The 69,461-nt window shown below is 52.2% G+C and overlaps 3 protein-coding genes across 3 annotated transcripts; 1 reads left to right on the forward strand and 2 right to left on the reverse strand.

The window, feature by feature from the left end:
• Positions 1–751: 751 nt before the first annotated feature.
• LOC123947559 (DNA dC->dU-editing enzyme APOBEC-3H-like) lies at positions 752–6,622 on the reverse strand. Its single transcript, XM_046013883.1, has 5 exons — positions 6,295–6,622; positions 2,947–3,103; positions 1,952–2,219; positions 1,611–1,726; positions 752–1,284 (listed from the first exon to the last, which is right to left on the reverse strand). Exons 2-5 carry the CDS (start codon positions 3,094–3,096, stop codon positions 1,237–1,239), a joined length of 582 nt encoding a protein of 193 aa, XP_045869839.1. The 5' UTR covers positions 3,097–3,103; positions 6,295–6,622; the 3' UTR covers positions 752–1,236.
• A 2,389-nt stretch (positions 6,623–9,011) lies between these two features.
• On the reverse strand, positions 9,012–28,334 carry LOC123946301 (DNA dC->dU-editing enzyme APOBEC-3G-like). The gene is made up of 8 exons (XM_046011776.1): positions 28,256–28,334; positions 26,950–27,094; positions 25,303–25,582; positions 24,743–24,858; positions 13,493–13,788; positions 12,051–12,204; positions 9,565–9,844; positions 9,012–9,347 (listed from the first exon to the last, which is right to left on the reverse strand). The coding sequence occupies exons 1-8, from the start codon at positions 28,282–28,284 to the stop codon at positions 9,232–9,234; spliced, it is 1,416 nt and encodes a 471-aa protein (XP_045867732.1). The 5' UTR covers positions 28,285–28,334; the 3' UTR covers positions 9,012–9,231.
• Positions 28,335–35,221: 6,887 nt separating this feature from the next.
• Positions 35,222–39,287, forward strand: LOC123947508 (DNA dC->dU-editing enzyme APOBEC-3G-like). Its single transcript, XM_046013775.1, has 5 exons — positions 35,222–35,305; positions 36,467–36,611; positions 37,979–38,258; positions 38,702–38,817; positions 39,111–39,287. Exons 1-5 carry the CDS (start codon positions 35,277–35,279, stop codon positions 39,117–39,119), a joined length of 579 nt encoding a protein of 192 aa, XP_045869731.1. The 5' UTR covers positions 35,222–35,276; the 3' UTR covers positions 39,120–39,287.
• Positions 39,288–69,461: the final 30,174 nt, after the last annotated feature.

The following is a 69,461-nucleotide window of genomic DNA, read 5'->3' on the forward strand; positions in this document are numbered from 1 at the left end:
CATCCAGGTGCCCCTGCTGTGTTCATTATTTATAGTCACTCCTTTCTTCTCCTTTCCTTTTCTCCATTCTGGGTGGGGTTGTTGGCAGTGGGGGAAGCCAAGGCAAGGGACCTGGGTCAGCCTCTAGCTTTGAGTTGTGGCTGATATGGGGGAAGCACGCTGCCATGGGCAATGCCACCTTCATTAGACCAACTCTGCAGCATAGTTTGGGGTCTCTTGCCTGGCTCAGAAGCCTCCAAACCTAGTTCTCCCTCTTTCCTAGAGCTTCAATTTCTTTCAACAAATCTTTTTTTTTTTAAGTTTTTTTTTTTAAGATTTTATTTATTTATTTGACAGACAGAGATCACAAGTAGGCAGAGAGGCAGGCATAGAGAGATGGGGAAGCAGACTCCCTGCTGAGCTGAGAGCCCGATACAGGGCTTGATCCCAGAACCCTGAGATCAAGACTTGAACTGAAGGCAGAGGCTTAACCCACTGAGACACCCAGGTGCCCCTTTTTAAAAGATTTTATTTATTTATTTGACAGAGAGAGGGATCACAAGTAGGCAGAAAGGCAGGCAGAGAGAGAGGGGGGGATGCAGGCTCCCTGCTGAGCAGAGAGCCCAATTCGGGATTCAATCCCAGGACGTTAAATCATGACCTGAGCCGAAGGCAGCCGCTTAACCCACTGAGCCACCCAGGCACCCCATTTTTTCTTGTTTTAATCAGCCGGTGTTGGGGCTTTATTGCTTCAATGAAGAACACCAAATAACACTGTTCCAACTGGTTTTATTCAGTTCAGTGAGCAACTGCCTGCCCTCAACAGTTTCATCTTATTTATTTAGACACACAGTAGATACTGAGAAGGAACAGAGAATACTGGGATGACAACATGACCCAACTATTCTAGATTCCAGAAGGAATTCTCAAACACATTTTTTTCCTTGGTGCAGTAGGATAAAAAGTCCTTTATATTCATTTTTTTATGGGGACAAGTCCTGATTTCCCTTTTAGAAAGGAACACAACTTTTATGGACTTAAAAATTATTTTTATTTTTTCCAGTTATAAAAATACATTCCCACTTAATTAAAAAAAAAAAAAAGAAACAAACAAACAAAAGAAAGAAGGAGGAAAGGAAGGTTTTCCGGACTTGGGTGAGGCTCAGGTGTGCCCGTGGAACTCATAAGTTGCTGCTAAAATCAGCAGTTTGTGAAGCACTGAGTTGCTCCAGGAATGTGGTAGGGGATTGATGGTTCTCAAATGTGCAAATTTCTGAAGTCATTCTCTAAATTATTCTGGGGGTGCTAAGAGAGAAAAAGAACAGAAGTGTCATTGGCAGGCAGTGGTGTGGGGAGCAAGCCAAGGTAAGGGAACAAGGAGGTCAAAGAGGGACAGGGAGGCCTCGAGGGAACCAGAGAATGGACAAGATCCTAAGAAAAGGGAGACAAACAAGGAACTGGGAGCCACTGTTGCGGCAAGGGGAGGGGTGTTGGGAGAAGAGAAAGCTGTGGGGGGACAGTGGGGACAGAGAGCAAGGAGAGGAGGGACAGAGACAAGGGGGCATTAGAGCTGGGAAGAAGGGTGGCAGGGTGGGGGGATGCAGGTTGTCTGCAGGGGGACAGCTTCTCACCACAAGGATCCTCCCAAGCCGACGAGTTATGCTTCCACTGTACTGTTCCAGCTTGTTCCAGGGCTGGAAAGCCTCGCCCTGGTTGTCCACAAAATTCCTCCAGCAGTCCTCAAACTCTGAGATGAAGAAGGAAGGCAGTCAGGCCCCAGGGGCAGGGGAGCGTGCACCCTGCAATTCCAGGGACGCCTCATTCCTTTGCCTTTGCTGGTGGTGTCACAGCTTGGGCCTCAGCTGGGCCACTCTTCGGTCCAGTCACACACACCCCCCCCCCCCAAACAAGTGACTTTTCCCTCTTGGAACTGCAAACCCTTCCATCCCTGACAGCTCAGCCCTTTCCCTACCCGGGAGTCTCATGACGGCCACTAGGATCCCGGATCTATGCAGAAGCCTCAGCCCCTCCTGATAATTCCAGCGCCAGTGGAAATACAGGCGGGAGGCGAAGAGCCGCAGGTTGATGTGGGGATGGTCTCGGACAAACACAACCAGTTCCTCCGCACAGGTGGGGCAGGGGCTCCACGTCAGGTAGCAGGTGATTTCGAATCTCTGGGACCGGTCCAGCCGCAGTGCCTTGATATTGTCAATAAAGCGGATTTCTGCATGGCGGTTTTTCTAGAAAGGGTCCCAGACAGAGAGAGAAGGGAGGTTTGGTTACAACGCAGAGCCCAGAGGTCACGTAGTGAGGGCATCACTGGGGATAAGGGGCTCTGCCCTGTGAACTTGCCTAGGACAGGGAAAGAACCTTCCGACCTTCCTTCTCTCACTCCTCCATTAATTCGGCACCCCCCCCCCAAGCATCCGCAGCTTGATCTGAATCACACACACACACACACACACACCCCGCCCCGCGAGGAGACGGGTTGGCAGACAGACACCCCACGGCACAATTCCCAAATGCTCAGCAGACCCCGCCTTTGGACATCAGGGGATGTTGGAACACGGGTCCCAAGGAGCAGGTCAGAATGCGAGGGAGGCGGGAAGGGGCAGGTGGGAAGGTGAGCGCAAAAGCAAAGGGCAAGTTCGTATGAGGGAGTTCTTGGACGTGGGGTTGAGCGGTCTGTCCTTGGAAGACCGCTTGGCTTCTCAGAAGCAGCGACTGAACTGCCATCCAGGGGACAAGAAAAGATTGTATTCTCGTGAGGGGCAGGAAAAGCCTTCTGCTGGAGAGAACAGCTTCTGCAGAGGCCCAGGGATGGGAAAACCATGGAGAGTTCCCAGGAAGCAGGGCAGAGACCTGGGTAAGCCTCAGTATTCACCCCCGAGACCCCCCCAAACACCGCCCCCCGCCCACCCCTCCCGCCCCCGCCCACCCCTGTCCAGACAGCCCCCCGCCCCGCACCTTGTTTCGAAGGCAGACTCGGGCCGTTATGGGGCCCTCATGTAGATTCAGCTGGTAGCACAGGTAGGTCTTCCTCCGGCGGTAGGGCTTCGGGACCCGGTGCTGGTTGCCGAAGTGATGGTAGAATATTTCTGGTCGTAGTGGATTCATTGTGCTTCTGCGCGAGAGGAAGAAAACCAAAGATGCTCAGAGTGTCTTCGGGTGTCCGCCCAGGCTCTGCCACTTCCTGAGCCCGACTCCGTGGGTCCCCTGAGGGCCCCTGGGGTGGGGAGGGAGGTGGAAGAGGGTGAGCTCTCCCAGCCACACCCGGATCCACCTCCTGGGTGCCCCATGGGGCCTGCCATGCCCATGCTGGAGGCCATTGCAGCCACACGCCTGGGGCTGGTTGGCCACCCCCCACCCACACCAAGAACTTGACATCATAGGTCCTTCTGTGGTTCACCCATCTTTGTCCTATGCCCCAGGCCCGTCTGTTCAGGTCCCACGGACATCTCAACCCCGAAGGCCAATGCCACAGCCCTCTCTTTGGGGAGGGAGGGGCTGGCTGCCCTGGTGCTTCTCCTAACCGTGCTCTTTGCTTAGGTGTGGGCGTCCCAATCTTGACTGTCTGCACAAAGCGCAGAGAGGCTGGTGGACAGGAAACACTGTTGTCACCAAGGGAGTGTTGTGACAGTGACTTTGGCTAAAGGACTCACAGAGCTTGTCCTACCCCCAGTTGTGATTATACTCTAGAGAACATTCCAGTTTGTTTGTCAGTGACAGAGTGGCCTGGCTCACGTGGGCATGGGTGCATGGGATTCTTTTCCATAAATGCTCTCAACGCAGCAAAGATACAAACAGGTGGATGGAACTACAGCCTTCCTGCCCGCCGCGGGGAGGTGCATGAGAGCTCCGTCCGGCAAGCAGATGCCGAACAGTCTGAAGGAGCGAGGGAAGCTTGACGGGGCCCCAAACCACTCGCCTGATGGAGCCTCCACTCCAAGCTAATGTGACCTGGCTGACCGCGGAGTCTGGCTCAGGTGACCACAGACGCTTAGAACCAGACACAGGAATCAAGCCAAGGGGGCCATGCCTCGGGGCACAGACTACGGGATACCCTGCTCCTACAAGGCCAGAAATGCCTCCCCCATACCTCCAGCCAACTCGCTGAAACATAATGGATTCTACCAACAAAAGACCATTTCTGGGGGCTCCTGGGTGGCTCAGTGGTTTAAGCCTCTGCCTTCGGCTCGGGTGGTGATCTCAGGGTCCTGGGATCGAGTCTGGCATCAGGCTCTCTGTTCAGCAGATAGCCTGTGACCCCCCCGCCCCGCCTGCCTCTCTGCCTACTTGTGATTTCTCTCTCTGTGTGTCAAATAAATAAATAAAATCTTTAAAAAAAAAAACCATTTCTGTCATCTGTTATGCTAATTAATAAAGCCACTAATGTCATCAACGGAAACCCATCTCTGCTCCCCCTTACGCTCATCGGCAAAGCTTCAGGAGCATTTTGGTGACTGTCATTGAAAAAGCCATCTCTGGATTGTGGCCTTGGATTACCTGCCAGTGACCTCCCCCCAAAACCAGTACTCTCTGGGCACCTGACTGCCTTCAGCATGAAGGTTAGAACGGAAACCTCCACTCCTAGCACACTTAGGACAACCAACTGCTCCCCGGCTTCCCAGTTTTGACAATGAATTTCCCATGTCCCAGGAAGCTCCCCAGTCCCTGGCAAACCAGACACTCAAGGCTGACATATTTCCAAGTTTAGACAAGTGCATTGTCTTAATAGCACAAATGTCGAAGCTTGACCTTGAACAGCTAAAATAGAGGGATGAGAGAAACAACTCGTAAGAAGCATTTGAAGACTAATTTAATTTTTCACACTTGGTAGCATCTTCATGGGAAACAATTTATCTTCTTATCTTGGAGATGATTTTTCTCTCCACAGAGCAGAAATGAAACCAGCCACAGAATTAAGTCTGCAGAAAGGCGTGTCGCCCGGCCGTTAAAGATTGCTGGGGAAAACACCCGAGGCAACTTAGAGGATGCTTTGCTTAAGATGATGAACGGGGTGCCTGGGTGGCTCAGTGGTTTAGGCCACTGCCTTCGGCTCAGGTCATGATCTCAGGGTCCTGGGATCGAGTCCCGCATCGGGCTCTCTGCTCGGCAGGGAGCCTGCTTCCCTCTCACTCTCTCTGCTTGCCTCTCTGCCTACTTGTGATCTCTCTCTGTCAAATAAATAAATAAAATCTTAAAAAAAAAAAAAAAGATGATGAACGTTCTGGGAGGGGACATGGTCTACCATGGTCATCCTAGCTACCAGGTGCTTGGTTTCTGCTTCTGCAAAAAAGCCAGCGTCACTGATGTGCACTGCTGAGCTGGTCTTCAGATCTGGACAGGGGAAAGAGTAGAGCCGCTGACCACAGTCTGGATGAAACCACACCGTTGGTACCAGAAAGACAAGTTCATCAACCTTGAAGTTTATCTCATCCCCGATCAATCAGAAGAACTCAGGAGCAGGGACCCCTAACCCTGAATTTTTGCCCTTCAATGCCCTTACTTGCAAACCACTGGGGAGTTTAGGACCTCCCAGCATGAGCTCCTGGCTCTCCCAGGTGGCCCCACACCAGCAACTACTCTGTCTCTTCAGCACACAAACCCCATGTCATTTCCTTCTTGGCTCCCTGAACGTCAGGCAGATGAACTCTTGTTCCGGTCGGTTACAGAAATTAGATCGTTCTTTGCAAAACTGTGCAAGTCTTTCAAATAGAATGTATAAATACGCTTTGATCTTTGACTCCCGCTATTGTCTCAATCACCCTTGAATCTGATGTCTATCACTAAGTTTAAATGACTTGTTTTAGGAAGACCCAGGGACCACACCTAGGGGAGAGGCCCCTGGGGGGAGGGGCAGACAGGATGCTGGAGGCTGTGGGATCTGGGTGGAGGTGGGGGATGGGCACCTGCCCAGGTCATAGCCGCAGGCCAGAGGCAGGGCACAGACCCTGCATACTGAGACAGACAGAATGAAGGACGAGGTGTCAGAGAGGGAGCAGAAGTCAGGCTGGGAGCAGGAAGGAGGCAGAGAGCCTAGAGAGCAGGTCCCTATTGGTCCTGCCCCAGGCTTCTTGGCAGGCTTGCCTCATTCTGGCCCAGGCCCTGTGCTCTCCAGCTCCATTTCCCTCTCACTGCTGCTCTCTCTCAAGGCTGCTCTTGGCCTTGGGAAAGCCCCTGCGCAGTGAGTGTCCTCCCACAACAGTCTGAGTGGTAGACCTACCCCTTTTCTGCCAGGCAAAAGCTGGGGTGGGAGGTCCTGGCTTGACTGTTTCTTTGGGCTCCCACCCACCTTCTTTCCTCCCCACTTACCTGACTTTGGGGGTGCCTCTGCCGCTGCCTCTCCCGAGGGGGCTTGTCCCAGCCCTGCCCTTTGTCTGGGGCACTAGGGCTCCATTCTTCTTACTGGCCTTGTTTTAGGAAAGCCCCCATCTGGAGTGACCTTCCCTGCCGGCTGGCTGGCTGGCTGGCTGCCCGGCTGCCTCCCCTCTCCCCTAGGGCCCCACCTCCTTCCTGCTTTGGTTTCAGGGGTAGGAGGGCCCTAGGGTGGCTGCACTTCCTTGGGCTCCGACCCAGCTTCTCTCCTTCTCTGAGACAGAGCTGCCCTCCTGGGGGGAGACAGGCCCCACTGTGCAACAGGACCCGGATTATGGCAAAGAGAAAGAGAAAGTAGGATGCCAGAGGGGGTTGGGACAGCCTGGCTGGGGAAATGAGGAAGGAGGCTGGCTCCTGCGGCAGCCAGCGGGCAGGCTCTCTGAGGAGTGGGGTGAGCCTTTTCCTTATGACCCCCGTGTTGCCAGTTAGAAGTCATTCAGTATCTTGTCAGGACTCTGGGCATCTGGAAAGTGAGGTCTATGGGTCAGATCTTCATCTCCAACCCTGGAGAAGGCCAGTGTGTTGAGCAGATCCTCTACCATAGCCCCCGGAAGCTTTGGGAGGGGACTATCATTATCCTGACATCTTCGATGAGGTTCCAGCACAGAGAGGCTAAGCTACTCTCTGGAACCACACAGCGAACAAACGGCAGAGCTGGACGCCTTCCAGGGGTACTGGCCTGGCTCCTCCCACTTCCTCCATGTTCCAGGAGTGGGAGTTGGAGGCTGGGGTGCAAGAGGAGGGATCTTGCTGCCCCCACAAGGCCTCCCAGGTCAGGGATCAGGGACCTGGACTTGAAGTGTGCGTCCTACAAGCTATCCACTTGCCTTTCACATGTCCACCAAGACCCCCGAATGAAAAAACAAGCAACTGGGATAAGTTGAACACTAGAGAGGTCCTAGAACTGCCACTGGTCACCCACAGTCCAGACCGCAGACACACAGAGTCCCTAGAGAACTCCTCCCACCTGCTGGCCCCCACCGCACACACCTGGTTTTGCCCTACAGGCTGTGGGACTGCCCTGAGGGGGTAACAGGAGCAAAGGCAAGAGATGGAGGGTCTGAGGGAATGGCATTCCCTCTACTCCGATCTGTTCTCATGTCCCCGGCTTCCAACTTCCGGAAGAAGTTTCCAGAATGAGCTGGGTCCAGGACCTTCCAAGAGAGTGATCGGATCTGTGTACTCAGGTGTTGGCCAAACTGACAGCTAAGATGCCTCTGGCCCAAGAAGCAGGAAGCATGGGGGGAAGGCTGAATGCTCGCTGGCCATCGGAGCTGGGCAGAGAACGGGGTGAGCCCGAACAGGATGGTGGCAGTTTTGGAGGGAATGTCCTGAAAGCCCCCACAGATCTCTAAGACTGGACTTCTGCTTGGTTCTTTTCTCCAGAAGGAGGGGATATTCTGAGCTAGACACTTTGGCCCATTTTGACGTCACAGGGAGTCAAGAGGGGTGTCTCCCCACGTGCCTCCCGCATGGGCGGCAGGACAGACTGGGGGGGGGACAGCCCGAGCTCTATTGTGTTGTGCCCTTGGCCCCCAGGCAGCAGGACAGACAGGGAGCCTCGGGGAGGGACAGGGGTCTGTGGCCACCAACAACTCACACCTAGCCAGCCAAGATCAGAGAGAGAAACAGCTGGTCTGAATGGGACCTGAGACATTCTCCACAATGATTTAAGGATGTCTTCCAAACGAAACACCTGCCCTCTTGCTTTTCCTGCCTCTGAGTGCTTAGAATCCCACCATCTCAGGTTGATCTCTTGGTCCTTTTCACCGTGCCCTGGTCCAGGCCAACCTGTGGGGCCCCGCCACCGACTCCTGCCCCCTCGCCCCTGCCGGTGTGTTCATGGGGTCTTCGGCTCTGTGGGCAAAGAACCAGATGGTCCCTGTCTCACCTCTACTGCTCGTGTTTCCCTGTCTCCCCGACTTGATCCTTGGCCACCTGTCACTTTTGATTCTGCTTTTTTGGAAAAGTTCTGATGACCTCAGTCCTCCCATACCCCATCCTACATTTAAAAAAAAAAAATTATTTAAATGTAAACTGAGTCATTAATTTCTTGCTCACTTTCCGTGGCTGTCTCCAGGCTGCAACCTGCTTGAAGATTCCTCTCTGGCAGCAATGTGGGAAGGGGACAAGGGTCATGGGAGTGAGGGCAGGTGCAGCGGTGACCTGGAGAGAGGTGGTGGCGCTGGGGAGGAAGGGTCCAGGGAATTGAGGGCTGGAAGGGAACAGGGGAGGCAGGGGCAGCTCAGGCATAACCCAGGCGACAGATACGCAGAATAAGGATCCTGCTTTTGTTCCACGCCTTCAGCTCAAAAAGGCCCTCGGTCATTGTCTGGGCGGAACCGTGCGCCCCCCAAATCCTAGTGCCTCAGAATGCGACTACCTTTGAGGTACAGATTGTTAAAAGATGGTTGTTAAAACGAGGCCCGTTAAGATGAGCCCGAATCCAATCTGCCTGATATTGTTAGGAGAAAGGGAGACAGGGACAGGCTGAGGGACAACAGGGGCTCCCCTGCGGTGAGCGCAGAGGACAGACTGCAGAAGCCTTCGCCCAGCAGCTCACTGACAGCAAGGACCCTGGTTCTCTGAGAAGTCACATCCTCAGGAAGGATGCTTCTCACAGCTTCTGAATTTCACACTTAGACGTACTCATGCCCATTTACTTTCAGTTTATTAATGATTTGGTTAATGCGGTGAGATGGGAGGAATCGGGTTGGAGGACCCTCACGGGGGAGAGGGAAGTCTTGAGGGAAGAGGGAGGATGTGCAGGAGGGAAGTGGGGAGGCTGAGGGACTGGGGGGGATGGTGAAGGTGCCTGGAGCCCAGGAGGAGGAGCGGCAGTGGCAGGGAGAGACCAGGAGGCTGAGGAGGCCCTCACCTAAGAATATTCTCGAGCTCTGCGGCCAGCCAGTTATTATCTCTTAATAAATCCCAACTCTGGAAGCGCATCCCCTTGTGGTCCACAAAGGTTTCCCAACAGTCTTCATAATCTGAGGTAAAGAGGGAAGAGGTGTCAGATGGGCCCTGGGGGGCCTTCTTCTCATGACCCTCCCGTGACCTCCCTGCCAGGCGCCACCAGTCCTGCCTCAGTTTCCCAGGCTCTCCTCCCACGCACTCTCCCTAGGGACATTCTAGGTTGTCTACCAACCCCTGCCCGAGTCCTACTCCCTCCCACAGTCCTGTCTGCCCAGCTCCTTCTGCTCTCACCTTCAAAGGACATGATGTCCAGATGGACCCCTGCACACCACAGCTTGTGGAGCCCGTCCTGGAAATCTGGGTCCCAGAAGTAGTAGAGGCGGGCGGTATAGATGCTCAGCGTCACGTTCCTGTATTCCTCCAGGAACTCAACCACATCCTCTGCACAGGTGGGACAGGGGCTCCAGGATATGAACCAGGTGACACGGTAATGCTCTTCAGGGGACAGATTCTGGTCACGGAACCAAGAGAGGAAGCAGGCTTCTGCATGGCAGGGAGCCTGGGGATAGACCTGGGAGAGGCGGAGAAGAGAACTGGATCCTCTTGGCTGGCAAAGCAGGCGGTATGGTCGGGCTGGTTGCCATGGGAGGAAGGGTGAGAGGGCAGGAGTCCCAGGGGCACGTTGTTCATTGATTTATCCCTCCTTTCCATCTCTCCCCGCACTGTCATTTTTGACTGGGCCATTCCTTCCACATCAACCATCAATTCCAACATCCACTCTTCATCCATCCTTCCATCCGCCCTCCATCCACCCATCCACCCATCCACCCACCATCCATCCATCCATCCATCCATCCATCCACCCACCCATCCATCTATCCACCCATCCACCCATCCATCCACCCACCCCTCCATCAATCCACCCATCCATCCATCCACCCATCCACATAACATCCATCCATCCATCCATCCATCCACCCATCCCACCTTCCATCCACCCACCATCCATCCATCCACCCACCATCCACCCATCCCTCCATCCACCCATCCATCCCTCCATCCACCCATCCATCCCTCCATCCACCCACCCATCCCTCCATCCACCCATCCATCCCTCCATCCACCCACCCATCCATCCATCCATCCACCCATCCATCCATCCACCCATCCATCCATCCACCCATCCACCCATCCACCCATCCATCCATCCACCCATCCACATATCATCCATCCACCCATCCCTCCTTCTATCCACCCACCTTCCATCCACCCACCATCCATCCATCCACCCATCCATCCATCCACCCATCCATCCATCCACCCATCCATCCATCCATCCCTCCATCCACCCATCCATCCCTCCATCCACCCACCCATCCCTCCATCCACCCATCCATCCCTCCATCCACCCACCCATCCATCCATCCATCCACCCATCCATCCATCCACCCATCCATCCATCCACCCATCCACCCATCCACCCATCCACCCATCCACATATCATCCATCCACCCATCCCTCCTTCTATCCACCCACCTTCCATCCACCCACCATCCATCCATCCACCCATCCATCCATCCACCCATCCATCCACCCATCCACCCATCCACCCATCCATCCCTCCATCCACCCATCCATCCCTCCATCAACCCACCCATCCACCCATCCACCCATCCATCCATCCACCCACCCATCCATCCATCCTACAGGCATCCTACTGGCCCCAGGCCAGGCCCACTGGGGTCCAGGCTGATTCCATGGGTGCTGTTTGCTGGGGAGGGCCACACAGTCATGCTGCCCCGCAGGGGAGCCTCTAGCCCCATGTGTCTCCAGAACACTTGGCACGTTGCTTGTCTGAATTGAGATGTGGGCCAAGTGCAAATACCCATCTTGTTCCAATGACAGTAAAAATGATGACTGCAAAGGACCTCGTGAAGAATTTTTGTGTTAATTATAATCTGAGATAATCTCTTAGATCTACTTCTCAATACATTACCAATACTAAGCTTATCAATTTCTCTTAACTCTTTGAACACTGGTACTAGTAGACTTCAAATGACATATGTGACCCTGATGTTTCTATGGGTTAGTACTGGGGTACCCTTGATCCAGCCCACAAAGACTCTCTCCTGAAAGTGACTTTGAAAAGCCTGCAGTGTCAGGAGAGAGGAGAGGGCAGGGATGTGGTGTGGTGGGAGGTCTCTCGGGAGTGACAGGTGATTAGGGGGCAGGGCAGGGGGTGGGGGTGGCCTGGCTCCAGCACCTGCTGAAGCTGGTCATGGGTGCAGTGGCAGCCTTCCAGGGAGCAGGTCTGGGAGCAGACCTGGGGTGGGCAGACAGGCAAGGGGTGAGGGCACTCCCCTCCCCTGAGGGACCACAGGTCCAGAAGGGTCCAGATGGGTCCAGACGGGTGCGTAGTGTGGCGGGGGAGGACCTGACCGGCAGAACCATTACTAGGGCAGAAAAGGCTCTGGTGTCCAATGACCCTGACTTTCTAAAGATGCTCTTTCGTCCAAGATTGCTAGAGGCTGAGCTCCATGAGAAGACTTGGAGACAGATGCCTGCGGACACTCTGAACAAAGCTCACGGGCTAAGTCAAACCTATACTATCTCCAGTTCCAGGAGGGTCAAGCAAGGAGCTCTTGGGCCAAAATTGTAGGAAGATGTCGGGGGGAAGGAGGAAGGAGCATGCCCCATGGAGAGCCCTCGTGTGGCATCTCATTCCATTCTTTTCCACCTTCCCAGCTGACTCAGCTCCTGCTTGTCAAGGGCCTTACCTTGTTTTGAAAGATCCCCAAGTCATACCAGGAGTCCTCCTCCCTCCCTCCTTCCACTTGGAAACAGAGGTAGCAGAGTTTCCGCCCTGAAGCATAGCGCAGGCTTGGGAAGTGGAAGAAGAAGGTTCCAGGACTTATCTTCTCCAGTGGGTATCTGGGGGCAAAAGAAAGCAGAAAATGCAGAAAGCGCTCCCTGGAGTTATCCCAGGGTGGGGTGGGGGCGGGGTGTGGGGGGTGTGGTGGGTGGGGCTCCTAGCCCAGCTCCCCACTCTGGGGTCCTGAGCATTGCCTTCTGCTTTTCCAGGCTGGATGGGGCAAGGGGGTGGGGAGAGGGCTACTGCCAGGGACAGCAGGGACAGGGACCTCTCCTGTAGGGGCCCGTGCTGTCCTGCTCCTTCCAGCCACGCTGATTTTCCTGCTCATGCATTCCCCCCAATGCTTTAGAAAAATTGCAAAGAGAAATAGGAACCCCCCCATCCCCAGAGAGCAGCTTTTCTAATTCTGCAATGCAATTCCTTCCTGATTTTTTAACCAATGCATTTTTTTTTTTTAAACGTATCAGGTTAATGGATACCTTCAGAGGTCCAGGTTACTATGCTAAGTGCTTTAAATATCTGGACTCACAGAGTCCTCCTCAGATCCCGAGGGAGTCACCCCAACTGTAGAGGGAAGGAGGAAGGGGCAGGAGGTGGAGTAGCCTGGCCCTGCCCAGGGCTAGTGAGTGATGGGGCTGTGGTGGGTCCCCAGGCAGGCTCTTTCCAGCAAGGACCTCCCATGACTGCTGTGGCAGCAGCGTGCTGTCCTCGATGTGCCTGATGTGCCTTTTTTCACTTTAAATATGTGCGTTTCTCCTGACCCTGGCATCTCCCCCTCCCCTGCCCCACCCCCGCTGCGCGAAGCTCGGCTGGGGGTAAGAGGGGGTAAGAACAGGCTGCATTTACGCGTCTGCCCGCGATTGGGAGAGCCCTGCAACAGGTGAGGTGACGTAGGCTCACGTTGTATTTATAACGGTGTACCTATTCTGGAAAATCGATCAAAGTGCTTTAAACTAAATCCACCCACTGCTCCCCCCATCCTTTAGTTAAATTCTGAGTGTAAACAGAGCACAGAAACTTCCAGAAGAAAGCTGCACTGGCCAGGAGGGGCAGGCCCGACAGACTTTCAGACCCGGAGGCTGGTCTGGAGGACCAAGCGGCTGGTGGAGGCGCGGGAGGGGCATATTCAGAAGCAGTACTGGAAGCATCCCCAGAAAAGGGTGAGGACCCGGCAGGAGTGGGTCCTGCAGAGAAGAAGCTCAGAGAGGGAGAGCAGGGAAGCAGGACTGCGGGGAGGAGGAGGAGGAGGCCAGGGACAGAGACAGACACAGGCAGGGCTACCAGGAAGGGGGTGCTGCCGCAGAAGGGGTTGGGAGGGCCGCAGACAGGGAGACTAGCGGCGCGTACCTTGGGTAGTAGTGCCAGGGATTCATTCCTCTCACCAGCCTTGCTTTAGGAAAGCTCCCAGATCTGATACCTCCCAGGCCGCTGCGGGGATGCCCCACCTCCTCCCTGCTTTGGCCTGGGAGCGGGGGTGGGAGGGCCCTCGGGTGGCTGCACTTCCTTGGGCTCAGACCCAGCATCTCTCCTTCTCTGAGACAGAGCTCCCCCGGGTGGAGCCCCACCATGCAACAGGACCCGAGTTTTTGCAAAGAGAAAGAGAAAGAGAAAGTGGGATGCCAGAATGGGTTGGGACAGCCTGTCTGGGGAAGGCAGGAAGGAGGCCTGGCGGCCAGCTCCCAGAGAGGCAGCCTCTCTGGGGAGTGGAGTGAGCCCTCACCTCACCACCCCTGCACCCCCAAGTCTGGGCCCAGGTGTTGCTCTCCCCGTGTCTGCTGAATGAATGGAAGAGAAAAGGAGTGTGGATATGGCGTTAGGACTCTGGTGTTTTCTCCTGACTCCCCAGCAGGGAGGGCTCAGGTGTGCTTTGAGCTCCTAATTCTGCAGTGGGTCCTCTGCCCAAGGTCCCTCAGCCTTCATCTGACAGAGAGGGACGGATGGAGAGGCAGAGGGAGAAGGAGGGACAGCTTTGGTTTCTCTTCCTCTTCTTAGGACACTAATCCCCTCATGGGGTCCCACCCTCATGATATGGTCTAAACCTAATCACCCCAAAGACACCCTTGCTCCAAATACCACCACATTGCGATTTAGGGCTTCAACATGGGAATTTAGGGGACACACACATTCAGCTCATAACAGTTGTGACTGATGGGATTCCTTTCATTGGCTCAGGGACAGGATGGCTGACCTTGTCACACAGCCACATGAGGGGTGAGTGTTGGCTTATATGGGGAGCTGAACCTCCAGGCTGTGTGGCTGCCTTTCTGGAGATCGGAGGTCATGTTCCCTGCTAGGTCCAGGGAGGCCCAGAATGTTACTGATGGTAGCTGGGCCAGTGCTGCCCCCAGCGGGATGGGGATTTCCTGGTGGGTATAAAAGAAGCAAAGCCATGTTGGCTGGGAAGTAGATTCACAGCGGATGCAAATTAGAGGGGCTGTCCTTGGAGCTGGTATCTCAGGTGGAGACTGGGGGCAGTCTTCACCCTCTGGCCTCTGGGTAATCCTGACAGAGGAGTAATAGGCACTGGGTCCCTCCTGCTGCCTCCCCAGCCTGGGCTCTTTGGCTGTGCAGGTTCCATTGGCTGCTACTTTACCCAAGGCCCAGCCTTGACAGGGGGCATTTCCATGCTGTCATGGAGGTAGTTCCCCTTGGGTACCGTCCTGCCTCTGCTAGAGAGAGAGAGAGAGAGAGAGAGAGAGAGAGAGAAATTTGGGGAAGCATAGACATCTTTGTACTAGGTACTGAGGTCCTATCCATTAACATGGTATATACCTCAGTTTATATAGGTCCTCTTTTTATGTTTTCAATGATTCTTGCACTTCTTCATAAAGGTGTCACACATTTTGTTGGGTTCACTTCTAGTAAACATTTTTTTTTAAAGATTTTATTTATTTATTTGACAGACAGAGATCACAAGTAGGCAGAGAGGCAGGCAGAGAGAGAAAGGAAGGGAAACAGGCTCCCCGCTGAGCAGAGAGCCTTATATGGGGCTCAATCCCAGGACCCTGAGACCATGACCTGAGCCAAAGGCAGAGGCTTTAACCCACTGAGCCACACAGGCACCCCTCTAGTAAACCTTTTGGGAGCTATTGTAACCTTTGTCTACCTTCATACTTTTTATTTTTGTTTTTGCTAGTATCTGGGAACACTATTCATTTTCCTATATTGAAGTTGGATTTACCCACCTCACTGAGAACTTGCTTACTATTTCTAGTAGTTTCTGTTCTTTTGCAATCCTGAGAGCTCTTGTCCTTTATTGTGGCTCCTGGGACATTGACTTGGACAACAGCACAGTGTTGAACAGTGGCAGTCATAAGGGGGACTTTTCTATTCTTCCATTTTAAGGGAAATTCTTCTAAGAGGGAAATGAAAATTCTAAGTCCCAGGGTGCCTGGGTGGCTCAGTCAGTTAAGTGTCTGCCTTCAGCTCAGGTCACGATCCCTGGGTCCTCTGACTGAGTTCTGCATCAGGCTCTAGGGAGTCTTCCTCTCTCTCTGTCCCTCCCCCCACTCATTCTCTCTCTCTGTCTCTCAAATAAAAATAAATGAAATCATCAAAAAGAAAAGAAAATTGCAACCCCCGTGTTCTTTATCTTTTTTAATAATTTTTTTTATTTTTTTTAAAGGTTTATTTTTTTATTTATTTGACAGACAGAGATCACAAGTAGGCAGAGAGGCAGACAGAGAAAGAGAGAGGAGGAAGCAGGCTCCCCGCGGAGCAGAGAGCCCGATGCGGGGCTCTATCCCAGAACCCTGAGATCATGACCTGAGCCGATGGCAGAGGCTTCAACCCACTGAGCCACCCAGGCGCCCCAATAATTTTTTTTTTAGTATAGTTGAAGTCTTATAGTCTTAAATCTTTCTTGGTTTGAATATTCGTTTGCTAACAGTTTATTTATCATTTTTGCATCTATGTTTATAAATAAATATGGCTATTATTTATATTTATATATACTATATGTAATATATATATAAAATCACAAGCACAGTACGAAGGTGCTTACGTGAGTTGTCTTTCCGCAATGCCAGCTTTATTCAGTCATAAAGCAAGGCTAACATAATTGTAAAGCAAGTTCAGGATTCAAAACTCAATGGCATTTCATATGCATTTAACTTGACTTCATACATGTCACACCAAGCAAAGCACAAGACAAGGTTACACAACACACAAGATACGAGGGTTAAGAAGTTAATGAACCAAACTCGAAGCTGGTCTGTGGGAACGCAGTTGAGATGAGGTCTCCATCCAGTCCAGGTCAGCTCTTGGCACTTGCTGCTTACTATGGTCAAGCAGTGGAGGATCTGTGTTATGTTCAGAGATCAACTGGGTGGAGCCTTTGGCCACATTTGCCTTTTTGATGCAGCCAGATGTAGAAGGATTTGCATCTGGAGAGACGGACAGTTCACGACAGTTTATTTTAAAACTCCTTTGGAATTTAATCAGCCTTTGCCCTTTGGTCTGTTGGTTATCGGTGCTGGGTGCTGTCAACTTGTGCTGGTTTCGGGGATATTTGTTCTTATCTGCAGTGCCTTTGGCTGCTTACATCACCGCTTGACATGAGTCACTGCTTGACACAAGTGACTTCATCTAACTCTCTACAGAGCTTTCTTGCTCTATATTCCCAGAGGTGGGATTGCTAGATCATATGGAACATACAAGGATTTCTTATGGGACTCTGACTTTATGCCATTGTAGGGGCAGGTTAAGCAGTGTCGGTAAGGTGTTCTCATCACGTCTGGTGTGTAGCAGACATGAAGCCCATGGGACAAGCACTTTGTGATGGGATGGTGCATGTAGAGTGTGAGAGAGCAAAGACAAACTAGAACCTAAAGGATGAGCTGTAGAGCTCGAGAGAATGGGTAGAAACCCATGTCCTTGTTCTTGGCCCTGACTTTGTGGTCTAGGTGTCCTGTGGGGTCCTGTTAAAAACAAAACTCAACTGAGTAAATTTGAAGATCTAATTGGCTTCATTAAATGCTTCATCCCACCTACCAAGTAGAGATGCTCTGAGGCATTGTACCACTGAAGGTTTTCACAGGTAGAGTATGGAACAAGGAAGTTGATAGCAAAACAAAAGAAAGGGTTGTTTCAGGCCAGGACATCTTCTTTTTGTGAGGAAGGGCTTTTATCAACAGATGACTTGATAAAAGTAGGGCTTTTATCAAGCGGATGACTTCACTAGTGTTGATTACAAAATTTCAGATTGACTGTTAAAAGGTCACATTTTTAGGATGGATTGAGCCTGCAATGGAATCGTGGCTTGTTGTCATGGGGAGCAACCGACTCCATTTTGTGGGTTTTTTTTTTCTTTCTTTCTTTCTTAACACTTCCTTTGCCACATAGCTAGCAAACACACCTCGCTCCAGGGTGGGAGAAGCCCAAGAAGGATGTGGGGAAGGTTCTTACTGCTGTGGTTTCACACTAAAGAGGTGAGTCAATTCAGCACCTCAACACAGGACCTTGTTAGAAAAGACTGCTTCTTCACAGCATCCCACTCAATTGGCCAAACTAACCTCTCTTGTGGCCCATCCTTATCTAACACTACTGTAAGGAGAATTAGGGTAAATGTAGTTCAGCCTGGCCAAGTCCATGCATCAGAGCTGCCGCAGGGAGGCAGAACCCAAGAATGCATTTGGGATTACATGGAACCTGCAGAATTGAAACTTCAACAATATAGAGTCTTCTGATCCATGAACATGGTATAGTGCTCCTTTTTTTTTTTTTTTTTTTCTTTAACATCATCTTTGCTTTTTCTTAGTAATGTTTTGTAGTTTTCAGTGTATGGATCTAAGACACTTTTGCAAGATGATGTTTCGTGTTGTTTTCAGAGACAGATTTCTAGTAATAACAGCAAACCCTCCTATCATGTTTATTATAGGTCAGGCACTCTTCATAATATATGTAGATATAAATATAAAGAAATTCATTTAAGCCTCACAAACACCTAGGTGAAAGTTCTATTATTATTCCAATTTATATGCCTATAATTTGACTAAGGAACTTGCCAGATGTCATAATCCAGTAAGTGGCAGGGGCAGGATTGGAACTCAGGCAGCTGGCTTCCAGAATCTCTCCTCCAGCCACTACTCTCTACTGCTGGGTAATAGCTGCTGGTATTCACACAATAGCACAGAATACGAAGACTGATGCTCTGTGAATGTAAGACTTCAATCTTCAGATTTGTTGAACTAGTTCTATGCATTAATTTTATAACACAGCAAGATCTCTCTCCCTCAATCGCTGTGGTGGCAGGGAGGGACATCTTCATCTCTATCTTACATTATTCTGTTTTTATGAAGATTTGCAGATTTTTTTAGAATGAGGCTGTGAAACATTATTAGTGAGCAGGGAAGCCACTAGAAGGCTGGCAGAGTCCAATATTAGAAAAATAAAGAGAAGGAAAAAGGTGGATAGGATTTCCCTTTAAAAGTATCTAAAGCAAAGATCTCACATTTAACTCCTCGCTGGTAGTCAGGGAGTACACACGAGGACCAACACCAGAGTCCATATCTGATTGGAAAACATCGAAGAGATGAACTGAATGAGTCAATGAGGGGAATTCTAGGGAAGGAGTAGAGCTCTGGTGAAGCTCAGCTTGGATGGCCTCAGTTCCTCTTACATCCCTTACCTTATGGCCTCCTGAGCTCTGAAACAGTCTCCTGCCTGCAGCCAGGGCCCATGACAACAGAGCTGATAAAGGAAGTGCCTTGTGCTCATTGAATGGAATATTCTGCAGCTGGGAGAACTGCTGAGCTACAACCACAAGAAACAGGTGACCCCTAAAGGGTTGGGCAGGATGGGCAGGAGGAATGGAAGAAGAGAATTTCTTCTTACTCAACTCGTCACAAGATGCTTGGGTGTTTTACTAGATGCCAACCCTATTAAAATTTTTTCAAAATATATACAAGGATGGGTTCCTAATAAGTTTTGTGGTGGTAACTAATACACCCCATGACTATTTTAAGGAGTCCTCTTTTTATGGTCCCCAACTCAAAGGCAACCAGAGTTGCTGAGCCAAGGACAGAATGGGCAGGAGGATGGGACAGAGCCTCCATCCATGGTGTTCATAGGTGCATGCTTGTTCCCAAGATGGACTGAGCTGGGCATCTGAGGGCAAGTGGGCTGTGGCTGTCAATCCCGTAGAAGCTGGACATCAATGTCAGGGAGCAAAGGATACTGTTTCCTCCTCTGAAAGAGCAAGGATGCAAAGACAGACTTCAAATTCTACTGAGGAGCCCAGAAAGACACCCGGATAAAGGGACACGGTGGGGCATCATCTGTCTGGGGTGAGCCAGGGATGTAGCTCAGGGTCCAAGGTGGCATCTCAAAGAAGGGCTTTTTCAGGCCATGGTCATGCAAGGTGACTCATGCCAGGGCATCTTGGAGAGGAAAGTCCCAGGGGGTCGAAGGAAAAACTAAAGGCCTTAATATATGCTGGATCTAAAGGAGACAAAGAAAAATCATGTCTCATAGTCAGAGGTGAGGCTTCAACGGAAGGAGAGAGGCAACCATGATGGGGAAGAGGAGAACCTGGAGTGGGAGATAAGAACCAGGAGCAGAGAGGAAGATAAAACACTCCGGGTAAATGGAGAGAAGCAACGGATCCATGAGAGAAAAGATGGAAGGAGGCAAGGAGAGAGGGAGGGAGATACAGAAGAAGGAAGGGAGGGACACAAGAACAAGTGACTGACCAGGGACAGCAGAAATCAGCTGAAGTGAGCACAGGGACTAGAAAGAGGCAGCAGGAGATGAAAGGAGCATCTCCCCCAAAGGGAGGAAGGGCCAGTGAGGGGGCAAATGGGAAGGAGAGGGGGCGAGGGGCCCAGGGCGTCCCATCCCAGGACCCTTCCTGCACCTGCAGGCAGGCCACACCAGGGCTCACAGGACTCCCTAGGGTCCATGAGTCCTCCCGGCATCCTGTGAGCTCTGTGGAGGGAGAGGAGACAAGTACCTTCCCTGCAGGGAGCAGAAGCCATCCCTGCCACACAAACCCCCTGTCTGCGTCCTCACCCCCACAGGGACTCTGTAATTCTGGCCGGTGTCACCTACCCCAGGACCCTGCCCCCACCCCACCACAGGCCAGAGTCCTCCCCCCGGGGGCTGGCAGGGCACTCCCCACCACCCTGCCAGGCCGCTGACCCCCGAAAGCCCCAGCCCACCGCGCCACCCCCCTCGCCGGGTCCCAGCCCCTGCCCATCGGCGGGGATGACCCGTGGTGGGGTCCGGGCTGCACAGTCCTCAGGCAGGGGTGTCTCTGCTCAAGTTAGGGACGTAGGCCTTTGGGGCACATTCGGAACCAGGACTCGGGGAAACGGCCCTTGGGACCCGGCAGCCCTCTGTGCTCCCAGCTACCCCAGAACGTTCTCCAAGCACGTGTGCCCCATTTCCACATGGGGAGATTCCTGCCCACAGGGAAGGCAAGTCTGGGTCAGTCCTTCCCTGTGTCCCCCAGCCACTGAACAGCACCCAGGAGCCCTGCCTCAGGGACCCACCCCGGTGGGAACCAGGGATGCAAGGACGGGCCAGGCAGCGTCCTGCCCTCAAGGAGATCACAGTCTGAGGCACACAGGGGTAGACCCGGGACCCCACTTCTCCATCCCACAGACCCCCCTCTCTCCGTCCCTGGATGCTGTAGTCTGGACTTGGCTCCCAGCCGAGGGGACGACTCAGGACAGGGCTCCCTTCCTCGTTGTCCACACCCACTGCACGCCGCCAGCACTTCTGTGTCCCACAGGCTGGGAGGACAGGTATGGGGTTGGGAAGAGCCCCGCCAGCTGCACTTTCCTCCCAGCCCATTGGGCGTGTCTTGACCTGTCCCCGCCTGGTGCCTGGCTGTGGAGGAAGTCCTTGGGAAGCCACACGGCCACCACCGGCCAGTTGCATGGCTGGTAACATAGGTAAGTCTTGTGACCCCCGTGCCCTGTCCGAGAAAGATAAAGTCTTCTGGGGGCATGTGGCTGCTGGAGGCGGGGGTGGGCAGGCCAAAGGAAGGTGCAGAGGGCTTTGTGGGGTCGAGGCAGGTGCTTTTTCCTCTCTGTGTCTCCAACCAGTGGGACCAGCCTGGGAAGCTTTGGTGGCCTTTGCTGGTGGGCCCTGGGCTGCCGAGCCCTGAATTCAGCTGGTCCATGAGGGCACATCTCACGCTTTTCTCTGTTGGAGTTGGGGACATGGTCACCCCTGAGATCCAGAGCCTGCCTCCTGCCTTCCTAGGCCCCCTATGTGTGATGACTGTCCCCAGCGCCCCGCCTCAGGTCCTCTGTCCACATGGCCACTGGGCTTCCTCCCTGCCCATGGCCTCTGACCCCACGGGTCCCAACCCAAACCCCTTCTCCGTTAGGGGGTAGCTTAGGTGGCCAACATAGGACTGTCTAACGGGGTGACTCTGCTGACCCCACTTCCTCCGCGGTGATGTGAGCTCGGTATCACAGGGACTTTGTTCCAGAACAGAGGCCAGGACCTGGTTTGGGGCTGATCTGCTCCCAGGAGGAGGGGTGGTTCTACTCCCCTACCAGGAGCCCCAGAGGCAGCAGGGCCAGGGGTGGGGTGGGGGACCTCAGGGGCTTCTCTCAGCCTCCAGTGGGAGAGGGGCTCCAAGCAGCTTGTCACGGGGACGTCTGTCCAAGTGGACCAAAGCTTTGGCTTCCAGTTCTTGGGGATTTCCTCTGGCCATGTGTCCACGATGCCCGAGCACCACTAACACTCAGCGCCGCGGCTTCCTTGAGAACACCCCACGCTGGGAACGACCTACACGTGCTCGTGGGGGACTGGTGGGATCAAGCGAACCAGGGCTCCTCCCCGCGTAGAACATCGCGTGTCCTTTTGAATATCGATGCTGTCCTCCCAGGACTTGAAGAGTGAGCAATCCTTTCATGACAGGTTTTGGACTTGGGGCAGCGAGTGTGACAGGCTGGGGGCAGAAGGGGGCCGGCAGGTGTGGACTCAGTCTGGGCTCCAGGGCAGGGCAGCGGACCCCCGTGGGACAGAGGCCGACCCCGCTCCCAGGCCTGTGCCCGTCTTCCTCCCTGAAGGTTGGCCCCTCCTGAGACTGAGCTGGAAGTCAGGGGTGACTGGTTTTCCAGAACCTTACAGTGGGCAGGAAAGGGGAGCACGGGGGACCCAGGTCGGCTGTCTTGGGTCTCTTTCTCCAGTCCGGACATGGCCACTGGGTGCTCCCGTGGGGTCCTATTTAAAGCTTGGTTTAAGTAAACGATAAGAAAGCGTGTTAATGGTGGGCTTAGTGTTTGACAGGGGAGTGGTTTAGGTCCTTGGGAAAGTTCTGGTGTGAAAATAAAGGGCCAGTGGGCTTCCTTTCCGAAAAGTAATTGCTTCCTGCAGGAGCCTATCTAACTTCCTCTTCCAGAAGGAGCCCCTTCATTCTTCGAACAGGGCATCTGAGACTCGGCTATCGCTGGTGAAACGGCATAAACTCCTGTCCTCACCACTGCCCACTCTGGCGAGGCCCCCGCTGCCCGCGCACACGACCTCCCCCCGTGCCAGGCTGCTCAAGCTGCGAGCCAGAAGGGGCAGGACGGGCAGGGGGAGGAATTGTGGCCCGAGGGTCCCCAGGAGCAGAGACGTGCCCTCCGTTCTGCACCAGCATCATCTTGTGTGCGGGGGACAACCGTGTCACACCGTGCCCTGAGCCCTGGACAACGACCAGTCACACAGCCCCGCCCCGTCCCGATCACTCTGCATCTGCTCTAAGCGACAGGCCTAGAGGCCCATCTTGTTCGCTCTGCAGCACAAAAGGGTCTCTAGAGGAAGCCCCGGTGGGAACCGTGTTTCTGGGGTCTCCCGTCTGCCAGCCTCCAGGGACGGCCACGGCTCTAGTCCACTGAAGGATGCACAGGCTCCGAAGTTGTCGGGTCTGTTCCCTCTCTCTCCCCCCGGGGACTGAGCCCCGCGGGCTAGAGGAGCTGCTGTCTGGGGGCAGCGGCCACGGGGACCCCAGGAGCCCAGCAGGAGAAGACAGGCGCTTGGAGGGGAGCTGGGGGGCAGGGCCAGGGGCAGGTGCTCACAGCAGCCTGAGCTCCCCCACTCCTGTCTCCTGGGAGAGAGCCCCGAAGTCCACAGCTGAGGCAGCTCTCCCGGGCGGGCAGCCCCTCTCCCCCAGCGCCCTGTCCTTAGGCTCCTTCTGTCCTGTCCTCCCCTGGGTTCCTCTCCCTCCATTCTACCCTCTCTCTGGGTCCCTTTGCTCCTCCAGCTCCTTCCCTGTGGGCTGCAGCCCTCCCTGACTGAGCCCCTTCCTCCCCCGGGGGGCCACGGCCCTCTCTCCCTTCCTCTCCGTCCCTCCCTGTCTCCACCTGCGTCAGGGCTCTGCCCAGCCCCTTCCAGTCACCCTGGGAGGCAGGACACCCTTTGGGCCCTGACAGGGCGCAGGGTCTGTGAGGATGGACTGCGGACTTGCTCTGGGCCTCAGGAAGGCCTCGTACACACGCACCTGCTGCCAGGCCTCCCCTCAGGGAGTGTGGACGCCACGGACAGCAACGGGAGGGACACCCCCGGCCTGTGGGGGACCTGCCCTGCTGTGTGTCTTGTGTGGGCCCCAACAGGGGACTCTGCCCCAGGTGCCCTGTGTCAGGAAGGGGCAGAGCTCAGCTGCTGAGCAGGGAAGCCCCTCCCTCTGGCTTCCTCCCCCAGGGCAGGGCAGCACAGCGCAGGGGTGAGGACTGGAGAACCTCCCACAGCTCCAAACCTCAGGTGTGCGGGTTCCTCCCCAGTGTTTAGACTCCTTGTTTCTATTCTCTCACAGATAGACTGTCATTTCCAATCAGTGCCCCTGACAATAGGATCGGTGGCAGAGGGGAAGTTTCTGATTTCTAGAACCCTCCTCCCCCAGCAAGTCAGGCTTGACTGATTCTTCTCCCAAAGAGGGAGTTGGCAGGATCCCACTGAAGGGCCCACCGAGAAGGGAGAGTTGTCCGCCTGCGGCTCTGCGGACTTCGGGACACATTTCCAGAGAAAACCTTTGGTAAAAGATCCTTGACTTTGCTGTCCAATGCTCTGCATTTGAAATCAATTCATCACTTCTCTAAATATGGAAAACTACTGACAGCGATGAGTGTGATCTTAATCACGTGTATTTGAACCTAAGGTAGATTTTCCAGGACAAGTAAATCTACTCAGATTTTTTCTTTCAAGACGACTTCATCTGGGCTCATGGCCTTTTGCTGGTTTCCGTGGATCCATCTGGAGAGGGCGGTGGAGAGCAGGTCTGCATGGCTTGGGAGCAAGTGTTTTATTCTGCTGTTCACAGAGGCCTCCCGTGGTCTTTGGTGAGACTGAAGTCCATCCTTCAGGCTTCCTGCTCAGGGAGAAGGTGGACTCGCATGGTACAGGCGGGCAGTGAGACAGGTGGGCAGGGGCAACAGAGGAGGGGTCTGGCTGCCCCAGAGATGGGGGAGGGAGGGGACTCCAGGAGGTGAGGGAGCAGAGGAATCTCTCCGAGGGCGGGAGGGGTGGCCTGGCCCCCAGGAGGGTTCAGGTAACCCAGTGGAGGCTCTGAGAGGGGCAGGGAAAGACCAGGGAGAGGAGAGGAGAGGAGGGAGGAGGGCAGGAGGGGTGGCAAGGAGGGAGGGAGGGAGGGAGGGAACTCACCTGGAGAATGCCCCGCAGGGTCTCAGAGAATTTCTGACTCTCCTTGTCCAGATCCAGCCAGGGCTGGAATCTTCTTTCCTGGTGGAGCACGAAGGTGTCCCAGCAGTGCTCAAACTCTGCAGCGGGGCGGGAGGAGGGACGTGAGCCTGGCTCCGGGGACGGCTGGGGGCCACCGCCTGTCTGACTCTTAGGGACAGGTTGTGCCCCTCCTAGCTACACCCCTGCTCTCTCTCCTCTGGGGCACCCCTGGCCCCCCGGGACTCTTTCTCAGCCTGGAACCTCAGCCAGCCTGGCCTCCCTTCTTCCTGCAAACCCCAGTCTCCCTGGCAGGCCCACCCACCACTCTCCCTGCCCTTCCGCACACACGTGTCCTGCGCTGACCTCTCTCTTCTCAGCGACCCTGCTGTCCTCTGCTGTCCAGGCCCCGTGGCCTCCCCTCCGCAGGCAGCCCACAAGGGCCACCCCTAAGGACACTACTCTGGCCCTCCCCCGTAGCAACCCCCCAGGCCTCTCCCTACCCCCCCCCCCCCCACCCCGGCCTGCAGGAGGCCCACACTGACCCCTGGCGGTCATGATGGCGATGCTGGCCCCCGCCTTGCTCAGGGTGCACAGCCCCCGCTCATACTGTCCCAGGCTGTAGATGCGGGAGGCATAGAGGTTCAGGCTCACGTGGCGGTTCTTCTGCAGAAACTCAGCCAAACGCTGGGCACAATCAGCGCAGGGGCTCCAGGAGAGAAAGCAGGTGACCGTGTAGTTGAGATTCGGGTCCAGGTTCCAGGACTGGATCAGCTTCAGCAGGCGGGCCTCCGCGTGGCGGGAGAACCTGGGGTCCCGGGCACTCTGGGCACACAAGAGGCAGGAAAGGCTTCTGGCATTGGTGGTGAACATGGGGGAGGGGGCACCAGGGAGAGGCAGAGAGGTCCTGGCCTCAGGCACAAAATGCAGGGGGAGCCCTTCTCAGGAGGAGATGAATGGGATTTCCCTGCAGTGTCCCCAGGCTCCAGGCTCCCCACCACTGGCTGACAGGCCCACCGAGGGCAAGTTCCCAGGGACCCGGGGAGCCAGCTAGCACCTTGCATCTGCCTCTGCTCGCTAGGGCTCTGCGTCCCGCTCTACCTGCCCGGCCTTCTTCAGATTCTTGACATTCATTTATCATGGGATCTGCCTGAAGTTTGACTTTGAAAAGATTGCTTTACAGTACGTTTCAGCGTGACCACTGAGTTTCCATGTTAGTGCCCAGGGAAGGGGCTTCAGGACCCTCACCTAGCGGGGCCCTGCAGACAGCAGCAGAAGAGCCCCTGGCAAGGGAAAGGGGGGCCGGGGGAGCCGCGAGCTCCCGGGCCTGGTGCCCTGGCAGTGGAGGCTTCCTCCAGGCAGGGATCCAGCCCTGTCCTCCCCACCGCCACCTCACCCCACTCCCACCTCGGCACCAGCGCTCCTGCAAGCGTCTGCCCTGGGCCTCACCCTGCGCTGAGCCCACGGGTGACACAGAAGGGCTCACTGTGCAGGGAGGAATGGGGAAGGGACGCCCGGCAGACAGGCGCCTGGGCATGGGGTGAAGGTTATTGTCGGGCCTCACAGAGCTGTGGAGATGGGAGCAACCTGTCCAGGGAGGGACTGTCAGCCTGGGACCGGGAGCAAGTCAGGTCAGCGGTGCAAACTCAAAGATCTGGGCAGAGTGGGATGGGGACTTGGGGACCGAGGGGGACTCCCTGGGCGATGCTGGAGTGGGGAGCAGTGCCCTGGGCAGGATCTCCAGCAGTGGGCAGGGGTCCTGCCAGGGCCCCCGCTGGTGAGCAGGGGAGCGTCGAGAGCCAACAGATCTCAGGCTCTGTGGCAGGCCGCCCCCCAGGCAGGGGCCAGGGAAAAAGCTGACCCCTTGTCTAGAAGCCTTTTCCCCTGTCCTAACCCATCCTCAGAGGCACAGCAGCGGGGGGGGGGGGGGGCGGAGGTGTAAGGAGGGTGATTCGGTGACAAGGGCTGGTGGTGCCCGTACCCGGGACGGTGTGACTGCTTTCTGACGTGTGGCTCCAGGCCAGAAACCACAGCAGAAACAGTCCCCACCTGACACTAGGCTGAGGGGTGGCCGTTGTGGGGACCGAAGGGGAAACACTGGTGAGACCCGCTCAGGTCCAGCCAGAATGTTCTACCCCGAATGTCCCAGGATGGGGAGGCCGTGCGAGCTGCGGTCTGGCTGGACTGGTCACCTGATTGCGCAGGACGCCCCTCTCCTGGCCCGGAGGAATCCCGGATCCCTGACCGGGATGCTTCACCTCGCAGCACAGGTAGGTCCTCTTTGGACTGTTGTCATTGCGGAAGTTGTCGGTGAAGGTGCCCTGGTCCAGCAGCTGCCTGTGGACGACAGGGTGGGGGAGGAGCTGAAACTGTGGCCTCCCCCAGGAGGACGGAGAGTCCTCTTGCTGAGGGATGTTTGGCATAGAAGAGAGATTTTACACGAAAAGTGAAGATACTCAGGGCGCCTGGGTGGCTCAGTGGGTTAAGCCTCTGCCTTCAGCTCAGGTCATGAACTCAGGGTCCTGGGTCCCGCATCGGGCTCTCTGCTCAGCAGGGAGCCTGCTTCCCCCTCTCTCTACCTGCCTCTCTGCCCACGTGTGATCTCTAGTTCAAATAAATAAATAAAAATTTTTTTAAGTGAGTGAAGATACTCAATCTTGAAGCATCTCAACTCTTTCTCATGGGCTCCTTGCCGTTTCCTGGTGCCCCACGCCCTTTCCCCCCCACACCCCACATTCTGGCCAGACCCACAGAGGACGGGCTTCCACTGGCTTTGCTGGATCCACTCAGTCTCCCTCTGGGACCCCTTCTGGGAGCTCCCGGGGGGGCCTGCCCGGTGCTCTGTCAGGGGAACCCCTGGAGTCGCCCACGGCGCTCAGACCCTCGGCTGGGTCCTCTCCCTCTGCCCGTGGTAGGCTCTCATCCCATCTCCTGGCCTCGCCATCCATCCTTGTCCCCCGAGGAGCTACTCCCCTGCATGGAGGACATCCCGGGGCTTTCCCTTTTGGTTCAAGGTTGGCCCACTCGGCAGTGTGCACTGGGCCCGCACACACCGTGCAGGAGCACTGCCAAAAAGACGACCCAAGAGTCTCCTCTTCTTAAATAATCGTGGGATTTTCCCTAAGGATGAAAATACCAAAGCCCTTTGCAGGCCCGAAATCTTAAAGCTGAAAGGGACCTCCTGGCCCTCTGCTCAGCGGGATCCCCAGGCGGGAAGCCTAGACTCCCTAGGGCATTGGAGGAAGCCAAGGATGGGGACCTTCAGGGACGGTTCCCCAGGAGCCCGGGCGAGGCCGGCTGGACAAGCAGACTGGGCATTGGCGGATGGGGCTCGGCGGGCCCGGGACGGGTCAGCAGGAACAAGGCAAAGAAGAGCAGGGACTCCCAGAGGTCCAGGAGGAGACCTCGAGGGAGCGGCATGTCCCCATCAGGGACAACCTCGGGCAGCCCCGAGGAGGGGCTCCGGAGCAGAGGGGATGTGGGGGGAGGGACGTTTACCAGTCCCAGGCCTCTGCGTCGGCATCCATGTCTCGGTCCCTTCACCACCTCTGGCTCTGTGTCTGCGGCTTCTCTGCCGTGTCGCGCCTGTGCCGTGCTCTCGGGGTGCTCGTCAAGGACCCAGGCGCCTTATAAGCCATCGGAGTTCCTGGAAGCGGCTGAGCTGGCATGACATGACGGGGACACACCCCGTGCTAGAATCGGGCTACTCATGCCGCCCTCACGGGTGTTGATGTAGGAGGAACTTCTCTGCCAGCAGTCACATCCCTAAGTCCTCAGGGTCAAGTTAGGTTTTGGTTTCTCCGCTCTGACAAAGGCCCTACCTGGAAGCCTCGAGGAGTGACCGAGGGCAGATGGGGTTCGGGGAGAGTCTGGTCTCTGGGCCGCAGGGACCAGCGAGGCGGGAGGTGAGAGGACAGGCGACCGGGCCTGGAGGAAGTTCCTGTCCCAGGACACAGTGCCCCGGAGGGAAGGCTCCCAGGGAGCCCCACCCTGGGTCCCCCTCAGCAGCCAGGAGGGGCAGGGCCTGGCCCAGGCTCCCCGAGACCAGCTGGGGGAGACCCCTGCACGCACTTGCACGCAACAGGGGTGGGGGAGGGCGGGAACATCTGGTCTGAAAGCCTCAGCAGAGCCTGCACCCCTGCACCTGCCAAGGGAGGACGACACACCCGGGCTGAGCTGCCCTCAGGAGCCCAGCACCCAGTGCAGGATGGCCAACTGGCCGTGGGGCATTTGTACCCCGTTACCTGCAGGGGAAAGAGAGGCTCCCAGTGGGAGTGGGACGTGGCCAGGACCGCACGGGTGTGGAAGGATGCAGCGATGCTGTGGGGATACAGGCCTCCCACGGGGCGGTTCCCTGTGCTCTTGTCTTCCCCTCCAGACTGCAAGGAATGAGGGGGAATTTGCATTCCAGCCCTGAGTAGGTCCCTGAGCCCCAGCTGGCCGTTCGTCCCCTTGGCCTGGCCCTCTGTCCACCGACTCCCCCATTCTGGCTTCCCTTAGAACCCGCAGTCCTGGCCCAGGGCCGCCCCTCCCTGGGGGATGTGTCTGTCCTGGGCTTACCTGGGATAGCTGGGGCCTGAGTCACAGCCTGGCTGCCTGCACCGAGAGCCGCCGGGCTTGTCACCCTCCCAGACTGTCGAATCTCATCCTGACACTGGGAACCTCAACACCGTGTCCCCGCCTTCTCGGGTGGGCATCCCTGGTCCCGGAGAGATGGGAGGCTGCCCTCCCCGTACCTGCCCTGGGGTTCCTCCCCTGTCTTCCATCCTCTAGACCCGGTCCCCTCTGGCCCTGATACCATGCCCTGGGGGCCCAGGAGGTCTCGGGCACTCTTCTTGCCCAGTACTCATCCTTCCCAGGTCCTAGCCTCTGCACACGGCAGACACACACACCCAGCCGTCTCCAGCCCTCCTGGCCTGGAGCCCTCATCCCTACCTGGACTGAGGCTGCAGAGGCCAGATGGGGGCCCCTGAGGATTTCCCCGACCCAGTCCCCAGCTCTCGCCTTCCGTGGTGGGGTGGATGGGGGATGCGGCCCTGAGGAGACCAAGCTTTCCTCCAGGAACCCCCGAAGTCTCTCCAGGCCCTCACCCTGCTGGGGTGATCTCTACTGGTTCCCACACACCCTAGGTTTCCTTGCAGGGACCCTTGTGCACTAAGGTCGAGCTGAGGGCAGACGGTGTCTCTAGGAGTGCGGGGTCCTGCTGCACAAGCCCCTGGCCCTGGGTGGTCCTCGGAGGGCAGGGCCCCCCCCCACATCTGCCCCTGACCTCCCAGGGGGCTCAGCGCCCACATCTCTCTGGGCTGAGCCTGCATCGCTGGCTCTCCTGAGCAAAGGTGCCCTTTTGACCATGCTGCCACGTTTGGTGGGGAGACCAATGGGGGCCCGGTGGCGGGGAGGGCACTTTGCTCCTGCCTCCCCGGGGGCAGACTCCCTACCAGTCTCGCTCCTCTGCCAGCAGCTCTGAGGCCTCCTGTTCCGGAAAGTTCTCTGGCACCCCGTCCTCCTGGCTCCCCTGACCCCAGCCTGTCCTGACCCCCCACCCCGCATTGGGTGCTGCCCGCTGCCACCTGGCTGCCTGCCGAGAGGCAGACAAGACCGGCCCCGTGCGTCTCCACGTCGGGAAGTCACCTTTGCAGTAAGCGACCAGAACACGGGCAGAAAGAGGATCCGTGTCCTGGGAATGCCAGAGGGACGTCCTGGGGAACAATGTTTGCTCTTCTCCTGAAACTTCTGTCTTGAGTCACCTGTCTGAGTCTGGGCGATGAGGGCCAGAAGCTAGAGGGGACACCGCGTGGGAGTGGGTGGACCTCCTCCCTCGGTTCTCATGTCTCTGGTCCTTCCGGAAGGACCCCTGCCCCGGCATCCTCCCACCACCGCCCTAACCCCCCGGAGCTGGACTCCCCGGTGCGGCAGAGGCCCAGGGAATAGTGTGCTCCCGGGCCCGAGCTCCCCGAGGCCAGGGGAGACCATGCTTTGGTAAAGGCCACAACGGAGCCTGGTCGGGAACTCTGGGTCCAGGAGTCCTTCTCGACACCCCGGACGTGGCCATGACCTAAAAACATGCAGGTGGCTTTCCTCGGTCCCCGAGGCCAGCAGCAAGAGCAGGGCAATCGTGTCCTCCACGGGGAATGACCGCCCCCCTCCCCCAAGTGTGCCTCTGGACCACTGAGTGGACCTGTGAAAAGATCCCTCCAGGAGTCCTGCTGAAATTCTCCCTCAAAGCGCGCGAGGGGCCCAGTAGGGAAGGGAGGGCCTGGGTCCCTGGTGAGAGCAGGTGTGTGCCCACCCCCAAACCCCGGGCAGGGACAGGCCATGCCAGGACTTCTCCTGTTCCCCTGTCAGGAAAACTGAGAACAGGGCGGTCTGCCCCGGGGGAGCTCAGACTGGGATCCCAGACACAGACTGAAGCCAGAGGGCCCCGGGGAGGGGGCACGCACCCCTGCTCAGCCTGAGTCTCTCTGGGACTCAGGGCATGGAAGGTCCCATTTGTGTCTGGACCCCAGGCCAGGCTGCTCTGGCTGAGGTCCCAACCCTGTCCCCTCGCGGATGCCCCCCACACCCTATAGCCAGGGGCGAGGACAGACTGCGCATGCCCTGCCCAGGATGGAGTAGCGCTCCCAGGCTGTGTCATGCCCTCTTTCCAGCTCCTCTGGGTCGTCCCTGGCTCGTGGGCAACGTTCTGGGACTGGAGTCCGGGGATGACAGGGTCCTGGGGCGACAGGGCCCCGGGGTAGGGGACAGGTCTTCTTGGAACCCACCCTCTGAAGACAGAAGTAAGGCTGGTGTCAGAGCCCAGAAAACAAACCCAAAAGCGTGATTTCATGATGAGTTTCTTCCAACAATTACCCCTTGGGAAGTGTTGAAATCCTCCGCTTTCCTGCCTTGGTGAGAATGATTCGGGTGTGTCTGGGAACCCCGAGAAGTTCCCTTTTTTTAGGTCACTGTGTGTGTGGGGGTGTGTGTGTGTGTTGTGTGTGTGTTGTGTGTGTGTGTGTGTGTGTGTGTGTGTGTGTGTGTGGTTCCGGGCAGCTACCCAGGCACAGCTGTGTGCCAGGTCTCACATGTGTTTGTATATGTGAGACCCCTGAGTTCCTAGGACATCCTCGTGAAACCAGGAGCTCAAATCCAGCATAAGCCTATGGTCTCAGAGCCTTACTTCTGTCGCTAGAAGCAAATCACCAAAACATCCACAGTGTAGTCACTCAGGGCAGAGGGGGCAATCCAGGTAGAGGACAGAGTCTCCCACAGGAGGAAGGGTCCCCATAGCCAGTGTCTTCAGACGGTAGGTTCCAAGAAGACCTGTCCCCTACCCCGGGGCCCTGTCGCCCCAGGACCCTGTCATCCCCGGACTCCAGTCCCAGAACGTTGCCCACGAGCCAGGGACGACCCAGAGGAGCTGGAAAGAGGGCATGACACAGCCTGGGAGCGCTACTCCATCCTGGGCAGGGCATGCGCAGTCTGTCCTCGCCCCTGGCTATAGGGTGTGGGGGGCATCCGCGAGGGGACAGGGTTGGGACCTCAGCCAGAGCAGCCTGGCCTGGGGTCCAGACACAAATGGGACCTTCCATGCCCTGAGTCCCAGAGAGACTCAGGCTGAGCAGGGGTGCGTGCCCCCTCCCCGGGGCCCTCTGGCTTCAGTCTGTGTCTGGGATCCCAGTCTGAGCTCCCCCGGGGCAGACCGCCCTGTTCTCAGTTTTCCTGACAGGGGAACAGGAGAAGTCCTGGCATGGCCTGTCCCTGCCCGGGGTTTGGGGGTGGGCACACACCTGCTCTCACCAGGGACCCAGGCCCTCCCTTCCCTACTGGGCCCCTCGCGCGCTTTGAGGGAGAATTTCAGCAGGACTCCTGGAGGGATCTTTTCACAGGTCCACTCAGTGGTCCAGAGGCACACTTGGGGGAGGGGGGCGGTCATTCCCCGTGGAGGACACGATTGCCCTGCTCTTGCTGCTGGCCTCGGGGACCGAGGAAAGCCACCTGCATGTTTTTAGGTCATGGCCACGTCCGGGGTGTCGAGAAGGACTCCTGGACCCAGAGTTCCCGACCAGGCTCCGTTGTGGCCTTTACCAAAGCATGGTCTCCCCTGGCCTCGGGGAGCTCGGGCCCGGGAGCACACTATTCCCTGGGCCTCTGCCGCACCGGGGAGTCCAGCTCCGGGGGGTTAGGGCGGTGGTGGGAGGATGCCGGGGCAGGGGTCCTTCCGGAAGGACCAGAGACATGAGAACCGAGGGAGGAGGTCCACCCACTCCCACGCGGTGTCCCCTCTAGCTTCTGGCCCTCATCGCCCAGACTCAGACAGGTGACTCAAGACAGAAGTTTCAGGAGAAGAGCAAACATTGTTCCCCAGGACGTCCCTCTGGCATTCCCAGGACACGGATCCTCTTTCTGCCCGTGTTCTGGTCGCTTACTGCAAAGGTGACTTCCCGACGTGGAGACGCACGGGGCCGGTCTTGTCTGCCTCTCGGCAGGCAGCCAGGTGGCAGCGGGCAGCACCCAATGCGGGGTGGGGGGTCAGGACAGGCTGGGGTCAGGGGAGCCAGGAGGACGGGGTGCCAGAGAACTTTCCGGAACAGGAGGCCTCAGAGCTGCTGGCAGAGGAGCGAGACTGGTAGGGAGTCTGCCCCCGGGGAGGCAGGAGCAAAGTGCCCTCCCCGCCACCGGGCCCCCATTGGTCTCCCCACCAAACGTGGCAGCATGGTCAAAAGGGCACCTTTGCTCAGGAGAGCCAGCGATGCAGGCTCAGCCCAGAGAGATGTGGGCGCTGAGCCCCCTGGGAGGTCAGGGGCAGATGTGGGGGGGGGCCCTGCCCTCCGAGGACCACCCAGGGCCAGGGGCTTGTGCAGCAGGACCCCGCACTCCTAGAGACACCGTCTGCCCTCAGCTCGACCTTAGTGCACAAGGGTCCCTGCAAGGAAACCTAGGGTGTGTGGGAACCAGTAGAGATCACCCCAGCAGGGTGAGGGCCTGGAGAGACTTCGGGGGTTCCTGGAGGAAAGCTTGGTCTCCTCAGGGCCGCATCCCCCATCCACCCCACCACGGAAGGCGAGAGCTGGGGACTGGGTCGGGGAAATCCTCAGGGGCCCCCATCTGGCCTCTGCAGCCTCAGTCCAGGTAGGGATGAGGGCTCCAGGCCAGGAGGGCTGGAGACGGCTGGGTGTGTGTGTCTGCCGTGTGCAGAGGCTAGGACCTGGGAAGGATGAGTACTGGGCAAGAAGAGTGCCCGAGACCTCCTGGGCCCCCAGGGCATGGTATCAGGGCCAGAGGGGACCGGGTCTAGAGGATGGAAGACAGGGGAGGAACCCCAGGGCAGGTACGGGGAGGGCAGCCTCCCATCTCTCCGGGACCAGGGATGCCCACCCGAGAAGGCGGGGACACGGTGTTGAGGTTCCCAGTGTCAGGATGAGATTCGACAGTCTGGGAGGGTGACAAGCCCGGCGGCTCTCGGTGCAGGCAGCCAGGCTGTGACTCAGGCCCCAGCTATCCCAGGTAAGCCCAGGACAGACACATCCCCCAGGGAGGGGCGGCCCTGGGCCAGGACTGCGGGTTCTAAGGGAAGCCAGAATGGGGGAGTCGGTGGACAGAGGGCCAGGCCAAGGGGACGAACGGCCAGCTGGGGCTCAGGGACCTACTCAGGGCTGGAATGCAAATTCCCCCTCATTCCTTGCAGTCTGGAGGGGAAGACAAGAGCACAGGGAACCGCCCCGTGGGAGGCCTGTATCCCCACAGCATCGCTGCATCCTTCCACACCCGTGCGGTCCTGGCCACGTCCCACTCCCACTGGGAGCCTCTCTTTCCCCTGCAGGTAACGGGGTACAAATGCCCCACGGCCAGTTGGCCATCCTGCACTGGGTGCTGGGCTCCTGAGGGCAGCTCAGCCCGGGTGTGTCGTCCTCCCTTGGCAGGTGCAGGGGTGCAGGCTCTGCTGAGGCTTTCAGACCAGATGTTCCCGCCCTCCCCCACCCCTGTTGCGTGCAAGTGCGTGCAGGGGTCTCCCCCAGCTGGTCTCGGGGAGCCTGGGCCAGGCCCTGCCCCTCCTGGCTGCTGAGGGGGACCCAGGGTGGGGCTCCCTGGGAGCCTTCCCTCCGGGGCACTGTGTCCTGGGACAGGAACTTCCTCCAGGCCCGGTCGCCTGTCCTCTCACCTCCCGCCTCGCTGGTCCCTGCGGCCCAGAGACCAGACTCTCCCCGAACCCCATCTGCCCTCGGTCACTCCTCGAGGCTTCCAGGTAGGGCCTTTGTCAGAGCGGAGAAACCAAAACCTAACTTGACCCTGAGGACTTAGGGATGTGACTGCTGGCAGAGAAGTTCCTCCTACATCAACACCCGTGAGGGCGGCATGAGTAGCCCGATTCTAGCACGGGGTGTGTCCCCGTCATGTCATGCCAGCTCAGCCGCTTCCAGGAACTCCGATGGCTTATAAGGCGCCTGGGTCCTTGACGAGCACCCCGAGAGCACGGCACAGGCGCGACACGGCAGAGAAGCCGCAGACACAGAGCCAGAGGTGGTGAAGGGACCGAGACATGGATGCCGACGCAGAGGCCTGGGACTGGTAAACGTCCCTCCCCCCACATCCCCTCTGCTCCGGAGCCCCTCCTCGGGGCTGCCCGAGGTTGTCCCTGATGGGGACATGCCGCTCCCTCGAGGTCTCCTCCTGGACCTCTGGGAGTCCCTGCTCTTCTTTGCCTTGTTCCTGCTGACCCGTCCCGGGCCCGCCGAGCCCCATCCGCCAATGCCCAGTCTGCTTGTCCAGCCGGCCTCGCCCGGGCTCCTGGGGAACCGTCCCTGAAGGTCCCCATCCTTGGCTTCCTCCAATGCCCTAGGGAGTCTAGGCTTCCCGCCTGGGGATCCCGCTGAGCAGAGGGCCAGGAGGTCCCTTTCAGCTTTAAGATTTCGGGCCTGCAAAGGGCTTTGGTATTTTCATCCTTAGGGAAAATCCCACGATTATTTAAGAAGAGGAGACTCTTGGGTCGTCTTTTTGGCAGTGCTCCTGCACGGTGTGTGCGGGCCCAGTGCACACTGCCGAGTGGGCCAACCTTGAACCAAAAGGGAAAGCCCCGGGATGTCCTCCATGCAGGGGAGTAGCTCCTCGGGGGACAAGGATGGATGGCGAGGCCAGGAGATGGGATGAGAGCCTACCACGGGCAGAGGGAGAGGACCCAGCCGAGGGTCTGAGCGCCGTGGGCGACTCCAGGGGTTCCCCTGACAGAGCACCGGGCAGGCCCCCCCGGGAGCTCCCAGAAGGGGTCCCAGAGGGAGACTGAGTGGATCCAGCAAAGCCAGTGGAAGCCCGTCCTCTGTGGGTCTGGCCAGAATGTGGGGTGTGGGGGGGAAAGGGCGTGGGGCACCAGGAAACGGCAAGGAGCCCATGAGAAAGAGTTGAGATGCTTCAAGATTGAGTATCTTCACTCACTTAAAAAAATTTTTATTTATTTATTTGAACTAGAGATCACACGTGGGCAGAGAGGCAGGTAGAGAGAGGGGGAAGCAGGCTCCCTGCTGAGCAGAGAGCCCGATGCGGGACCCAGGACCCTGAGTTCATGACCTGAGCTGAAGGCAGAGGCTTAACCCACTGAGCCACCCAGGCGCCCTGAGTATCTTCACTTTTCGTGTAAAATCTCTCTTCTATGCCAAACATCCCTCAGCAAGAGGACTCTCCGTCCTCCTGGGGGAGGCCACAGTTTCAGCTCCTCCCCCACCCTGTCGTCCACAGGCAGCTGCTGGACCAGGGCACCTTCACCGACAACTTCCGCAATGACAACAGTCCAAAGAGGACCTACCTGTGCTGCGAGGTGAAGCATCCCGGTCAGGGATCCGGGATTCCTCCGGGCCAGGAGAGGGGCGTCCTGCGCAATCAGGTGACCAGTCCAGCCGGACCGCAGCTCGCACGGCCTCCCCATCCTGGGACATTCGGGGTAGAACATTCTGGCTGGACCTGAGCGGGTCTCACCAGTGTTTCCCCTTCGGTCCCCACAACGGCCACCCCTCAGCCTAGTGTCAGGTGGGGACTGTTTCTGCTGTGGTTTCTGGCCTGGAGCCACACGTCAGAAAGCAGTCACACCGTCCCGGGTACGGGCACCACCAGCCCTTGTCACCGAATCACCCTCCTTACACCTCCGCCCCCCCCCCCCCCCGCTGCTGTGCCTCTGAGGATGGGTTAGGACAGGGGAAAAGGCTTCTAGACAAGGGGTCAGCTTTTTCCCTGGCCCCTGCCTGGGGGGCGGCCTGCCACAGAGCCTGAGATCTGTTGGCTCTCGACGCTCCCCTGCTCACCAGCGGGGGCCCTGGCAGGACCCCTGCCCACTGCTGGAGATCCTGCCCAGGGCACTGCTCCCCACTCCAGCATCGCCCAGGGAGTCCCCCTCGGTCCCCAAGTCCCCATCCCACTCTGCCCAGATCTTTGAGTTTGCACCGCTGACCTGACTTGCTCCCGGTCCCAGGCTGACAGTCCCTCCCTGGACAGGTTGCTCCCATCTCCACAGCTCTGTGAGGCCCGACAATAACCTTCACCCCATGCCCAGGCGCCTGTCTGCCGGGCGTCCCTTCCCCATTCCTCCCTGCACAGTGAGCCCTTCTGTGTCACCCGTGGGCTCAGCGCAGGGTGAGGCCCAGGGCAGACGCTTGCAGGAGCGCTGGTGCCGAGGTGGGAGTGGGGTGAGGTGGCGGTGGGGAGGACAGGGCTGGATCCCTGCCTGGAGGAAGCCTCCACTGCCAGGGCACCAGGCCCGGGAGCTCGCGGCTCCCCCGGCCCCCCTTTCCCTTGCCAGGGGCTCTTCTGCTGCTGTCTGCAGGGCCCCGCTAGGTGAGGGTCCTGAAGCCCCTTCCCTGGGCACTAACATGGAAACTCAGTGGTCACGCTGAAACGTACTGTAAAGCAATCTTTTCAAAGTCAAACTTCAGGCAGATCCCATGATAAATGAATGTCAAGAATCTGAAGAAGGCCGGGCAGGTAGAGCGGGACGCAGAGCCCTAGCGAGCAGAGGCAGATGCAAGGTGCTAGCTGGCTCCCCGGGTCCCTGGGAACTTGCCCTCGGTGGGCCTGTCAGCCAGTGGTGGGGAGCCTGGAGCCTGGGGACACTGCAGGGAAATCCCATTCATCTCCTCCTGAGAAGGGCTCCCCCTGCATTTTGTGCCTGAGGCCAGGACCTCTCTGCCTCTCCCTGGTGCCCCCTCCCCCATGTTCACCACCAATGCCAGAAGCCTTTCCTGCCTCTTGTGTGCCCAGAGTGCCCGGGACCCCAGGTTCTCCCGCCACGCGGAGGCCCGCCTGCTGAAGCTGATCCAGTCCTGGAACCTGGACCCGAATCTCAACTACATGGTCACCTGCTTTCTCTCCTGGAGCCCCTGCGCTGATTGTGCCCAGCGTTTGGCTGAGTTTCTGCAGAAGAACCGCCACGTGAGCCTGAACCTCTATGCCTCCCGCATCTACAGCCTGGGACAGTATGAGCGGGGGCTGTGCACCCTGAGCAAGGCGGGGGCCAGCATCGCCATCATGACCGCCAGGGGTCAGTGTGGGCCTCCTGCAGGCCGGGGTGGGGGGGGGGGGGTAGGGAGAGGCCTGGGGGGTTGCTACGGGGGAGGGCCAGAGTAGTGTCCTTAGGGGTGGCCCTTGTGGGCTGCCTGCGGAGGGGAGGCCACGGGGCCTGGACAGCAGAGGACAGCAGGGTCGCTGAGAAGAGAGAGGTCAGCGCAGGACACGTGTGTGCGGAAGGGCAGGGAGAGTGGTGGGTGGGCCTGCCAGGGAGACTGGGGTTTGCAGGAAGAAGGGAGGCCAGGCTGGCTGAGGTTCCAGGCTGAGAAAGAGTCCCGGGGGGCCAGGGGTGCCCCAGAGGAGAGAGAGCAGGGGTGTAGCTAGGAGGGGCACAACCTGTCCCTAAGAGTCAGACAGGCGGTGGCCCCCAGCCGTCCCCGGAGCCAGGCTCACGTCCCTCCTCCCGCCCCGCTGCAGAGTTTGAGCACTGCTGGGACACCTTCGTGCTCCACCAGGAAAGAAGATTCCAGCCCTGGCTGGATCTGGACAAGGAGAGTCAGAAATTCTCTGAGACCCTGCGGGGCATTCTCCAGGTGAGTTCCCTCCCTCCCTCCCTCCCTCCTTGCCACCCCTCCTGCCCTCCTCCCTCCTCTCCTCTCCTCTCCCTGGTCTTTCCCTGCCCCTCTCAGAGCCTCCACTGGGTTACCTGAACCCTCCTGGGGGCCAGGCCACCCCTCCCGCCCTCGGAGAGATTCCTCTGCTCCCTCACCTCCTGGAGTCCCCTCCCTCCCCCATCTCTGGGGCAGCCAGACCCCTCCTCTGTTGCCCCTGCCCACCTGTCTCACTGCCCGCCTGTACCATGCGAGTCCACCTTCTCCCTGAGCAGGAAGCCTGAAGGATGGACTTCAGTCTCACCAAAGACCACGGGAGGCCTCTGTGAACAGCAGAATAAAACACTTGCTCCCAAGCCATGCAGACCTGCTCTCCACCGCCCTCTCCAGATGGATCCACGGAAACCAGCAAAAGGCCATGAGCCCAGATGAAGTCGTCTTGAAAGAAAAAATCTGAGTAGATTTACTTGTCCTGGAAAATCTACCTTAGGTTCAAATACACGTGATTAAGATCACACTCATCGCTGTCAGTAGTTTTCCATATTTAGAGAAGTGATGAATTGATTTCAAATGCAGAGCATTGGACAGCAAAGTCAAGGATCTTTTACCAAAGGTTTTCTCTGGAAATGTGTCCCGAAGTCCGCAGAGCCGCAGGCGGACAACTCTCCCTTCTCGGTGGGCCCTTCAGTGGGATCCTGCCAACTCCCTCTTTGGGAGAAGAATCAGTCAAGCCTGACTTGCTGGGGGAGGAGGGTTCTAGAAATCAGAAACTTCCCCTCTGCCACCGATCCTATTGTCAGGGGCACTGATTGGAAATGACAGTCTATCTGTGAGAGAATAGAAACAAGGAGTCTAAACACTGGGGAGGAACCCGCACACCTGAGGTTTGGAGCTGTGGGAGGTTCTCCAGTCCTCACCCCTGCGCTGTGCTGCCCTGCCCTGGGGGAGGAAGCCAGAGGGAGGGGCTTCCCTGCTCAGCAGCTGAGCTCTGCCCCTTCCTGACACAGGGCACCTGGGGCAGAGTCCCCTGTTGGGGCCCACACAAGACACACAGCAGGGCAGGTCCCCCACAGGCCGGGGGTGTCCCTCCCGTTGCTGTCCGTGGCGTCCACACTCCCTGAGGGGAGGCCTGGCAGCAGGTGCGTGTGTACGAGGCCTTCCTGAGGCCCAGAGCAAGTCCGCAGTCCATCCTCACAGACCCTGCGCCCTGTCAGGGCCCAAAGGGTGTCCTGCCTCCCAGGGTGACTGGAAGGGGCTGGGCAGAGCCCTGACGCAGGTGGAGACAGGGAGGGACGGAGAGGAAGGGAGAGAGGGCCGTGGCCCCCCGGGGGAGGAAGGGGCTCAGTCAGGGAGGGCTGCAGCCCACAGGGAAGGAGCTGGAGGAGCAAAGGGACCCAGAGAGAGGGTAGAATGGAGGGAGAGGAACCCAGGGGAGGACAGGACAGAAGGAGCCTAAGGACAGGGCGCTGGGGGAGAGGGGCTGCCCGCCCGGGAGAGCTGCCTCAGCTGTGGACTTCGGGGCTCTCTCCCAGGAGACAGGAGTGGGGGAGCTCAGGCTGCTGTGAGCACCTGCCCCTGGCCCTGCCCCCCAGCTCCCCTCCAAGCGCCTGTCTTCTCCTGCTGGGCTCCTGGGGTCCCCGTGGCCGCTGCCCCCAGACAGCAGCTCCTCTAGCCCGCGGGGCTCAGTCCCCGGGGGGAGAGAGAGGGAACAGACCCGACAACTTCGGAGCCTGTGCATCCTTCAGTGGACTAGAGCCGTGGCCGTCCCTGGAGGCTGGCAGACGGGAGACCCCAGAAACACGGTTCCCACCGGGGCTTCCTCTAGAGACCCTTTTGTGCTGCAGAGCGAACAAGATGGGCCTCTAGGCCTGTCGCTTAGAGCAGATGCAGAGTGATCGGGACGGGGCGGGGCTGTGTGACTGGTCGTTGTCCAGGGCTCAGGGCACGGTGTGACACGGTTGTCCCCCGCACACAAGATGATGCTGGTGCAGAACGGAGGGCACGTCTCTGCTCCTGGGGACCCTCGGGCCACAAATCCTCCCCCTGCCCATCCTGCCCCTTCTGGCTCGCAGCTTGAGCAGCCTGGCACGGGGGGAGGTCGTGTGCGCGGGCAGCGGGGGCCTCGCCAGAGTGGGCAGTGGTGAGGACAGGAGTTTATGCCGTTTCACCAGCGATAGCCGAGTCTCAGATGCCCTGTTCGAAGAATGAAGGGGCTCCTTCTGGAAGAGGAAGTTAGATAGGCTCCTGCAGGAAGCAATTACTTTTCGGAAAGGAAGCCCACTGGCCCTTTATTTTCACACCAGAACTTTCCCAAGGACCTAAACCACTCCCCTGTCAAACACTAAGCCCACCATTAACACGCTTTCTTATCGTTTACTTAAACCAAGCTTTAAATAGGACCCCACGGGAGCACCCAGTGGCCATGTCCGGACTGGAGAAAGAGACCCAAGACAGCCGACCTGGGTCCCCCGTGCTCCCCTTTCCTGCCCACTGTAAGGTTCTGGAAAACCAGTCACCCCTGACTTCCAGCTCAGTCTCAGGAGGGGCCAACCTTCAGGGAGGAAGACGGGCACAGGCCTGGGAGCGGGGTCGGCCTCTGTCCCACGGGGGTCCGCTGCCCTGCCCTGGAGCCCAGACTGAGTCCACACCTGCCGGCCCCCTTCTGCCCCCAGCCTGTCACACTCGCTGCCCCAAGTCCAAAACCTGTCATGAAAGGATTGCTCACTCTTCAAGTCCTGGGAGGACAGCATCGATATTCAAAAGGACAGGCGATGTTCTACGCGGGGAGGAGCCCTGTTTCGCTTGATCCCACCAGTCCCCCACGAGCACGTGTAGGTCATTCCCAGCGTGGGGTGTTCTCAAGGAAGCCGCGGCGCTGAGTGTTAGTGGTGCTCGGGCATCGTGGACACATGGCCAGAGGAAATCCCCAAGAACTGGAAGCCAAAGCTTTGGTCCACTTGGACAGACGTCCCCGTGACAAGCTGCTTGGAGCCCCTCTCCCACTGGAGGCTGAGAGAAGCCCCTTGGTCCCCCACCCCACCCCTGGCCCTGCTGCCTCTGGGGCTCCTGGTAGGGGAGTAGAACCACCCCTCCTCCTGGGAGCAGATCAGCCCCAAACCAGGTCCTGGTCTCTGTTCTGGAACAAAGTCCCTGTGATACCGAGCTCACATCACCGCGGAGGAAGGGCCGCCTTCCACAGTGGGGTCAGCAGAGTCACCCCGTTAGACAGTCCTATGTTGGCCACCTAAGCTACCCCCTAATGGAGAAGGGGTTTGGGTTGGGACCCGTGGGGTCAGAGGCCATGGGCAGGGAGGAAGCCCAGTGGCCATGTGGACAGAAGACCTGAGGCGGGGTGCTGGGGACAGTCATCACACATAGGGGGCTTAGGAAGGCAGGAGGCTGGCTCTGGATCTCAGGGGTGACCATGTCCCCAACTCCAGCAGAGAAAAGCGTGAGATGTGCCCTCATGGACCAGCTGAATTCAGGGCTGGGTAGCCCAGGGCCCACCAGCAAAGACCACCAAAGCTTCCCAGGCTGGTCCCACTGGTTGGAGACACAGAGAGGAAAAAGCACCTGCCTCGACCCCACAAAGCCCTCTGCACCTTCCTTTGGCCTGCCCACCCCCGCCTCCAGCAGCCACATGCCCCAGAAGACTTTATCTTTCTCGGACAGGGCACGGGGGTCACAAGACTTACCTATGTTACCAGCCATGCACCTGGCCGGTGGTGGCCGTGTGGCTTCCCAAGGACGTCCTCCACGGCCAGGCACCAGGCGGGGACAGGCAAGACACGCCCAATGGGCAGGGAGGAAAGTGCAGCTGGCGGGGCTCTTCCCAACCCCATACCTGTCCTCCCAGCCTGTGGGACACAGACGTGCTGGCGGCGTGCGGTGGGCGTGGACAACGAGGAAGGGTGCCCTGTCCTGCGTCGTCCCCTCGGCTGGGGGGCCAAGTCCAGACTACAGGATCCAGGGATGGAGAGAGGGGGGTCTGTGGGATGGAGAAGTGGGGTCCCGGGTCTACCCCTGTGTGCCTCAGACTGTGATCTCCTTGAGGGCAGGACGCTGCCTGGCCCATCCTTGCATCCCTGGCTCCCGCCGGGGTGGGTCCCTGAGTCAGGGCTCCTGGGTGCTGTTCAGTGGCTGGGGGACACAGGAAAGAACTGACCCAGACTTGCCTTCCCTGTGGGCGGGAATCTCCCCATATGGAAATGGGGCGCACGTGCTTGGAGAACGTTCTGGGGTAGCTGGGAGCACAGAGGGCTGCCGGGTCCCAAGGGCCGTTTCCCCGAGTCCTGGTTCCGAATGTGCCCCGAAGGCCTATGTCCCTAACTTGAGCAGAGACACCCCTGCCTGAGGACTGTGCAGCCCGGACCCTACCACGGGTCATCCCCGCCAATGGGCAGGGGCTGGGACCCGGTGAGGGGGGTGGCGCGGTGGGCTGGGGCTTTCGGGGGTCAGCGGCTGGCAGGGTGGTGGGGAGTGCCCTGCCGGCCCCCGGGGGGAGGACTCTGGCCTGTGGTGGGGTGGGGGCAGGGTCCTGGGGTAGGTGACACCAGCCAGAATTACAGAGTCCCTGTGGGGGCGAGGACGCAGACGGGGGGTTTGTGTGGCAGGGATGGCTTCTGCTCCCTGCAGGGAAGGTACTTGTCTCCTCTCCCTCCACAGAGCTCACAGGATGCCGGGAGGACTCAGGGACCCCAGGGAGGCCTGTGAGCCCTGGTGTGGCCTGCCCGCAGGTGCAGGAAGGGTCCTGGGATGGGACGCCCTGGGCCCCTCGCCCCCTCTCCTTCCCATTTGCCCCCTCACTGGCCCTTCCTCTCTTTGGGGGAGATGCTCCTTTCTGTAGCTTTTCCTTCTCCCCCAGGTTCCTGCTGCCTCGTTCTAGTCCCTGTGCTCACTTCAGCTGAGCTCTGCTGTCCCTGGTCCCCTGTCCCTGCCCACCCAGGGTCTCCCTTCCCTGCATCTCTGCCTCCCTCAGCCCAGGCGGGGGCCATGGGGAGAAGGGAGTGAGGCTGAGCCTCTGCGGAGACCAGAGTTGGGCTTTTTCTCCTGCCACATGTTCCCCAGGGCTATTTAAACCACATTTCCTCCAGGTCCCCAGCATTTCCTATCACTGCTACCCGCAGGTGCTTAACCTAAAGCAGTTTTTCTTGTAAGATCATAGAGAAAAGACCAGAGATAGTGACGTAAATATGCCGGCCCCTCCGCAGAGACAGGATGGCGTTTCTGGGCACCTTTGGGTTGTCTGCTGCAAGTCCCACACAGCCATGCAGGAGCCGGCAAGGCAGCTGAGTCTCACTTGGGCTTGGGGCCGTCCCGGGAACGTGATGATCACTTGATCCGGGATGGATCCGGTTCTTGTTCTCTGGAGCCCGGGCTCCTGCAGTCGCCACGTTCCTTCCCCCACAGAATCTCTATTCTGGCAACGAATATCATGCAAAGGAGTAGGGGTCCCCCCGGAATATAGCAACCTGTCATTTCCTTCCTCTACGTGCGAAATAAATGACAGAGGGGTAGACAGATGACAGATCGATGGGTAGATCAGGAGATCCAGTTGGGGTAGTGAATGGCTAAGGAGAGAGCAGGCGAACGTTAAGCTAAAGCACGTGGGGAGACTGTTTCCAGCATGTAAATTTGGGTAAGGAGCATATGGACGCTCTTTCTATGCAACTTTCTGTAAGTTCGAAAGAAAATAAAATGTTTAAACAAATAAAAAATAAAATTAAAATGTTCGCTCTCCGTAGGAGGTGATACGGATCCTTTTCTGTCACAACTTATGTTGGGTCTTTAAATTGCCCACAACAAGTGAGTGTGGTTTTTACAGCCGCAGGAGTTCATCAGGAAAAAAAGTCTCCCAGCCGTCCTCAGACAGAGCGTGGTGGCCCCGGGCACGGGAGCCATGCTCAGAAGCCACGTTCCCCCAGAGAGCGTGCGCTACCATCTTTCGGTCTCTGGGATCTCCTGAATCAAGTAGAGTTTTGCTTCCATGTTAAACACTTCAAGATCCATGAAGAGAGCATCGCCCTCTCTAGGACTCTACCCTCATGGCCTCATCTAATCTTAAAGACTCCCAGAGCCTCCCCTTCCTGATGCCATCACACAGGGACAGGGATAGGCTTTCAACGTATGACTTTTAGGGGGACACAAAGATTCAGTGTGTGACATTCTCTCAAGATCCCCAAAGACTTTCCAGAACACTGATACCAGGACGGGTTTGAGCTTTGCCCCACTCCTCTGGAAGTCAGGGTGGTGTGGCAGGCAGTGGGTGGGGCTTCTGAACAAGGGGGAAGTTTGCAAGACAGCTGCTGCCCCTCACCCTCAGGCAAGACTTCCAGAACCTGCCCAGGTATCAGCTGAGCTGCAGATGAAAAGGACAGAGGGGGGGACTCAGATCCCAGATGGACTCCCAAAGTTGATTTTCAAAAGGCATTTGACCCCCAACTGTCCACTTCCTAATTCAGAAAGGTTAGGGACAGCCGAGCCAGGGAAAGAGGATGAGGAGGGCATTGCCGACAAGGAGCAGAGTAGAGCAAAGACGGGGAGGCAAGGAGAAGCAGGGTATGGGAGGGGATGGCCAGCAGTCCCCGATGCTGCTGGTAGATGATGTTCGGGTCAAGAGGAGTGGGTGGAGATGGGACTGAGTTGGCATGGAAGCCAGGACATGGAAGGCTTTTTTTTTTTTTTTTTTGGACTATGGTTAAAAAAAAAAAAAAGCAACACAAAATACCCTCTTCTTAATTGGACAATTCAATGGCATTAAGCACATTCACATGGTTGTGTAACAATCCGCACTGTCTCTGGACTTTTTTGTTTTCCCAAACTGAATCTCTGTCCCATTACATGCTGACTCTCCTTACCCCCTCCCCTCAGTCCCATGGTTAAAAAAAAAAAAAAGCAACACAAAATACCCTCTTCTTAATTGGACAATTCAATGGCATTAAGCACATTCACATGGTTGTGTAACAATCCGCACTGTCTCTGGACTTTTTTGTTTTCCCAAACTGAATCTCTGTCCCATTACATGCTGACTCTCCTTACCCCCTCCCCTCAGTCCCTGGCAAAATGTCACCTGGTAAGGAAACCTGCGGGACAGTTTCTACTTTATGTCTGCAAGTCTAAATTTACGATAATGAATTCTGTTCTGGTTTTTTTCTTATTTTTTATTTAGAGGGCATGCAGGATTGTAAAATTAGCTACCCAGTTTTATTCAGCCACCATGCAAAACCCACAAAAGACAGTCCCAGCTTTGCAAATTTTGGGAGGATTTGGACAGTAGACACTCTCTGCCACCTACAGTAGTTTCAACTCTTTCAGCCTGAAATTTCTGACTTATTCTCTGAAGAAAAAGAAATCCTTTTCAGGTCTTTCTTCTACTTTTGCTAGACTGGGCTCTAGAAGCTTCGGGAGCTAGAACCACAAATTCCGAGTGTGACAGTTGTGAAGAGTTCTGTTGCATACACAAACAGACTTGAAAATTTTGCAAGTGGCATCGATGAAAGACAGGCTGTCTCTTAAATGGAACTGAAAAAGCAATCCTGACCCATTTGGTCCTGCTCTGTCCAAATGACCAAAGAATGTTCTGTAACACATGTTTACTTTTGGGAGATGGCAAACATCAATCCTATGCATATGATATATGTCAGATTAGTAGTTCAAGGGTAAATAAAATAGGATCATACATTCCTACTTTTAAGAATACCGTGTACATGGGGTGCCTGGGCGGCTCAGTTGTTAAGCGTCTGCCTTCGACTTAGGTCATGATGCCAGGGTCCTGGGATCAAGCCCCACATCGGGCTCCCTGCTCCACGGGGAGCCTGCTTCTCCCTCTCCCACTTCCCCTGCTTGTGTTCCCTCTCTCACTGTGTCTCTCTCTGTCAAACAAATAAATAAAAAATCTTAAAAAAAAATACCATGTACGTGATAAACCCCCAAGATAAACCTTGTGATGGTTTTTCAGGTAGAAAAAAAATATGGTTTCTCCACTGCTAAGGTAGAGATCTTAAAGAAACCCAAGGGACTAGTGGGGAAAAAACACAGTCTACTAGAGATTGATAGCAAAGATCACGTAGGATTTAAAATGTCTGTTTTTTAAAAAACATCCCGGGGCAGAACGTTCCACCGTTTGTGGGGCACTGTACTCCCTCAATCTGTGGATTAGTTTCCCTTGAATGAAGAACATCAAATTAAAAAAAAATTCAGGGGCGCCTGCGTGGCTTGGTGGGTTAAAGCCTCTGCCTTCAGCTCAGGTCATGATCTCAGAGTCCCGAAATCAAGCCCCGCATCAGTATCTCTACTCAGCAGGGAGCCTGCTTCCTCCTCTATCTCTGCCTGTCTCTCTGCCTACTTGTGATCTCTGTCTGTCAAATAAACAAATAAAATCTTAAAAAAAAAATCCAGACTACATACTTTCTGTACAAAGAAAAATAGCAGGTTTCTGGATGACCATATTTAATCATACTACGTGATTTAGAATGAAATCATGTCTTCGATAAAAAGCTACTTTCTACTTCACTCATTTGTTAACTGCATTCACTTGTGAACTAAGGTTTCTATTTAGCTCGGTTGCATTTATGGCATAAGATCTCATTTCCAAAACAGTGGCACCAATTTCCCTGAAGTGTGAACAACACTCAATTTTTAGCAGCCATTATATTTTTTAAAAGGTTAACAACTTGTAGAATGAAATGTTTTAACTATATTTACTTTTTACTTTCTACTCATTATTTACCAGCTATAATATTGAAAGGAAGGGTCCCTGGGAGGCTCAGTTGGTGAAGCATCTGCCTTCGGCTCAGGTCATGACCCCAGGGTCCTGGGATTGAGTCCCGCATTGGGCTCCCTGCTCAGCAGGGAGCCTGCTTCTCCCTCTCCCTCTGCCCTCTCCCCCAACCCCAGCTTGTGCTCTCTCTCTCTCATGCTCTCTCTCTCGTGATCTCTCTCTCTCTCAAATAAATAAATAAATAAAATCTTTAAAAAATATATTGAAAGGAAGAATAATCTACTTCCAGGGTGATCTTTCTCGTTCTCCCATCCCACCTCTTACTCGAAGGATTTTCCAGCTCCTTCATTTTGAACCTTGTTGGAGGAAGTGGAGAAGTTCTTGAAAAGACACCTGTGTATTTTGGATGGGATTCTGGATTTCAAGTGAGTATAAAGGCAAATCAAAGACAAAGAAATCCTGAATTCACAGTATGTGCACCGAAAGTTGGGCATGTGAGAAACGGTACCTATCAAGAACCCACAGAAGATGAGGCATTCTGAGGTCCCCATATGGGCAATATTAGATTCTGTAAAATGGGACAGCAGGAACCTAATCTTTAAAAAAAGTCATTTAGTCAACTAGTCAAGCAAACGACACAGATGGCTAGTAGTAATTACATCTCAGGGTGAAAACTGCATTTTGTTAACAATGCTTCCCTGAACATCCCTAGCTCTGTCCAGAGATACTCTGTTAAATTATCCTCTTTAAAAAAAAAAAGATTTTATTCATTTATTTGACAGAGAGAGATCACAAGTAGGCAAAGAGGCAGGCAGAGAGAGAGAGAGGGAAAAGCAGGCTCCCCGCTGAGCAGGGAGCCCGATGCGGGGCTCCATCCCAGGACCCTGGGATCATGACCTGAGCCAAAGGCAGAGGCTTAACCCACTGAGCCATCCAGGCGCCCCTAAATTATTCTTGACATAGTAGAGGACATAATCACAGCAGGACGCTGGTGACAAACTACTACTTCTTGTGACAATTGGCCTGAAGGAGTTGGCAAATTCCCGAAAAGAGCAAATTAAATCACTTGTCAAAAGGAATACTGGACAAAATAAAACTAGCCCAAATCTGAAATTTGCATTAAATTAAATTAAATTTAAATTGTAACCCTATGAAACAAGTTTTGGAGTAGATGTGAAATTTCCTTAGGCCCCCAAATGATCATTTTCACCAATTTCCACCCCAGAAGGAGCTGTGGAATACGCTGATGCTGTGAAAGATGAAACAGAAGATATGTACCCACAAGTTCAAGTGGGTCTGACTTGTAGAAGCCACCACGAGAAAATAACCCACAGACTGATGTCAAATGGACAAAACACATCTGAATGCTTTGGGGGAAAAAACAACGGGGAAACACAATGTGGAGGGAGCCCAGTCAGGGCTCATCTAAAATCTTTAAATCCACATGGCTTTGGCCTATCAAAATATTTTACATTATTTAAAAGGGGGGGGGGGGTCAGAACATCTGGAAAACGTGCAAATTGTTTGAAAACCCCGCATGGCACATATAGCTTGCAAGCCGCATTCAGATGGTTGCCAAGGGCCATAAAGCGGCTTCTCCCCTCCGATCTTGATGTCAGGTCCTTCCTCTTCTGTGACACCCAGAGGCCTGCGCTCAGTCCCAAACAAGTGGTCTGGAGGGAAGGGGCTTTGCAGAGCTCTGCGTGTTCAGTTTGACTCTGGAGAACTGTGATCGTTTCTTCTCCGGGGACTCCATCTCTGCCCTGCCATATCCGCAGAATCTCCCCAACCTTCTAACCCCCCGGGGATGCTAAGGATGTTAAATATGTCCTGCGAGGCATCAGCGTTTTCAAAAGAGACACCAGTTTTCTTGAAGTGCAACAGCCCTCTATTTTTAATAGCAATCATATTTGTTAAAGGTCAGCAACGCGTCGTCTTGGTTCGGCTCGGATCTGCCCGGGCGGCTCCAGAACCTGCCTTTGGCGCCCTGGTCAGCACCGCCAGCTCCGGCGGGTTGCTGGGTCCGCGCCCACGCTCCGCTGCCGTTCCGGCGGCCGCCGGCGGGGGGCGATGGCGAGGCGGGGGCGCGGGCGCGCGTGCCAGTGGGCGTGTCCGCTCGCCAGCCGGCCCCTCCCACCGCCGCCGGCCCCAGCGGCTGCGACCCCGTCGTCCGCGCAGTGACTTACACTCCGCGCCCCGGAAACCTCTGAACGTTAAACAGATCTTTGTCTTTTCATTACCACCGGCGCCTGCAGCCACCGTTGCGTTCAGTGCTGGGTCTGTCTGTTTGTTTAATGCGAATGGGCTTATTTTTGTTTGTTGAACATCCACACCGAGAAAGCGATCTACTGAGAATATTCCTGATTCTTGGTGTGTGATTGACAAACCGAAAATACAAGAATGGCCACTAGAATGATGAACGCTTGGAAATATACGGGTGTCCTTCTCTGTGAAAAACGAGGGCTTTGGGGAGTGCAGGACAGGCACCCTGAGGACATGCTGCTGGCGGCCGGTCGGGGTCAGCTTTCTGGAAGCCAGTCTGGCGGAGGGACCCGCCTTCATCTACACGTGCACTCCGCCCCTCCGCCACCCCCGTTTGGGTCCACACTGCAGGAACCAGCCATCCTCAAGATCTCGGTGGTTTGAAACAACGAATTCTCTTTCTTGCTCATGCTAACCGCCCACGGTGGGGGAGGCGGGGGACGCTGCCTCGGGACGCTCCTCCAGATGGGGGGGCTGACCCGGAGCCTCCAGCCCCATCGCTGCTCAGCATCTTGGCGGGGCCGCAGCCCATTAGCCCGGGCTCCTAAAGCCTCCACCTGGAAGTGATGCGACACTTCTGCTCACATTTCATTGGCCAAAGCAAATCACCCGCTCACACCTAAACTCGAAGGTGTGGGGGAAGGGCAGCTCCAGAAACGACGGAAGAAGAAAAACGGGAATGTTCACAAACAGCGCTGATGGCCGTCGCATCTATCACCACCGCACTAAGCCAGCTTCCTGGTGAAGGTCGGAGCCAATGCATCAGCGAAGGGAAGGGAAAGAGGTGTGATCATCGGAAAGAGGAAACAGTTGTCATTATTTCTAGGTTACAGAAAGACCAGAACAGAGGGAAAGAGCTGAAGACAAAGTAGTAGTGGCCTCACAATCCTGATACACACACACACACACACACACACACACACACGAACGATTTATTTATTCACTTGAGAGAGAGAGAGGGAGCAGTTGAAGGGGGGGGGCAGAAGAGGAGGGAGAGGGACAAGCAGACTTCCTGATGAGCATGGAGCCCCAGTGTGGATCTGAAGCTCACCACTCTGAGATCATGACCTTAGCTGAAATCAAGAGTCTGTCCCTCAATAGACGTAGCCACCAGGTGTCCCCTGATATATTTTTTTCAGAGTTACAGTGTCTTATACGTCTGTTTCCACCTCCCCTTCCCTCCTATCGCTCCCCCTCTCTCTCACACACACACACCCCAAAAACCAACACCGTGGAGCTTCAGAAAGTTAGAAATAAAAATAAATCCTAAAAATGACCTGGTGGGAGAGGTGTATTGCCTCTCCTAACTGAACACAAATCATACTGACATAGGGCTTCTGGCGGGCAAGCTGCTGTGTTTGCTATTTTTGAATTTCTGTGGTTACTATTACATTGCATTATCTCTCCAGTTCACAAAAACAAATCAATGGCTCGAACAAGTTCTTCGAAGGGTAAACTAATGATGAGAATGGCAATATAAATTCTCAGAAGAACTCAGCACACATCATGAGTAAGTGGTTCTCCAGTGTGGCGGAGAAATAGGGAACCATGTGTTCCGGGACAAGCAAATTTTGGGGTAATGATTGCATGCATGCAACCGTAAATGAAAATTGTGAGAGTGAGTCCAGTGGGAAATTCCGGAAATTTTCACTGATTGTACCCGCAGTGTGTTTGCCCCTAGCCCGCAGTATGTTACCAGTAACATTAAAGCTGGAATAAATAGTAATCTGAAGCCATAAAAAATATTTTCCATTATCTTCCCCCCAAAGTGACCAATCCAGTTTTCCCAGAACAGAACAAACCCCAAATAATGCTTTCTGGTGTAAGATTGATTGTTCTCGTTACTAAAGATAACAGAGGAGGCCAGAGGTACAGGGCACCATTCGAAATTGCTGTCCTATTCACAAATGCACAGAAAAGTCAGTCGTACAATTACCAAGCAGCCTGTAAACCAGCTGCAAAAATAATGATAAAGACTGTGCGTGGAGAGCGAGCCCAAAGGACTATTGGCAGAACTCCTTTATCAGATAACACGGTCGGAGGTTACACAACATCAAGAACACACAAAGTAGAAAAGCAATCCGTGCATACACATGCTAGCGGGTACTTGGCTTTGAGCGAGCCAAAACTCTCACGTGAGGGCTTATGAAGCAAGCCCTTGGCACAAACGGGGTTCAAACGTGGAGGGAAAATGCTGCCTGGCTTGTCATTTTGTTTGTCGTGCCAAAGTATGATAAGAGGCTTTTCATTTATAGATTATTTACTTTGTGAGTCACGTGCTAGCAATGGTGCTTTGGGACCAGTGCCAGAGTTGAGGGAACCAAGGCTGCCTTAAGGAAGGGCTCGGCTCTGTGAATAAAAGAGGTCGCTCCATGCACTGCTTTGTTCACAGAAAAGAGCTGACAGTCAACAAAATGCATTGGGACTTTGATTCAGGGTTAAAGGAAGTCATAATGATAAGAATGACAATAATAATAATAAAGAATATCCTCGAATCCTGGCAGAGTTAAATGCACATCTTTTCGGCATGCTGTGAGGAAAAGCAGGTAGTGTCCAGGTCAGTATGTTTTCAGTCAGGGATGACAGAAACCTGGTTCCAAGTGGATTAAGCAATAAGTGGAACTAATTAGGTCATTTCTGATGTCAGGGCTCTGGCTCCATTTCGCTGCAGGTGCCTTGGCTCTGTTTGCCTCCTTGCATTGGCTTCTTTTCAGACCCGCTTCCCTTGTGATAGAAAAATGGTACAGCAGCATCAAGTCCCGCACGTTCATCCCACACCATCCAGACCAATCCCAAATTCCCCGAAAAGGATCTGAAATTCACAAGGATTGGATCGGCTTAGGTCACATGTCCACGTTCGCACCAATCACAGTATGGCTGGGGGGGTGGAACCCACTGATTGCTCCACCCCTGCCCTGATGGCAGAGCGCCAGGAAATCTGGAGCAAGAAGGGCGGGAGGGAGACCTTCTCACTGATATGAAGCTGTTCTTAAGGTTTAAAAATACTGTTTTATCTTGTAATTTAAAATTGTTGATGAAACGCTCCTTTTTTTTTTTTTTTTTTTTTTTTACTACCAATTGGTGATCTGTGGTGTGAAAACTTTGAGGAACTGTGCCTTATGAGGATGCTTCAAGAATCTGATACCTGAAGCACAACCCTTGCATAAAAACTTCTCCTTCATCCATTCCCCTCGTGGTGAATGGAGTCAGTAAATGGCAGGGAGACAGCTGGAAGCCCCAGACGGGACTTTCTACTATGCCATGGCTCTGAACTCTGTGCCGACCGGGCACCAGCCCCACAACGTCAGTGTTCCTGCAGGTTGTCCTTGCCATGACCGTGCCTCTGTCTGCCTCTTCCTGTTTGTTTCTGCTTCCCCTTCTTCCGTTCCTTCATTCCATTTCCTCATCAGTCTGGTTTCTCTGTTTGCACAAGGAGTATCTTGGCTGTCTGTCCCAAAGTGGCTCCCCAAGCCCCAGGTCTCCTGGACCTTCCAGGTCTAGAAGCCAAAGCTAACCTAGAAGAACCGCGTGTTCTCGCACGTCTCACTCTTCAGAATAGAGAATCTGATCGGTGCCACTTGCATCAGGTGTCCACACCTGGTCCAATTGGCCATGGAAGCCTGGGGGGCTCACTGGTGTGGGGAGGAAGGGCGATAGCAGCAAAGGGCTCAGCAAGTACTTAAAAGAGTTTACGTATCCTGTGGAAGACATACTGACATCCTCCTCGAAGTATACCTTTCATGAAAAGTCAGTTCTTCCGGGTGACATGGACAGCATTGCCCAATTAGTGAAGAGTAGCACTCAAGCAGACCATGTGGGCTCAGGATAAGCCCCCAGCTGACTGGGAAAACCCCTGTTCCCCAGTACTATGAGGGGAGGGCTGGCCCCATCTCTGGATCTGATTGAAATTTGGGCGACTGGCAAGCTGATTCTTCCAGGAGCTGAAGAAAACCACCTGGCTGTGACTCAGACTGCGAAGCCTTACACTTCTTCACCTGAGCTGTATTTTGTTTCCGTACCAGATCCACTGGGTCTTTATGGGCTCTCCTAACGACTTCTTCTGTTGTTAGGAATTACTCCTTAGTTTTGTATGAGGCACTGAGACAGGGGAAAACCTTGGGCCCTGTCAAGGTTTGAGCCCATTTCTTTTCCCTCCTTTACCTTAGACCAAAGCTCCAGGTTCCAAAACCTGATCAGCAGTAGTTACCAATGCAAAATCAGCTTTCTAATCATTGACACAATCTCCAGGCATTAAACAAGATGCTTGTACAGACCGCAAGCCCATCTTTCCCTTAGGAAATTTGTCTCTCCTTGCATAAGAAGAAAATAGCAGTGGTGGTGGGGAAAATAGGGCCTGAGTTAAAGCCCTAGAGTCATGCTAGATCAATGGGATCTCACTCAAGAGGCTTGTTTCTATGAGCCTAATTCTTGACTGAAAAATTTGTGACAGATCTCCCACGAGGATTAAATTAAGGAAACTAATTTCAAATGATGGACACAGGTGACTCTCAAATGCCAGCCCCTTTGCCCTCCTTCAGAGCAGGGATGAAACTAAACTTGAGTACCTAGTCTAGGCTCTATCTCTTACACACAACATCTTATAAATTCAACCAACATTTACTGAACACCTACCATATACACATCAGAGAGAAATAATGGGGTCACGTGTTTCCCAACAGAGATCTTGGAGAATGTAAAACTTTGTAAATGATGATTGCAAGGGAAAAGAAAATCCCATTTTCCTTTCTCTAGAAATATCCCAGCAACAGGATTCTCCAAAGGACTTGGTCTGCTTTCTTCCATTCTCTCTCACACACCCTTGCTCACCAGATTTGCAACTCCTGGGAGGGGTTGAATAGGAGTCACCGTGGAAAATGGAGAAACAGCTCAATAGAGACCAGCAACTGTAGTTCAGGACCATGAACAGCACCAGGCATTGGTCTCCTGGTGGAAACAGGTGAGTCCTACTAGCCCATGGCCCCCATTCTGATGGCAGTTTCCTGCCTCTCATAGGATTGGCTCCTACTACCGCAGAAACGATCTATGCCGGAGCTTGTGTTGTGAACTATTACAACACTCTCCAGGGGGCTGGAAGATGAGTCTGAAAACCCAAAATACCCAGGAACACTTTCCATTTGGACCAATGCATGGAGAAAGGGAAAACCCAACTGTCACCTTCTGGGGTAAGCAGATGTAAAGGGACTTGGCGTTTGTGGATTTGCCCAAGAGAAATTTCTAAGCCAAGTCACAGTGCTTTTCTGCTTTAAACATCCTCTTCAAGCCAGTCAATGATTCCAAGCATGAGAGTTCACAGAGGAATACCCCAGTAAGAGAAGCCCAGAGCCGAGTCCAAGGTATGCCTGATCCTTTTCTGCTGGCACATATGTGGCACTTGAAAGGGTTGATTTTCCCCTCCTTGAGACTCTGTTTTTAGAGCGATGCCTCTCATAGTAAAACTGCTCAACCGACATTCCCTCTTCCTCCTACCCCATCACTGAAGGTCTTGAACAACAGCAAGTCTGGACTACTAAGTTTGCTCTCTCTCTCTCTGTCCTCCTTTCCTTCTGTCTCAAACCTCTGGTCTCACTTCCCTATCTTTGCCGCCCAAGTCTGTTTCACCATCCTGGATTCTTAAACTCCAGTCCCTTAGGCTAGCAATATAGAATTACCTGCGATTCTTCCTGTCCATCCCTCCCTCCCTTGTGAAATCTGCTAATGAAACCTTTCATCTTTTCATTAGAAGAGTCTCTAAATCACCAGTTCCCCACTATTTTCTGGACCAAAAATATGTAGGTTGAGGAATAGAGGGGTTTTTTAAAAATAAAGATTTATTTGCTTGTTTTTAGAGAGAGAGCACAAGCGAGGGAAGGAGCAGAGGGAGAAGGAGGGAATCCACAAGCAGACTCCACACTGAGTAGACACAGAGCTCAATCCCATGACCCTGAGATCATGACATGAGCTAAAACCAAGAGTTGGTCGCTTAACCAACTGAGCCACCCAGGTGCCCCTGAAGAATAGGGTTTTAGATGATAGTCTGGACAGCCAGTTGACATTGGTGAGGTTATCACAGGCAGCCAGCCCATTCGTCTCTGGAGACTCCTCTGAGGCAACAGTAAAGAATAAAAAATGAATGAGCCCATAATTAGGAAGAGAAAGGAAGGGACGTCATAGAAAAGAAAGTAATCTGAGAGACTGAAAATAGATGGAGAAGAGAAAGCCAGTGACGCTTAGATACCCAGAGGGAAATGCAACCCAGAAACAAAGCTGATTTGCCCCCCAGGGACTGCTAACAAAACGGAAGGCAGGGCCCAGGCTCACTGTTTTGGTCTTGAATCTTGGATGGATTGCCCCCTGCCATGAGAAGATCAGGAAGCCTGGGGGGTGGGGTTGGTAATGGGAGTATAAAAGATCAGGGGCAGTGCCGACCTCCCACTGTCCTGTAACTGAATTACTCGTAGCCCAATGTAACAGCAGAACCACCAGAACTACCACTGTGAAATGGTATCAATATTGGGGGCCTGAAAGACCCAGCAGCTGAAAAATGCGATCAAGGAGTGCGATCAGGGTGGGGGAGGTGAGGGGGGAAAATAAATACAAAAACAAAACGGTTTCCTTTCAAAATAACTCTGCAAACCAGAATTCCCAAAACCTATAAGGAAATGGAATGCTAAGAAAGGAAGCCAGCAAAATCAATGCATGAAAAGACACTACAGATTAAGTCATCTTATATGACAACGACTTTAAAGAAGTATATTGAGAATATTCAATGACCTGAATGCCTGCTCTGACTCAAGGCTGGGAGACACCTCCTGGAATTTCTGGGAGGCGGGCTTAACGCCAGACCTCACCCTTGAACCACTGGCACACACGGCGTACAAATCTTCTGCTTTTTGCAGCTTGCTGGACAAGTGCCCTTAAGAAAATTCCAAGAGTCAGACCTCAGTCCCAACAGGCTGACTGAGGAAGATAATGAGGCATCCCTGCCGCCGGAGGGAGGAACATCGAGTTGAACCCATGCCTGATGTAGAAGGCTGAATAATGGCCCACCCCTCCAAAGACATTTACAGCCCAGCCTCAGAACCTGGTACGCCAAAGGGACTTTGCAGATGTGAGTATGCCAAGGATCGTAAAATGGTGAGATGATCCCGAATTATCCAGAAGGGCCCAGTGTAAGCACAAGGGTCTGTATAAGAGGGAGGTGAGAGGGTCAGAGTCAGAAGGAAGAGATACGACAATAGCACAGGAGGTTAGAGTGACGTGCCTTGGAGATACAGGGTAGGGCCATGGGCCAAGGAATGCAAGTGGCCTCCAGAAGCTGGAAAAGGCAAGGAACAGATTCTCCCCTTGCAGCCTCCAGAAGGAAACTGACACCTTGATTTTACTGCAGTGAAACGTATTTTGGTCTTCGGACCTCCAGAACTGTAAGATAATACATTCATGTTCCGTTATGGCCACTTTGTGCTTGTTACATGAGCAGTTGAGAATTAATATGCCTAGTGAAATGGAACTGCTTAGTTTAAAAATGAGATCTAAAATCCAAGTGCTGGGGCACTTGGATGGCTCAGTGGGTTAAGCCTCTGCCTTCAGCTCAGGTCATGATCTCAGGGTCCTGGGATCGAGCCCCGCATCGGGCTCTCTGCTCACCAGGGAGCCTGCTTCCTCCTCTCTCTCTGCCTGCTGCTCTGCCTACTTGTGTTCTCTCTGTCAAATAAATAAATAAAATCTTAAAAAAAATATCCAAGTGCTGCGTCCACACACACATATACAACTTCTGGGAGCACAAAACATGATTTTCAACTACAAACCTCAGCAGGTAAATGAAAGATTCCTGAGACCCAATTAATGACCCTGAAGATGACAGGCAAGAAATACCTCAAAAACATGGAGAAGAAAGCTTTTTTAAAAATGTAATTTATGAGGGGAAAGAGACACAGTGAACAAAACCAGGAGATCTAATGGACAAATAATAGCTGCTCCAGATGGAGACAAGCATGAACAGATGGGGAAGAAGTCTTAATTGAATACCAGAAGAAAATCTTCCTGAGCGGAGGAAAATACATCCATCAGCTGATTGAAAGGCTCGCTGGGTTCTATCTGGGTTGATGAGAAAGTCACATATGAGGGCGCATCCTGGTAAGACACATGATCTCAGAGAAAATCTTCCAGGCTTCCAGGCAGGAGAGCTTAGAAGGATGGAATTGTATCTGACAAGGTTCAGTTTATATTTTGGGATAAAAACCTATATATGAAAAAAAAAAGAAACTTATATCTGGTACTTTCTCTCTCATCCCTGGAATATAGGTGTCCAGGAATTAAGGGATGGAAATAGGAGTGAGTCCTCTCACCATTACACCTAGTAACCTGCTTGCAGAATTTTTACTTCCCTCCCCCCCACTCTGAGCCCTGTATATTTGGAAGTCTCCCTTCCTAAGAGAGGAATGTTTCTACCAGAGGGCACAAGTATAGTTTCATTCAATGGGAAGTTGGGTTGCTACCAGCTGATTTGAGTCTTCCTTACACTAAACCAAGAGGAGAAGAAAGGGGTTACTCCACTACCCTAGGGAATTGATCTTGATTACAAGGTGAAATTCGTTTGCTGCTACACAGTGGAGATGGAGGGGACTATATCTGTAAACCCAGAGGATGTTCCGGGACGTCTCTTAGTACTTCCATGTCCCCTTGTGAAAATGAATGGAAAGCTACAGCATTTCAAAAGGCAGAACCACTAAGGATTCAGAGACTTCAGAAAAGAAAATTTAGCACGCCTCATCAGGTAAAGAACCCTAACCAGCTGAGAAGGAAGGATATGTAGAATGAAGAGTGGAAGAAGCAGTAATTGTCAACCACAGCCTCATGACCGGTCACAGAAACAAAGACTGAATCAACTGTGAATACTTTCTTCCTTGCTTGCTCTATAATATGTGTATGTTTATGTATATTAACCATTTTTTCTTCTTCCTCCCTGTTATAACTTTATGTGACTTTTATCGGAGGTTAACTTTCCAATTTCCTATTTAGGTAACAGAATATTCAGGCAGGACTGTAATTGGATTTGAGAAGTTATTAGTTGACCAGAGATGAATACAGCCCCTTGGGACTTTGTGTCTTCTCATTTTGGGGAGAGACCGAGAATGTCTTTTTTGTATGAAAGTAGTTGTATTATGTTAAACAGAAACATAGAGTTATTTTCTTATTGCATGAAGGTCAAATGTATGTGTAATGGTGACTGTGAATGCTAAGAAGCCAAGGAGAAGGACATTACAGAAAGTAATGTCTCCCAGCTCTAAATGCACGCTTCTATACTCGGCTTTGTGATGGGGACAGGGGACTCCAAACCATATTACAGCTTGGTCAGCTGGTGCCATGTTAGACTCTGCCAGTAGGGGACACTAGGGGAACAGTAGGAGCCCAGGAGAGGGGAAAAAGGGGCTGGCTACTTTTCATCTGCTTCTTATTTGATTCCCATCAGCTTGCTTTTCCTGCGAGAGTCATCTAGCAGGTCTTTCTTTCTACCACAGCGGCTGAGCCCAGTTTGAAATCCGTCCAACACCTGCAGACCACCCTCTTCACGCTCCTCATGCATGATCCAAAGATACTAGCACCAGCCAGCCTGGGTTCCCTCCTAGGAAGTCTGGTTTCCAACCCTGGAGGTCTCCTCCAGACTGAGCAACACTTGCTCCAGCCTGATAGGACCTCTTCTTCAGAGATCTGAGTTTCTCCTCTATGAGGCCCCTCCTCTAAGTCACTAAATTTTAATAATTCCAACATCTTCCCTTTGTTTCCCCAACCCTAGGAGTGACAGGTGCATCATAAATTTACTTCTTCCGTATCTTAAAAGGATCTCTTTACCCTTTAAGTTACCTAGTCAATGCTTTTATACCTAGTTAAGAATTCTTTCTTTTTAATTCTCTTGGCTCAAATAATGTGTAGTTTTTATTCCCTGAATAGACCTAACTTACATACTATTCATTCAATGTCTTTTTTAATGATTATAGGACTATTCATGTTTTCTACATCTTCTTGAGTCATTAGTAGTAAGACATGTTTTTCTAGGAATTTATCCAGTATAAAATTTCAGATATATGGTTATAAATTTGTTTATAATATCCCATTATTATCTTACAGATTTCTGCAGCCTCTGGAGTTATATCCTCCTTCTTCCATGTTTATTATATTATTTGCACCTTCCCTCTTTCCCTTGATCAGTCTCAGCAGAAGTTTATTGAGTTCATTAGTATTTTATTTTAGTTTCATTTAAAATTTTTATTTCACTTCCAGTTCACTGTGTCAGTTAACACAGTGTTATATTAGTTTCAGGTGTACAATATAGTGATTGAGCATTTCCATACCTCTCCAGGTGCTCATCGCAAGTACGCTCCTTAATTCCCATTGCCTGTTTCCCCCATCCCTTACTCCCACCCACCTGTAACCATCAGTTGTTTCTCTATAATAGTTAATTAGTATTTTTAAAGACTTAATTGTCTTTGTATGCCTTCTACCGTATATTTGTCCTATCTTTCATTAATTTCTGCTCTTAATTATTTCCTTCTTTCTCTTTTTTTTTAAGATTTTATTTATTTATTTGACAGAGAGAGAGAGGCAGGCAAAGAGAGTGGGGGAAGCAGGTTCCCCACTGAGTAGGGAGGCTGATGCAGGGCTCCATCCCAGGACCCTGAGATCATGACCTGAGAGCCACAGGCAGAGTCTTAACCACTGAGCCACCCAGGCGCCCCTTCCTTCTCTTCTTTGGGTTTGTTTTACTGTATTTTTTTATAACTTCTTGAAATGAGCAAATCATTAATTTCAGTTTCTTATTTTCCAAAATGAAATTAAGGCTATAAATTTTCTCCTATATACTATTTTAAGAGCATGTCACAAAATTTTAATATGTGATTTTTTATATTCTCTTTCAGCTCAATGTTATATTTTCATCTCTGACTTTCAGATTATGTGAAAGTAAGCATCTTAATTTCCAAATATGTTAATAATTTATTATCTTTTTATTGTCTGTTTATAACATAAGCAATACAACCACAAAAGGTGATTTTTGTAATTTTAATTGTTGGTATTTGTTGAGGTTTGCTCATGACATATGGTTAATTTTCACAAATGTTCCACAGAAGCTTGAAATGAATGTGTATTTTCAAATTCCTGTTCAAAAAATTATATAAATTAACATTCAGTCATACTTGGTAACTATATTTCATAGCTTTTACATCCTTACAGGGTTTTTTCTGCTTGATCTGTCAATGATCACGAGAAATCTGCAACCCTCTTCCACAGTGGCGATGGATCTGTCAAGTTTTTGTTGCCAATTTCTGCTTTACTCATCTTTAAGGTTATCTTATAAGATGCATGTAAATTTTGAATTGACTTGAATATTTTACCTCATGTTAATATAATTTAAATAGTTTATTTTGGTACACTTTTTCCATCATTTTTGTTTTTAAGGTTTCTGCACCCTTTTATATTGAAGACATCTCTTAGAGAGCTGGAAGGGGATAGGTAGTTAATCCATTTTGAACATTTCTGTCTTGCTCCACAGTGGGGCTCCCTGCTCCGCAGGGAGCCTGCTTCTTCCTCTCCCCTTGTGCACTCTCTCCCTTTCTCTCTCCCAAATGAATAAATAAAATATTTTTGAAAAAAAGAAAATTTCTGTCTTTACCTGGTGAGTATAGTCCGTCTATTTCTGTGATTATTGGTAAATTTGGACTTATTTCTACAATCTTATTCTTTCTCTTTGCACTTTCTATTTGATGCTTCTTTGTTTTTCTTTCTTGGCCTTTTCTTTTCTTTTTTTAATGACTGAGTTTTTCTTTGTTTTATTTTCCTATTCTTATTTTCTATTCCTATTTGTATTTTCTATTTCATGTATTCTCTGATTTATACATTTAATTCTTTTTTAAGGATGATCTTTGAAATTATACCATGCATATATAATTTACAAAGTCTAAAATTAAGCAATATCTTATTCTATCCTCTCCTGAACAATTCAAGAAACTTAGAACCCTTTAACGTTGATTTACATCTCTTTAATTATAAGCTATTTTTATTCAGTATTATACGAGTCCTAAACTGTGTTATCCATTAAAGAACCAACTTTCAGCTTTGTAGATTTTTTAATAACTTGTTTGTATTCTTTTTCTTTTTTCTAACTGTTATCTTTATTATTTTTTTCTTCTGCATAGTTGGGTTTAATTTGCTCTTATTTGTTTAAATTGTTACAGTGGAAGCTTAGATTATTGATTTTAAACTGTCTTTTTATTCCTTTTCCAATATCAGCATGTAAGTTTTCCTTTGTAAGCTAATAGCTGTAGGGCATAAGTTTTCCTCTAAGCATTGTTTTTCTTGCACCCCACAAATATTGATAAATATTGGTAAAAACTAAAGGGAAAATAGAAAAACTATAAAATTAGAGTTGGAGACTTTAATATTTCATTCTCAGTAATTGATAGAACAAATAGAAAAAAATCAGTAAAGATACAGTAGATTTGAACAACACTATCAACAAATGCAATCTAATTGGCACATAAAACATTACATCCACAAGCTAAAATATACATTTTTTCAAGTGCTCATGGAACATTAACCAAGTTAGTTGTATGCTGGGGCACAAATCATGTCTCAATAAACATAAAGGGATTGGAATCATATACAGTATGTACACTGACTAAAATGAAATTAAATTAGAAATTAGTAACAAAAAAACCCTAGAAAATTTCCAAAATTGGAAATTAAGCAACACACTTCTAAATAATTCTTAGAGGAGATCACAAAAAAATTAGAAAGTATTTTGAAATGGAAGTCATCCAAAGCCCAGGTAATTTCTCTTGGTGAGTGGAAAAACCTACTCATATCTTGACCAGGTGCCTGCCTCTGGGAAAGAAGCTGCCATAGGTTACCCACTCACCTGTGAAGGACCCACTATTTTTTTCTTTAAAAAATTTTTTTAATATTAATTTTTTTTATGAGAGAGAGAGGGAGAGAGGACAAGCAGGGGGAGGCACAGAGGGAGACAGAGAATCTCCACCAGAATCTGCACTAAGCCAGGAGTCCTACACGAGGCTCCATCTGAACCAAAACCAAGAGTTAGACACTTAACAGACTACCCCACCTGTGTGCCCCACCATTATTTTCTGTAAATTTGTTTCATTGGGACTTCCTGACACACATTGCCCTTTGTTAGGCCAGTTTTTAAAATATGTTTTAAATTCTATTTAGGTTTTTATTGTTGTTACTAATGAAATGAAGTCTTTTTTGCTTTTGTTCTTCATTAACAGATGCGAAATGCTTCCATTGTATATTTTTAAAGATTTATTTATTTATTTATTTATTTATTTATTTATTTATTTGAGAGAGAGAGCATGAGCAGGGAGAAGAGGGGAGAAGCAGGCTCCCTGCAAGCTGGGATCCCAACCTCAGTCTGGATCCCGGGACTCTGAGATCATGACCTGAGCTGAAGGCAGACATGTAACCAACTGAGCCAACCAGATCCCTAGCTTCCATTGTATTTCTCGAATCTGTGGATTCATCTCTTTTTCATCAGTTCTGAAAATTTTATTGCTATTTTCTTCTCAAATTGTTCCTCTCTTTTGAACTCTCTATTCTTTCCTTTGAGACTCTGAACAGACCTTTCTATTTTATTTCCATATCCCTCAACTCCTCTTCAATGTCTTTTTAATTTTCTGTGCTTGATTGTGGGAAATTTCTTCAGAGATATGTTTCAGTACACTAATTCTCTCTTCAGTTGTATCTAATATGCTGCTTAATCTATTCAATGAATATTTGATTCCAATATATTTTTCATTTTAAGTTTTATTTATTTTTTCCAATCCGCTTTTTCATTACTTATAGTCTCTTGACACTCATTCTTGTGTGTATGTGTATCCTTCATTTCATCAAATGTGTTAACAATAGTTTTGTATAGAATCTTAATCTGAAATTATGTATCAATTCCAATATCTGCAGTCACTAGTGGTCTACATGTTTTTATGTTTTGTTTTGTTTTGTTTTGAAATAGATTTTGTTTATTTATTTGACATAGAAAGAGACAGTGAGAGGGGGAATACAAACAGGGGGAGTGGGAGAGGGAGAAGCAGGCTTCCTGCTGAGCGGGGAGCCTGATGTGGGGCTCAATCTCAGGACCCTGGGATCATGACCTGAGCCAAAGGCAGACACTTAATGACTGAGCCACCCAGGTGCCCCTGCATGTTTTTATGTTTCTTTTCCTGACTCTAACTCATACTGCCTCAACTTCTTATATGCTTAGAAATCTCTGATTGTGAGTTCTTTGGTAAATTTAATCTGTGAAAATCCCACTGACGCTTTCACTTTGGATAATTGGATTGTACTTTATGTCCTGTTTGTGGTTGCCAGAGACTCTATGCAGTAACAATGACAAGAGCCAGATAGCTTTAAAGCTAATGTAGAAAGAAACAAATGACCTACAGGGGAATAATGATGCCTAATTTCTTCACAGCAAACCAGAAGCCTTGAGCTACCTACAAAATCACGAAAAAGAATTGTTTTTCCAGTGAAACAACCCTTCAATAATGGGAGCAAAATAAGGACACTTTCAGACAAAAACTGAGTTTACCAACAGCATACTCTCATTCTAGAACTTCTTAATCTTAAAAATGCTTACCGCAATGTCTGTAATTAATCTAAAATATTTCATCATAAACAAATTGTCTAAGTCTATAGAAGTGGTCATTTGGCACTGTGTTAGCAGACACATTTCAGAGGCTGGGAACACTTCTGCTAGCCATATCTAGACCAATATACCAGGCTTGCTAATTAATAAAATGAATAGCAGGAATTAGTTTTCACTAACAAAGTTAGCAAATCGATAAATAGCATGATGGCAGTTAGTAGAAGACTCTCATGGTAAATTAAAGGCATTCAAGTTATGTTAATTTATTTGAGTGACACCCCTTAATCTTGTATAAATAGGATATAGAAATTTAGCAAGTCCTGTTGGCTACACACTTAGGGATGCTGCCTTAGAATGGAGCCCTAAAATGCCCCCTATCCAGGCAATGATTTTTTTTAAAAGATTTTATTTATTTATTTGACAGAGAAAGACATAGTGAGAGAGGGAACACAAGCAGAGGTAGAGAGAGAGGGAGAAGCAGGCTTCCTACCGAGCAGGGAGCCCAATGTGGGGCTCGATCCCAGGACCCTGGGCTGAAGGCAGATGCTTAACGATGGAGCCACCCAGGTGCCCTGTATCCAGGCAATGATGAGAATTCCCATACGCTTGATACCAGCCATAAAAGTGGAGTATAACCCTGCCTCTGGGGTGGTGTCATATCTACCTTTAGTACACATTCTATGCAAGATGATGGCTAGGGCACCTGAAAGGACAGAGTTGGGGCTTCATTTGCATATAGAACTGCTTCATACCTACCTGCTAATAACTGTTTATTAAGCATCTATTTTTATATGTGGCAGAATCTGGATGGGAGAAATAGATAGCACATCCTCATTCACCTCAAACTTTTAACAGTTACCAATATCTACTAAAACAAAGGTAGGAGCTGGCTTAACCACATTGGCTTGGTCAGTTCACATTATCTGACAGAGCAAGCAATGGCAAAGATCTCTCATTGGAGCCAAACAAGCATGCTGGGAAGGCAGTGTGTTGTTATGCTTCTATTGTATAAACGAAAAAGAAGGAAATGGTAGGGTGGCAGGGGGATTACTTAGAAACAAATCCATGACATTGGAACCAAACCATTATGAGAAGTTTGGGCAACTGTGGGAAGCAGCAAGCCAGTCTCTGGATATTTTGGTTGAGTTTGGAAATTGTGTGAAGGATAATGAAAATAAGATAGACAATGAGTGAAGGATATTAAGGAGAGAGTATGAGGAGAAGGATGGAATAAGAGCTAAGGAGTAAAATCTTAGGAGAAAACACAGGTATATATTTTCATGACAGAATTAAGCAATTTTTTAATTTATTCTTTTTTAAGCAATGGTTTTTAAATAGGACACCTAAAGAACAAACAGCCAAAAAGACAGACAAATTGAGCTTCAGCCAAATTTAAAACTTTCGTATTTCAAAGGACACTATCATGAAAGTCCAAAAGACGAGCCATGGAATGGGAGAAAATACTTGCAAATCATATACCTAAAGGTATCGTCTCTCAGCTCTAAACCCACCATTCTATACTCAACTATGTCCAGTATCCGAATATGTAAAGAGCTCTTACAACTCAACAACAAAAAGACAACACAATTTTTAAAACATGCAAAAGACTTGAAAAGACATTTTCTAAAGACATTTTCTAAAGAAGATAAGATTTTACGATGAAAATAAGCTTAGAAGGTAAGTCTGACTTCTAATGCTTAGCACAGAATAGAGCTTTGCATAACTTTCACCTTGTCTCAGTCTTGTTCCCCTGGCCGATCAGTCTAACTTCTAATACTTGTCATAAAATAAAGCTTTAAATAACTTTCACTTTGTCTCAGTCTCGTTTCGTTGAATAACAGACCTAAGAGTATGATTGGATTTATATGAAATATCAAGAACATGTAAGCCCATAGAGACCGAAAGCAGACCCATGGTTGTAGGGGTTGGGAATGAGGGGAATGAGGAGTAAATGCTTAATGAATATGGGGTCCCTTTTTGGGGTGATAAAATGTTTTGAAACCAAATAGAAGTGGGGATTGTCCAATACTGGGAAAGTGCTAAATGCCACTGAATTGTTCACTTGAAATGGTTAATCTTATGTGCATTTCACAACAATAAAAAAGGCAAGTATTAGTCAAATTTGGTAGAAAGAAAATCCAAGTTAGTGAAAATAAAAGAATGAAAAATACATAATAGGAAAGTGCTAACCCAAAGATAGCTGGTGTACAAATATGTAGGTTTTCAAAAATCTTTTATCGAGCTAAGAGAATTTCTTTGTATTCTTTGTTTACTTGGAATTTTTTAAAAGTCATAAATGGAGGTTGAATTTTATCAAACACTTTTCTACATCTATTGAGATGATCATGTGGTTTTTCTCCTTCTGTTGGTCAATGTGATGAATTACATTACATGATTTTTCTGAAGCTTTCCTGGGACAAGTCCAACATGGTCATAATGTATTACCTTTCATATGTTTATGAAAAACTTGACCGGGGCGCCTGGGTGGCTCAGTGGTTTAAGCCTCTGCCTTCGGCTCAGGTCATGATCTCAGGGTCCTGGGATCAAGCCCCGCATCGGGCTCTCTGCTCAGTGGGGAGCCTGTTTCTCCCTCTCTCTCTGCCTGCCTCTCTGCCTACTTGTGACCTCTCTCTGTCAAATAAAATAAATAAAAAATATTAAAAAAAAAGAAAAACTTGACCTACATTTCCTTTGTTTACAATAGCCTTTGGTTTAGATATCAAGACTATGCCAACTTCCTAAAAAAATGAATTAGGGAGTACTGGCATTTTTTTCTCCTCTCTGGAAGAGTTTGTTAGATTGAAATTATTCAATCCTTAAATATTTGGTGAAACTTCCTGGTTTAAAAAAAAAATCTGCTTCTGGTATTTCTTGGTATGAAGATTTTTGATCACCAACTTAATTTTTGGGATGGTTCCAATATTGTTCACATTTTAAATTTTTTCTAGAGACAAGTTTCATTACTTGTAAATGTGGAAAAACTGTGCATTTGATTTAAAATTTCAAATTATTGCCAAAAAGTTGCTCATAATATCCTCTTACTATATTTTTAATTTATTCTTTGCCTGAAGTCATGTTTCCTTTCAATTCCTTTCAATAGTTTATGGATTCTATCTTTGGTTTCCCATGAGATCGGCCAGATGTGTGGCAGTTTTATTACTCTTTTCTAAGAACCAGGATTTGACTTCATTATGTTATGAAGTCATTATGGTTGTTTCTATGTCATTTATTTCTGCTCTTATCTTTTACATTTCCTTTTTCCCACTTTCTTGGGGTTTATTCAGCTGTTCTCTTGCTAACTTCGTGGGTTGAATGTTTGGCTTGTCAGGTTCTCAGCATTTTTATCTCCTCTAAGCCTCTTGCATGTTCTGATATGTGAAATTTTTATTATTGTTCACTTCTGGTATATTCTAAAGCCAATTCTTTCATTTTTACCCAGGAATTATTTAAAGAGAGTTTTTTTTTTAATTTCTGTATATTCTTGTGATTAACTTCTTGAGTTACATGGTGGTCAGAAAATGTTATTTGTTCGATCCAACTTTTTGCAGTAACTGAAGATTGCATTTTGGTGAGATAAATGATCAATTTTCATAAATGTTCCAGGTGTGCTTGAAGAGAATGTAATGTCTCCAGTTACTTGGTGAAATGTTCTAGGCATCCCCATTATGTGATCCCTTGCAATCCTATAACTCCTGTCTTCTCTATCCTCAGACCTTTTGTTTGCTTGCTTGTTACGGTTGTTTGCTCCAGCTAGTTACCGGGTGAAAGGTGTTAGATGTTGGAAAAGTGGGAGACTGAAGGATGAGTTAAACTCACAAGGAAATCATCAGACACATCCAGAAGACAACAGTAGCTTAGCCCCTTCAACTAATGTTAGGAAAATAGGGACTGTTCTAAAGTTAAAAAGATTTAGGAATGTAAGCAGGTTGGACCCTGCGTCCTGATTTAGAAAAACCACAGCTTTAGAGAACATTTAGAGGACAATTGATTTGGGACCATCTAACTCCTTGGCCCCTTCTATCTTGGTCCAAGGGCATCCAAGTGTCCTTCCTTTCTAGATGGCCAGTGCTTTGGTTGTGCCAGAGGACGGCTGACGTCATTGTCAAACTATTACAATGATAATAGACACTTCTGCTGCTATGATAACAAAAGTTGGTTTTGGTAAGTGGAAGACACTTGAAAATATTATTTTGAGTGATTCACCAGTGGACTTCAGAAACAGATTGTGTGGTAGGTCTTGCTCTCTCTAAAGACTCTGATGAGGGGGTAACCGCTCCCCTGTGCCCCCTCCTTTGTTTCACAAAACCTAGAGCAGGTTTATCATCACTCATATCTCTCTCAGTAATCTTCGTGAGCCTGCCTCCTCTACTGCACAGCTAACTCCTCAAGATCAGAGACTGTCTAATTTCCCTGGGTCTCCCCAGCATCTAGCCTGGCTGGCAAGCAAACAGAATCGGTTGGACCATGGAACCTGGCCTCTGTCTTGGCTCTATATTTGCAAAATTCTGGGCCCAACTCCCTTACCTCCTTCATCTCTCTTCAGATAGGATATTCTGGTCTATCAGGGAGGGAAAACATTATGTACAAGCCCAGCCCTGACAGTGGGAAGGAGGGCAGATGGAAGAGGATTTCTGTGGCCAAAATATGACTATATCTGTCCAAACGGGGAAATTTCAGGGTTTGGAAATTCCCCAGCTGAGGACAGGAAAAGGCTCCTCCCTGGCCAGTTCTCCCAGCTGGCAGCAGGTGAAGACAGCTTCATTTTAGGGTATGAGGCTGTGCTACACCCTCAGGGGGTCCCCAGCTGAATGAAACCACTGTTCAGAGAAGTCAGGGAGCCCCCAGGTTTTCAGAGAAATGAGAATCTGCAACTGGACTTGATGGAACAAGATCAGCTGTATACCCTCCTCTAAAATTTAAGAACTTCTCGAAACTCAGGCCAGCAGACATATTCTAAGAAGATAATTGGGCAAATGCAAGAAGATGTGTGCT

This window comes from Meles meles, chromosome 7 (assembly GCF_922984935.1).
Source record: "Meles meles chromosome 7, mMelMel3.1 paternal haplotype, whole genome shotgun sequence".
Lineage (NCBI taxonomy): Eukaryota > Metazoa > Chordata > Mammalia > Carnivora > Mustelidae > Meles > Meles meles.

Bases quoted from the DNA above. Each gene is read 5' to 3' on its own strand.
- LOC123947559 (XM_046013883.1), bottom strand. From the start codon at position 3,096: ATGAATCCACTACGACCAGAAATATTCTACCATCACTTCGGCAACCAG. The intron at 2,220-2,946 runs GTGCGGGGCGGG...GACCCTTTCTAG, and splicing joins GAGTCTGCCTTCGAAACAAG to AAAAACCGCCATGCAGAAAT. The intron at 1,727-1,951 runs GTAGGGAAAGGG...TCTTCATCTCAG, and splicing joins GGCCGTCATGAGACTCCCGG to AGTTTGAGGACTGCTGGAGG.
- LOC123946301 (XM_046011776.1), bottom strand. From the start codon at position 28,284: ATGGATGCCGACGCAGAGGCCTGGGACTG. The intron at 27,095-28,255 runs GTAAACGTCCCT...TGTCGTCCACAG, and splicing joins GACGCAGAGGCCTGGGACTG to GCAGCTGCTGGACCAGGGCA. The intron at 12,205-13,492 runs GTACGCGCCGCT...TTTTGCCCCCAG, and splicing joins CCCTGGCACTACTACCCAAG to ATACCCACTGGAGAAGATAA.
- LOC123947508 (XM_046013775.1), top strand. From the start codon at position 35,277: ATGGATGCCGACGCAGAGGCCTGGGACTG. The intron at 35,306-36,466 runs GTAAACGTCCCT...TGTCGTCCACAG, and splicing joins GACGCAGAGGCCTGGGACTG to GCAGCTGCTGGACCAGGGCA. The intron at 38,259-38,701 runs GTCAGTGTGGGC...GCCCCGCTGCAG, and splicing joins CGCCATCATGACCGCCAGGG to AGTTTGAGCACTGCTGGGAC.